Raw genomic sequence first — 72089 nt, 5'->3', positions numbered from 1 at the left:
CTGAATGTTGAGTCTTAAGACAACTTTTTCACTCTCCTCTTTCACTTTCATCAAGAAGTTCTTTAGTTCTTTGCTTTCTGCCATAAGGGTAGTGTCATTTGCAAATCTGAGGTTACTGATATTTCTCCCATCTTACCTGTTAACCAAGAGGTAATCCCATCGTGAATTTAGGAGGAGAACTTGTCATTATTGATGATCTCATTACTTATTTCCTCCTAAGATGTTTCATAAGTGACTTTATAATGACTATGTGCAATCAGAAATAACATGACCATTTTATGAACGCAGCATAAAATTGCTAGAAAATCAGTTTTAAGAGGAAAATTCTTATAGCTAGAGATAACCCTGGCAAATAAACTGTTAGGGAGATAAATTCAACTGGATACAGACAATTTGGGTTAACAGTATACCTATCAGGAGACCCCATCATCCCAGGGTAGAGCATGAACCTACAATTGCCTGATGTAGTTTCTTAATATCTTTCAAATACATTTGAAAGCCATGTTATCTATTCCAGGTAATACCAATTTAAATTGCAACATCCTTCTTCTTCATCTTTTTCAAGTACAGTACCATTTTATAGGTGAAAAAGAATATTCTTTTTGAAGGAAAAAAATTGTCACTGGCAAAGAGATTGAACTACTGTATAAGAGGATCAAAAAAAAAAAAAAAAGAAATAGGAAAAGACATTATTGCAAAACTGATTATAAACCTCCAGAATAATCTGTGTTGGTAGAATAAAAATATTTATAAATATAAAGGACAGCTAATGAAATACAAAAATGTCTGAATGCTTGCATTTCTCACACACTATGATACATAGCAATTGAATGGGCAAATAATTAAATAATTTTATTTCCTTTACTGTTTTTTTTGTTTAGAGGGTAAGGTGGAGTTTCTTCCTTTCCCAGGGCCTTCACTGCATTTCACGCTCTTCACAATTCTCCTCATGGCTACTTTATAACAATCTTCTATCTGCCTGGAATGGAGATTAAAATAAGTAAGAAGAAGCCAGTTAGTTTATGGTGTCTGAATCACTGGTTTCACTAAGAATATGTAAACTTCTGAGTTTTGAATTAAGCCACCCAGGAAGATGATTTATATAGGCCCTGGAGACTACACAGATGATGACTAGAAGTCCAGTGCTTTCTATCAGTTCTTAGGGTAGATAAAACCATGAGTTACTGAATATAGTCTTGGTGTAATATCTAGTTCAGGACTGAAAAAGAGAAAATGTTCCTTCTTGTGTTCTATAGCAAACAGCAAACATAAGCCCTACCCACATGTGTTGCAACAAAACCTTTCATGGATCATCATTGCTAAGATCTTGAAAGTAAGCATCTATTTTTTGACTCTATAAAATCTCATTATAATATAATAACCATTTATTCAGTATTGAATCTTCACGTCATACCAGTGCAAAATAGTCGGGAATATGGTTTCTCAGGAAAGAGTAAAATTTTTCATTCATGGACATTTTATTTTGAAAACATTATGACTTTGGGAATATGTTTTTTTTGTGCAACTAAGTTGGTGTCCAAGATGGTAAAAAAGTAAATACTTTAGTCACTCACACCCCTACTCTCCCGCCCATATGTACTTAAAGCTTCTAAAAATAATCATAAGAACCATATATATCCAAATATAAGAATGCTGCTTTATTTTCAGTGCTTCCTCAAGCTTTTTCAATTTCAATTTATATTAATAATATGTAATTTTCAATGTCTTTCATCTATATCATAAAATATTTACTTAAAAACTCTTGATAATTGTGTTCCCATGTTAGCTGCAGATATTGATTTGTAGTTAAACGTTTCATAGCTGAATGGGTAGAGGCTAGGCATGACCTGCTGCTGCCACTAAGTCACTTCAGTCGTGTCCGACTCTGTGTGACCCCATAGACGGAAGCCCACCAGCCTCTCCCGTCCCTGGGATTCTCCAGGCAAGAACACTGGAGTGGGTTGCCATTTCCTTCTCCAATGTGTGAAAGTGAAAAGTGAAAGTGAAGTCACTTAGTCGTGTCCAACCCTTAGTGACCCCATGGACTGAAGCCTACCAGGCTCCTCCATCCATGGGTTTTTCCAGGCAAGAATACTGGAATGGACTTAGATATATATAAAATCTAGATAAATCACGGATCATTTACCTACCATGGAAAGGTTATTGGACTCCACCTAGTGGATAAAAGTTGTTTTTTTTTTTTTCTTTTTTTTTTTAACTCTGCTGAAGGAGTCAGAGGCATGTGCAAAGATATTATTTATACCACCTAACACTTCAGAAAACTAGGGATCAAAATGGTCAGTGACTAAAGTTGCATAGAGACACAATTATAGCCAGATGTGTTAGAGAAATAAAACCCATTTCTCTAGCATTTAAGGGTTTACTTACCTCCAGTAGTGATCTTAAATACTGGAACTTATAATTTATAAAAGGAAATGGAAATCATAAGTCATGTACACTGTCATTTTTATTTGAGAACATTGTAGAAAATGGACTAGGAATTAGGAAATTTGAAAAGGATTAATAATAAAAGTTAAAGCATTTAAGAATACCCATAGAATAGAAATATAATTTGAAAGCCAAACAAATACTAGAATAATTCAAAATTCAACAAGTAGTTGAATATGACTTCTTGCATGTAATGTGACTTACTAATATCTAATTAAAAGAAGATATCTGGAAAATATCTCACAAAAGTAGATAAATATTACCACTTGACCAAGAAAAATAAGACAAATAATGTGTTCTAATGGGAAGTGCAAACCCTGGCGCCAATTATATTAACTCTTATTTTACAGCCTTCAGCTGTTTGTATATCATTTGTGTGACATTACATAGATTTCATAAATAGCTATTTTACTGTTTCTGGATGTACCCCTCACTTTCTTTACCATCTTCATGCGTGCTCATGTGTATCTCCTTACCTTAAATACTTAACATATTATCTTACCTGTCAAAATTATATGCATTCTCTAAAAAACAATTTCAAATGCTATCCTTTCTCTTAGAATTCTTCTAATCCCCTGTAGCTGGTAAACATGACCACAAATATGTTGGCACTACTTCCATTGAGACATGTGTGCTATGGGCCCTTCTCTTAAATTTGTCTGAGCTCTGTGACTACTTTGACTAAAAATACACTATGATAGAAGTAACACTGTCAATTTATACATACAAGCCTAAAGTGATCAGTCGTTTCCACCCTGAGATTTGAATTGATGCCTTTGAGGCAAGCCTACTGCCATGCCAACAAAGGTCCATCTAGTAAAGGCTATGGTTTTTCCAGTAGTCATGTACGGATGTGAGAGTTGGACTATAAAGAAAGCTGAGCGCTGTTGATGCTGTTGAACTGTGGTGTTGGAGAAGACTTTTGAGAGTCCCGTGGACTGCAAAGAGGTCCAACCAGTCCATCCTAAAGGAGATCAGTCCTGAGTGTTCATTGGAAGGACTGATGTTGAAGCTGAAGCTCTAATACTTTGGCCACCTGACGCAAAGAGTTGACTCATTGGAAAAGACCCTGATGCTGGGAAAGATTGAGAGCAGGAGGAGAAGGGGACGACAAAGAATGAGATGGCTGGATGGCATTACCGACTCGATGGACATGAGTTTGAGTGAATCCTGGGAGTTGGTGATAGACAGGGAGGCCTGGCGTGCTGTGGTCCATGGGGTCGCAAAGACTCAGACATGACTGAGCGACTGAACTGAACTGAACGGCCATGAAAGATATCTGATTGTCCTAAAACTGTCATGCTATAGGAAACCAAATTACCCATGTGAGTGGGTTGAGTGGAGAGAGAGAGAGATGTTTGGCTAGTCTTTCCTATTCTAGCCATATCATTTCAGGTACCTGACATGTGAATGAAGAAGTCATATAGGGCAGTACAGTCTCAGCTGACAAGACAGAAAGAACAGAAAAACCCAGCTAATAGCCAGAGTCAGGATCCAGACACATCTAGCCATCTGAGGAACCTCCAATTATTAAGCCACTCTAGCTGACATCTGAGTCATTATGCAACACAGAGAAGCCATCCCTACTCTACCCTGACTGAATACTGATTCACCAGTAATCATAAACATATTTGAATATTTATTGTTTTATGGCACTAATATTTAGGGTAGATTTTTATACAACACTTCTTGATTGAAAGAGCCCATTAATCATATGTGATCTGTTTTGTATTTAAGAATTAATAGTAAGCACTACATGTTTGATTCATGGAATTTGTCATATTCTATAGTACATTTATAAATTTGCCTTAAGTTCTCTAATTTGGTTTTAAACTCTTTAATGTAAGCAGGTGTATTTGTACAAACACCTAGTTTAATATCCTTTACACAAAGGAAATATTCAAAATATATCTATTGAGACAAATTTCCTAATTCTTAGTTCTCAATAGATTCTATAGTTTCAGCAGTTATAGAAAAATACACTGTCATGGAGCCTATATTTTCAACCAAGTAATTCACAGCATTAGATAAAAGCTGCAGATAAAATGGAAGTTAATCATACTAACAGTCTTTACAAGCTATTTTGTAGAGAAAGGGAAAGATTTAATTCTTTGCAGAGAGATTCAACTGTAATTTGAAGCATTCTTTTTAATAAATACCACTGAATAGGCAAAACTAAAATGAGAACCTCTGACCTGAGGTACAAGCATGTGAGGAAAAAAAAAAAAAAAATCTTAACAGTCAAGGAGTCCAGATCTGACCCTAAGCTATCCAAAGGCTTGTTCTTCAGGTTGATGAATAATGTGTTAACACACAGTGAATCAAAGTGCTGAAATGACAGAGAAAATTGCTTGCTTTAGAGAACACTGATAATATTCTGTTGAAATAGATGACATTCAAAGTAGGAAATTCAAAAGCAATTTCATTATTCTTCTAAGTAATTATAAAAAAAAAACATTTTATGTTAATGTAGCCTAGGCAAAAGTCCATTTGTTGGATGGTCAAAACCCCAACAGCCAATTTGTCCACCCTGCAAACATAACATTATCTCAATAATAATAATAGTAATAAACCTCTTGAATACATGAAGTAATGGCTACTAGTCTCAAAAAAGAATTTTTATGTTATAAATTTATTTGTTTTGTAGCTTTTTAAGATGTGTATTCAAGTACCATAAGACGGTTTCAAAACATGTTTTTCTTCCTTGTCAAAGCAGGGTATGTCTGTTTCTAACCTTTCTTTTTCCCTCATAAGATGTTATAAGAAAACAGCAATTTATCGCAAAGTATGCCAAGTATTAACCTAAGTTAAAACATACATTAAAAGCATGCACTCTAAGTCTCTCCTTCGTTATAGTTCTAAATTTTATTGCCTATAACATAATCACTTATATTTTCATGACACCTTTAGTAAGGTTTTACATTTAACATTCATTCTTTCAAAAATCACTGATTCCCATGTGTCAGACACATAAACTAGAATCTGGGGACAGAAAGATTAATAGTACTACTGGAGAAACACATACCCCCACCCTGACATTTCCATAAGAAGGGATTTTAAGTACATTTCGAGCTTCTTTCCTCACCCTTAATCACTGTAGCTGGGAAGCAGGGATGACTTGTTTGACAGCTAAATTTGGAAATAATAACTAGGAATTCATAAAATGTACCCTTCTTTTGCTGTGTACAGTTGAGTTGTTCTCCAGAGCCAGTTCTTCTCGGCTCTGCCTTAATTCTTACCTGACTAATACTTTCATGAATTGTAGGCATGCATGGTCCTGGAGTGACTATGACAGGATGAGTTAATCTGACTAATTTTAGGGTCCATGTAGCATGTTCGTTTGTCTCTTGCAGTACTTGACATCTTCCAACTTAGCCATTCTCAGTAATAAAATAAATAATTTGGCCATGAATTTTATGATTTGTTTTCAGAGCCTGAGTGGAGAATATGAATTCTCTTTATGAGAGGCTCTCTCCAGTATCCCAACAAATAAGGAATAGTTCTTGTCTTTATAATTGAATTGGGTAGACACAAACAAATAATAACAAAACAGATGATAAGTGCAATGTGTACTTCTCTATTTTATTTTTTTTATAAATATAATTATAAATTATATAATGTTAAACATATAATTATATATCATATGATATATGTTTTATTGTTTATATATATATATATATACATAAAATTGGGCTTCCCTGGTCGCTCAAATGCTAAAGAATCTGCTTGCAATGCAGGAGACCCGGGTTGGATCCCTGGGTCAGGAAGATCCCCTGGAGAATGAAATGGCAACCCATTCCAATATTTTTGCCTGGAGAATTCCATGGACAGAGGAGCCTTATGGGCTACACAATTATAGTGTGTTTACATCACACACACACACACACACACACACACATATATGTATAATTAAAGTGTGTTATGTGTGTGGAGGCCTGGGTTTATATGAGGGCTATAATTACAAGTTTGATACTGCTGGAAATTAACAGAGTGAGGTAGAAAATTGTGTAATAAGATAAGAATGGAGTTCTAGGCAGGGTCTTGTATGCTATGTCAAGAAGCTTGCACACTATTTTGACAGGGATGATAAAATACTGAATGGTTTAAGCATGGAAGTGACCTGATAAGATTTGTTCATGGCACCTGGAGGTATATATTAAGATAATGGATTAGATATGGAGAAGAGTACAGATAGGAAGACCATTTAAGAAACCGTTGGCAGTAGTATAGGCAAAAACTAAAAAGATTCAGATTAAGAAATAACAGAATTTAAAAGACAAAAAGGAAATGATTTAGAAAATGTTTATGAAATAAAATCAACAGGATTTGATCACTGAACAACTGTGTTGATGATGGGGAATTAGAAATCCAGGATGATACTCTGTTCTCTAAGTTTTGTGAATGCATTTATTATAGTGTTATCAACTAAGAAAAATTAAAGAGAAGGAAATACCTGGGGCAATGATAATGATTTTAATTTGTGAAATGTGAGAATTTGATATGTCTATGGGAAATCTAGGCTTAAAATATCTCCAAATTCCTAGATAAATGATTCCAAAAGTTAGAGAGGAAGTTATAGTTACAAACTTATTTATGGTAGTTATCAACTGAAAAGATAAGGACTAGATAAAATCAAATGTTAAGTGTATAGTGTAAGTATTAGATCAAGGATGAGACTCTCATTGACACCATAACTTAACAGTACATGTTTGAAGATAAGCCCATTAGGGAGACAGACAAAAAATAATCAAGAAAACACAGTGCCATGGAAGCCAATGGAGTGGAGAGATTAAAAAAAAAAAATATATATATATATATAAGCAATAAATGGTGATGAATATAGTAGAGAAATCTAGTAAAGTAAAGACTGAAAAAAAAATATCTCTTGGGTTTTCTAATTTAGAGGTCATTGAAAACCTAATGAGAGTAATTTTGACTGGAATGTTTTGGACAAAAGAAAGATTAAAGAAAAAATGAGATAATTGGAAGTGAAGAAGTAAAGAAGAGTGACTGTAAATAACAATTCTGTGAAGTTTTCAGGAGAATTTAAGAATGATTGGAAGGTAGCTAGAGGGACAATATATTAAAAGTATTCTTTTTTCTTACAAGATACCTTAGCACTTTTATATAAGGATGGACAGAAAACAGAGAAACCAGAGAGATTAATGATACAGTGAAGAGAGAGTGATTGACTGCATGGATTAAAGTCCTAGAGGAGATGAGTTAGCAGATAGGATCAAAGGCACAAAACAGAGTGAACCTGAACAGAAGAAAGAATATCTTTGAGACTGTGGGGGAATGTTAAAATGGATAATGTCAGATGGTTGCAAATTTTTCCATACTCTTGAAAGCTAGGTCATCCGATGAAACAGAAGGTTGAGGATACATTTGAGGGTTTCAGAAAAGAGTTGAAATTTTGCCAAAGCATTTACAAGAAATAAGTAATTTGCTAACTGTAGCATATGTATGTCTACCGTTTTTACTTCCCATAATTTCCCTATGGTTATCAATCTCACCCCCACCTCAATTCTAACTTTGCACTTTGGCCAAATTTGTAATGTGTGTCTAATCCAGTAACTTCATTGATTAATTTAAAAATTGCCATAGATTCCAGTGTAAGTCAATCCGAACAGAACTTCAGACTTCATGGTTTCCAGAGAGAGAAAGAGGTGTGTTTGTCCTCAGGGACACATAAAATAGTTGCATAGTCTGTGCATTGCCCATTTTCAGGGGATCTGTTTATATTGACTAGAACATGAATGGTGCCACCTGGAGTTTTTCAGCATGGCCCATCCATCTTTTTTGGATTTAGCTTTGTAAATCTGTATCTTACCAGCAGCCATTGTGTTGTCACCAGGAGAGAACTTGTCTGAGAATGAAGCAACATAGAGAATCCCTAGTTCAGAGAATGATCTGAACTGGGCTTTTACTCTGAGGCTGCAGTCAAGCTATCCCATAATTTTTCTTTTTTTAAATTTATTTATTTTAATTGGAGGCTAATTATTTTACATTATTGCATTGGTTCTGCCATACATGGACAGGAATCTGCCCTGAGTGTAATTGTGTTCCCCATCTTGAACTCCCCTCCCACCTCCCTCCCCATCTCATCCCTCTGGTTCATCCCAGTGCACCAGCCCCGAAATCCTGTATCATGCATCGAACCTGGACTGGCGATTCGTTTCACATATGATAATATACATGTTTCAATGCCATTCTCCCAAATCATCCCACATTAACATAAAAATCCTCTTTACTTTTATACACCCCTGGGAGTCAAGTTTCTGGCACTTGCACAAACACACATTTTATTTAAAAAACACTGTTGTCTGTTGTCAGTTGTCTGTGAATTAATAAGAAAACATTCATTTGTTAATTTGCTTCAAATGCCCCTAGTAGAGTTCCATTCTCACAGAGATGGGGTAATAAATGTCTTGCAATATGAATATTACTGCTCTATATCTATTTTCATCCACAGAGACAGAAGAAATAGTACAAAAATATTAAACAATGATAACTTGTGTGATTCCCTTCTGTTTGAATTTTCTTTCCTTCTTTTCTTGACACTTAAAGTCAATTAAATGAGAAAACTAATATGCTATTCCTTCTGTGCAAAGATGATTATATCAGTTCATTGACAGGGGAAGTTCTTATATCTGTTTACATCATTATTCCCTCGGGGACACCAGTGTAAGGAGGCAGAGTTACAAAACAGAGTTTTGCCTTAATCCTGTCCCTCAAGCATGCCACTTATTCTTGCATTGGAGCCATGACACTTTTTATTTCCTATGTTTATTTTTGTGCTGAGCTCCAAGATTTTCAAAGGGAGGTCTCTTTCTCCTAGTTTAGATCACAGCTCAAATGCTGCCTCTTCAGAGAGCTTTCCCTGACCATTCTAGCCAAAGTAGTATCTTTATTTCCAGCAGCAGTCTGTCCTCTTGTAGTCTTTATTTTCTCTAATAGCTTCTAATATAATATTCATATATAATATAGATATAAATTATATATATATATGTTGTGTGTTTAGTCACTCAATCATGTCTGGGTCTTTGTGATACTTTGGACTGTAGTCCGCCAGGCTCCTCTGTCCATGGAATTTTTCAGGCAAGAATACTGGAGTGGGTTGCCATTTCCTCCTCCAGGGAATCTTCCTGACCCAGGGATCGAACTTGTATCTCCCATATCTCTTTCATTGAAAGCAATTTATTTACCTGTTGAGACATCTGGAAAGCCTATATATATTTATGGACATCCCTGGTGACTCAGACTGTAAAGACTCTGCTTGAAATTCAAGAGACCCGGGTACAACCCGTGGGTTGGGAAGATTCCCTGGAGAAGGGAATGGCTACCCACTCCAGTATTTTTGCCCAGAAAATTCCATGGGCAGAGAAACCTGACAGACTGCAAACCACAAGGTCGCAAAGAGTCAGACATGATTTAGTGACTAACACTGTATATTTATATGATACACATATGTGTGTGTGTGTGTGTGTAAACTATGTACATGTATATACTTTTTTCCCTACTAGAAGTTAAGGCCCAATGAGGAGGACTATGTTTTGATTTCTGCTGGGCTTACCAGCATCTCTAAAAGTGTGTTGACACATATAGATCAATAAATACTGGGCAATTGTGTAACTTAGCAATATACATGGCAAGATGAAACACAGGAAAAATTACAACACCATAAAATAAAGACCATAATTTTTCAAGTATTTACATGGTTGCAATATACCTATCTATCTTAACTACCATTCCATAAATGTTACAACATTCTGAGGAGGTAGAGGAAAGATCTTGCTTTTTATTTATTAAAATTATTGCCTCTTCTGGGAAAAAAAAGTTCCAAAAATGCAAACTAATATTTAAAAGACGATATACGTTTTAAAGAATTTTGGAAATTAAATCCTTCAAATTTCTGTCATTACCTTTATGTGAGATTCGGAGTACAATACTTGTCACAATATGTACATAGTAAAGATAAATGTTAACTCTTTTATCTCTTGGATGTTTTTTATTTTGCATGTCTTTATTACAGTACTTATCACATAATTGTAAATATTAGTTGGGCAGCATTTAAGAATACAGATATAGTCTTTAATATTCATGACTATTCAGTTCAGTTCAGCCACTCAGTCATGTCCGATTCTTTGCCACCCCATGGATGGCAGCATGCCTGGCTTCCCTGTCCACCACCAACTCCTGGAGCTTGCTCAAACTCATGTCAATTGAGTTGGTGATGCCATCCAACCATCTCATCCTCTGTCATCCCCTTCTCCCCCTGCCTTCAATCTTTCCCAGAATCAGGGTCTTTTCCAATGAGTCAGCTCTTCGTATCAGGTGTCCAAAGTATTGGAACATCGGCTTTAGCATCAGTCCTTCCAATGAATATTCAGGACTGATTTTCTTTAGGATTGACTAGTTTGATCTCCTTGCAGTCCAAGGGACTCTCAAGAGTCTTATCCAACACCATAGTTCATCAATTCTTTGGTGCTCAGCTTTCTTTATAGTCCAACTCTCACATCCATACATGACTACTGGGAAAACCATATCTTTGACTAGATGGACTTGTGTTGGCAAAGTAATGTTTCTGCTTTACAATATGCAGTCTAAGTTGTTCATAGCTTTTGTTCCAAGGAGAAAGTGTCTTTTAATTTCATGGCTGTAGTCATCATCTGCAGTGACTTTGGAGCCCAAGAAAATAAAATCTGTCACTGTGTCGATTGTTTCCCCATCTCTTTGCCATGAAGTGATGGGACTGGATGCCATATTCTTAGTTTTCTGAATGTTGAATTTTAAGCCAACTTCTTCACTCTCCTCTTTCACTTTCAACAAGAGGCTCTTTAGTTCTTCTTTGCTTTCTGCCATATGGGTCATGTCACCTGTGTTTCTGTGGTTATTGATATATCTCCCAGGAATCTTGATTTCAGCTTATGCTTCATCAAGTTCAGTATTACACATGATGTACTATGCATATAAGTTAAATAAGCAGGGTGACAATATACAGCCTTGACATACTCTTTTCCTGATTTGGAACCAGTCTCTTGTTCCATGTCCAATTCTAACTGCTGCTTCTTGACCTGCATACAGATTTCTCAGGAAGTTGGTTAGGTGGTTTCATATTCCCAAATCTAGAAGAATTTTCCAGTTTGTTGTGATCCAACACAAGACTATTGGATTTAACTGTTTTGCATTATTTTATGTAAGTACTTCTTTGGGACTTCTAAGATCCAATAATCATGAAAGACTCATTGAAAAATAAATTGCCAAACTTCCCCCATCACTCTCAATATACCTTTGAGACCAACTTAGAGTTGTGACATTTGCCTAAGGGAAGAAAGTTGCTGAACTGCCCAGACAAACTACTGTTGACTTAATACGAAGCTATACATTTATGAGAATCATTTTTTTTTAATGGATAGACTCTTGAGTATCTTCCACTCTTCATAAATTGGAGCAAGAGTACAGGCACCAACATGTTCAAGTTCAAAAACTCTTCTAGTTTTAATCTTGGGTTATTGTGTATTTCCTAACTTAACCTTTGATGATAATAGTAATATTTCCAGACCCTATAAAAATTAATATGCATTCATATCACTAAGTTTTATCTATGATTTTTTTGTTTTGTTTTCAAATGGAATCTGATTAGTAAGTCCCAATACTACCTTTCCAAAACTGCTAATTGAATATATACAGACTCAGATAAATGTGAAAAGTCAACTACACCCAGAGCTAATACTGACAGTCATCATAATGTCATATTTGGGGAAGATTTTCTAGTACTCTCTTTTTATTTAACTTCCCTGGTAACTCAGACTGTAAAGTGTCTACCTACAATGTGGGAGACTCGGGTTCAATACCTGGGTAGGAAAGATCCTTTGGAGAAGGAAATGACAACCTACTCCAGCACTCTTGCCTGGAAAATGCCATGGATGGAGGAGCCTGGTAGGCTGCAGTCCACGGGGCAGCACAGAGTCGGACATTACTGAAGCGACTTAGCAACAGAAATTGTGTAGAGCTTGAAGAACATAACAGAAATAATTTTTCCTTCCTTATAACTTTAACCTTCTGTCAAAAATGTATAATTTGTCCCATGTAGAAAATCGTATTATCCATTCTTTAAGTCAAAGTCAGCAGTTTTTGAGTTGGCCACAAAATGGTCCTATCTCCTTCCCACCCCAGAAAAACAAATGAAACAAAACTTTTCTATAGGGTAAAAAGGAGGAACTAAGTTAACACATTGTTTTCTGAGTGGTTTATACCCAGAAAGTTAAGTACCAAAACTAAATTAAGGACTGATAAAACCTGGTGGTAGTAAATTTTTGAGATGAATGCTTTTCATACATTATGTTGAGTCAAAATTGACTTCAAAGTTGGGAAAGCCACCTGATGCGAATAGCTGACACATTGGAAAAGACCCTGATGTTAAATATTGAAGGCAAGAGAATAAGTGCATGACAGAGGATGAGATAGTTGGATGGCATCACCGACTGAATGGACATGAGTTTGAGCAAGCTCCAGGAGATGGTGAAATACAGGGAAGTCTGGCATGCTGCAGTCCATGGGGTCGCAGAGAGTCAAACACAACTGAGTGATGGAACAACAATATTGAGTCAGTGTCACTGAAATGGACAGTAGATGGAGAGGTGTGTTAAGGTTTAATTCAGCAGAAATGTACTAGAATGTTGGGAAACAACAGGAAGTGTCTTAGGACTTCATAGATCACCCAAAAGAATATATTTACAACATGGAAATGCAATAAAATGATTAAATAGAAAATAAATGTATACACAATATTTTGCTATATGTCATAACTCACCATTTAGAAAAGCATAATTTGCTCATTCAACATTTATTTAAGGTTACCTATAGGGCACCATAAAGATTTTAAAGAAAACTATTCTGCGCAAAACAGAAAATATATAAGCAGCCTAAATGAAGTGAATAAGGAGTGTAAAGTCCTGTAAAGAGAAAACAGAAAAACAAACAAATAATTAAAAAAAAAACTTTGTTAAATGAAAAATATAGACTTAATTATAGGGCAAGTTATTTTGTTTCCTTTTATAGGAAGAATAATTTTGTAGATTGTGGTAGCAAAATCATGCCTCCTGCATCCCCAGTTATGTCCATATCCTAATTCCTGGAACCTATGAATATATTAACTTACATAGTAAAGGAGAATAAAGGTTGTTGATGGAATTAGGACCATTAATCATCAGATTTTTTTTTAAATGGAGATTATCCCGTATTATTTGAGTAACCTTAATGTAACCATATGAGCTGTGAAAATTGAGAGAAAATCTGAAATGTGTATCAAATAGATGCTACCCAAGGAAGACAGTTGTTGAATCTTTGAAGGTGGAGGTAGGGAACCATAAGTCAAATAATATAACAGCCTCTAGAAGCTGGCAATGTCCCTCAACATAAAGCCAGCAAGAAAATGGAGACCTTAGTCTAAAAATCACAAGGAAGTTCATTCTGCTATCAGCTCAAATGAACAAGGAAATGAGTCCTCCAAAACAGTATCCAGAAAGGATTGCAACCCTGACAAAACCTTGATTTAAGCCCAGTAACATACACTTAAGATTTTTGACCTATGGAACTGTAAGATAATAAATTTCTGTTATTTTATGATGCCAAATTTGTGATAATTAGCAGAAACCATAGAAAATTGGTAAAAAAGAGGAGCTACCCCGCGCCCAGGGTTAGGGCGGTGGCCGAGAGGAGCTGTACCACGTCCAGGAGGCGGTGGCTGCTTGGGTACCGGAGGGCTGAGAGGAGCTGATCTACATTCAAAGCAGGAGGCGCGGCCTTGAGGAGATACCCCTCGTCCAAGGTAAGGTACAGTGGCTGTGCCTTGCTGGAGCAGCTGGGAAGAGATACTCCACGACCAAGTGGAATATAAGAATCCAGTGTTCTGGCGAGGAAGGAACAAGATGGCAGAGGGATAAGATGGCAAGACCACTTTCTCCCCCACAAATTCATCAAAAGAACATTTGAACGCGGAGTAAAGTCCACAAAACAACTTCTGAATACTGGCAGAGGACATCAGGCTCCAAGAAAAGCAGCCCATTGTCTTCTAAAGGAGAGAGAAGAAATCCAGTTCCACCCACCAGAACACCGACACATGCTTCCCTAACCAGGGAAAATGGACAAGTCACCCGTCCAACCCCACACACAGCAAAGAAACTACGTAATAAAGAGAACTCCACAAACTGCAAGAAGAGGGAAAGGCCACCCCAAGCAAAGCAATATAAGCAAGATGAAGAGGCAGAGAAATACCCAGCAAGTAAAGGAACAAGATAATTGCCCACCAACACAAACAAAAGAAGAAGATATAGGGAATTTACCTGATAAAGAATTTCAAATTTTGATGGTGAAAATGATTCAAAATCTTGAAAGCAAAATGGAGTTACAGATAAATAACCTGGAGAAAAGGATTGAGAAGATGGAAGAAAGATTTAATAAGGACTTAGAAGAAATAAAAAAGAGTCAATATACAATGAATAATGCAATAGATGAGATCGGAAACACTTTGGAGGGAACAAACAATAGAATAACAGAGGCAGAAGACAGGATAAGCGAACTAGAAGATAGAATTGTAGAAATAAATGAAACAGAGAGGAAAAAAGAAAAACGAATTAAAAGAAATGAGGACAATATTAGAGACCTCTGGGACAATGTTAAACGCTCCAACATTCGAATCATAGGAGTCCCAGAAGAAGAAGACAAAAAGAAAGACCATGAGAGAATACTTGAGGAGATAATAGTTGAAAACTTCCCTAAAATGGGGAAAGAAATAATCACCCAAGTCCAAGAAACCCAGAGAGTCCCCAACAGGATAAACCCAAGGCGAAATACTCCAAGACACATATTAATCAAATTAACAAAGATCAAACACAAAGAACAAATCTTAAAAACGGCAAGGGAAAAGCAGCAAATAACACATAAGGGGATTCCCATAAGGATAACAGCTGATCTTTCAACAGAAACTCTTCAGGTCAGAAGGGTGTGGCAAGACATACTTAAAGTGATGAAAGAAAATACCCTACAGCCCAGATTACTATACCCAGCAAGGATCTCATTCAAATATGAAGGAGAAATCAAAAGCTTTACAGACAAGCAAAAGCTGAGGGAATTCAGCAGCACCAAACCAGCTCTCCAACAAATGCTAAAGGATCTTCTATAGACAGGATACACAGAAAGAGTGTATAAACTTGAACCCAAAGCAATAAAGAAAATGGCTACGGGATCGTACTTATCAATAATTACCTTAAACGTAAAAGGGTTGAAATTTTCAAAAAGGCTAGGAAACAATTCTCATAGCCATCAATAGTTCAGTGTTGAGTTCATGAATAGTTTTTAAAGTTTGGGACAAACTGTAGTATTTGCTATTTGAAGTACTATTTGTAATTGGCATATTACGATGTAACATTGGTCTTCATTTCCAACTTAAAACGCCTAAAAATGCCTAAGAGGTTTTTAGATTTGTGAATTTTAGTTGAAATGTATTTTACAATGTTACTAAACCTGCAGATATATTGAAATATTTCAGAGAACTTATTCACTGTACATTTAATTTATTTTATTTATAAAAGTTATGAACTGTAGAAAGTTTTACTTGTTGGGTCAAATGCTTGTTGCTTCAAATGCTTGTTGCATTTGAAGTGCTAGTTACAAGAAAATCAAATACCTTCAATGTATAAATGCTATTAAGTTTTTAAAGGACTCTGGAGTATAAGTAAGTTTGTTTAAAGAAATTTAGTCTGTTCAACTTGAAAAAAATAAATAAATAAAATTGGAAATAAAAAAAAAGAAAATTGGTAAAAAAGATACAAATTCTTTCCAAATTAATATATAGCATTTAAGCTACTATTCTAATTAAAATCTTAAGGGGACTCTTTCAATTTTTAATCTAAATATTCTAAAAGGATATATTAGAGCAAGTAGAGTAAAAAAAATTGAAAAATAAAAGTAATAAAGATAGTGTGTATTGAAACCTCTTAAAATGCATTAAAATTCTACAGTATTTAAGATATTTTGGAAGTAGTACTGGGACTAAATAGACTAACACAAAATAATTCAGTGTGCATGATTTTGTCTTTATATACTAAAATCATAAAATATGAAAACTCTACAAATCAAAAAATGAAAGATGAATGTATCAATAGAATATTGATAATTGACACAAGAATGGCAATGAGAAATTAGAAAGCCTTCCTCAGTTACCATTGCAAAGAAATACGGGAAAACAATAGACTGGGAAAGACTAGAGATCTCTTCAATAAAATTAGAGATACCAAGGGAATATTTCATGCAAAGATGGGCACAGTAAAGGACAGAAATGGTATGAACCTAACAGAAGCCAAAGATATAAAGAAGAGGTGACAAGAAGACACAGAACTATACAAAAAAGATCTTCATGACCCAAATAACCACGATGGTGTGACAACCAAACTAGAACCAGACATCCTGAAATGAGAAGTCAAGTGGGCCTTAGGAAGTATCACAATGAACAAAGCTAGTGGAGTTTATGGAATTCCAGGTGAGCTATTTCAAATCCTAAAAGATGATGCTGTGAAAGTGCTGCACTCAATATGCCAGCAAATTTGGAAAACTCAGCAGTGGCCACAGGACTGGAAAAGGTCAGTTTTCATTCCAGTCCCAAAGAAGGACAATGCCAAAGAATGCTCAAACTACTGCACAATTGCACTCATCTCACATGCTAGCAAAGTAATGCTCCAACTTCTCCAAGCCAGGCTTCAACAGTACATGAACCATGAACTTCCAGAAGTTCAAACTGGATTTAGAAAAGGCAGAGGATCCAGAGATCAAATTGCCAACATACACTGAATCATAGAAAAAGCAAGAGAATTTCAGAAATACATCTACTTCTGCTTCACTGACTATGCCAAAGCCTTTGACTCTGTGGATCACAACAAACTGTGAAAAATTCTGAAAGAGGTGGGAATACCAGACCAACTTACCTGACTTGTGAGAAATCTGTATTCAGGTCAGGAAGCAACAGTTAGAACCAGACATTAAGCAAAAGACTGGCTTCAAATTGGGAAAGGAGTACGTCAAGGCTGTATATTGTCACCCTGCTTATTTAACTTATATTCGGAGTACATCATATGAAATACTGGACTGGATGAAGCAAAAGCTGCAATCAAGATTGCTGGGAGAAATATCAATAACCTCAAATAGCCAGATGATACCACCCATATGGCAGAAAGCAAAGAAGAGCCTCTTGATGAAAGTGAAAGAATTTCCCAAAATGAAGATCATGGCATGCCGTCCCATCACTTCATGGCAAATAGATAGGGAAACAATGGAAACCGTGAGAGACTTTATTTTCTTGGGCTCCTAAGTCACTGCAGATGGTGATTGCAGCCATGAAATTAAAAGACACTTAATCCTTGGAACAAAAGCTATGACCACTTTAGATAGCATATTTAAAAGCAGAGATATTACTTTGCGGACAAAGGTCCATCTAGTCAAAGCTATGGTTTTTCCAGTAATCATGTATGGATGTGAGAGTTGGACCATAAAGAAAGCTGAGCCCCGAAGAATTAAAGCTTTTGAACTATGGTGTTGGAGAAGACTCTTGAGAGTCCCTCGGACTTCCAGGAGGTCAAACCAGTCAATCCTAAAGGAAATCAGTCCTGAATATTCATTGGAAAGACTGATGTTGAAGCTGAAACTCCAATACTTTGGCCACCTGATGCGAAGAACTGACTCATTCGAAAACACCGTGATGTTGGGAAAGATTGAAGGCAGGAGCAGAAAGGAACAACAGAAGATGCGATGGCTGGGTGACACGACCGACTAGATGGACATGAGTTTGATCAAGTGCCAGGAGTTGGTGACAGACAGGGAAGCCTGGAGAGATGTAGTCCATCAGGTCGTGAAGAGTCAGACACGACTGAGTTACTGAACTGCACTGAATTGATACAAGCATGAACATACAAAAATCTTATTTTTAATTAGAATGCTAATTTAAATTGTACATCTTAATTATCAAATTATCAAGATTTTAAGTGCTTATATATATTTTTTTATTTCGGTAAACATACATATCATAAAGTTACCGTTTTAAGCTCATTTATGATTATAATTCAGTGGCCTTAGTATATTCCCAATATTGTGCAATCCTTACCACTATCCATTATTCAGAATATTTTTATCATCCCGAACTAAATATTTGTACCCTTTAAACAATAACCATTCCCCCATCTTCACATCTCCTGATAACCTCTATTGTACTCTCTGTCTCTATGAATTTGCCTTTTCTAAGCACTTCAAAAAAGGCACCTCATTCTAGGCACCTTATTTAACTTATATGCAGAGTACATCATTTGAAATTCTGGGCTGGATAAAGCACAAGCTGGAATCAAGATTCCTGGGAGAAATAACAATAACCTCAGATATGCAGATGACAAAACCATTATGGCAGAAAGTGAAAAGGAACTAAAGAGCTTCTTGATGAAGGTGAAAGAGGGGAGAGAAAAAAGGTGGCATAAAACTCAACATTGAAAAAATGAAGATCATGGCATGTGGTCCCATCACTTCACGCAAACAGGTGGGAGAAACAATGGAAGCAGTGATAGACTATTTTCTTGCGCTCCCAAATCACTGCAGATGATGATGGGAGCCATGAAATTAAAAGATGCTTTCTCCCTGAAAGAAAAGCTATGACAAACATAGACAGCATATTAAAAAGCAGAGCGTTAATTTGCCAACAACGGTCTGTCTAGTCAAAGCTATGATTTTTCCAGTAGTCTTGTATGGATGTAAGATTTGGACCATAAAGAAAGCTGAGCGCCAAAGAATTGATGCTTTTGAACTGTGGTGATGGAGAAGACTTTTGAGAGTCCCTCGGACTGCAAGGAGACAAACCAGTCAATCCTAAAGGAAATCAGTCCTGAATATTCATTGGAAGGACTGATGCTGAAGCTGAAACTCCAATACTTTGGTCAACTGATGGGAAGCACTAACTCATTGGAAAAGACCATGATGCTGGGAAAGGTTGAAGGCAGGTGGAGAAGCAGACGACAGAAGATGAGATGGTTGAATGGCATCACACTTGATGGACATGAGATTGAGCAGGCTTTGGGTGTTGGTGATGGACTGGGAAGCTTAGCTGAAGTCCATGATGTTGCAAAGAGTTGGACACGACTGAAGTGAACTGAACTGTTGCATCTGTTGAAGGCAGAAGGAGAAGGGGATGACAGAGGATGAGATTGTTGAATGGCATCACTGGCTCAATGGATATGAGTTTGAGTAAACTCCTGAATTTGGCGATGGACAGGGAGGCCTGGCGTGCTGCAGTCCATGGGGTCGCAAAGAGTCGGACACGACTGAGCAACTGAACTGAACTGAATTTTACTTAAGTTTCTTAAAATGTAAAGTTAGGTTATTGACTGATATCTTCCTTCTTTTAATGTGTGCATTTACAGGTATAAATTTTCCTCTTAGCCCTCCTTTTGCAGCATCTTGTAAGTTTGATATGTAGTATTTTCATTTATCTCAGGTTATTTTACAATTCCCTTTGTGATGTCCCCTTTGATCCATTGATTGTTTTCTAGTGTTAATTTTTACATAGTTTAAAATTTCCTCATTTTCCTTATTTTATTCCTTTCTAGTTTCATTATATTATGTTCAGAAAAATATACTGTGTACTTTCAATTATATTTTAAATTTATTAAGACTAGTTTCATGGCCTAATGTATGGTATGGTTTATTCTGGAGAATGTTCCACTTGAACTCAAGAAAAATGTATATTTTGCAGTAGTTTATTGAAGTATTTTGTATTTGTCTATTAGATTCATTTGATCTGTATTGTTATTGAAGTCCTCTATCTCCTTACTGATCTTCTGTATGGTTGTTCTGTCCATAATTTAAAGTGGAGTATTATAGTGTCCAATTATTTGTTTGTTGCTATCTATTTCTCCTCTCAGTTTTCTCAGTTTGTTTCATGTTTTAATGCTCTGGTGTTTGGGGCATATACTTATAATTGTTACATCATGTTGCTGAATTAAATCTCTATCAATATATGAAGTCCTTCTTTGTATTATGACCGTTTTTGAATTAAACTCTATTTTTCATGATATCATTATAGCGAACAGCCCTTGCTCTCCTTTGATTATTATTCACATGAAATATCTTTTTCTCTTCCAACATACTTACATCTTTAGATCTACAGTGAGTTTCTTTTAGATAGTATATAGTTGTATCATTTTTTAATCCAACCTGCCAACTTACACTTTATATTATACAAAATTTTTCTATTCTTTCTTTATGTCTTATAGCTTTTTGGTCTCAAATTATGTCAGTTATAGCCTTTTATTCTATAAAAGAAAAAAAATAGTTAATATTTAGTAATGAATCTTTTAATTATGTGCTCATTTCCTTTTGTGTATTTAATAATTTTTTTTGTTCTTACAATGAGGATTATCTGTAACATACTAACCTTATAATCTCGTTTGATTTCAAAGCAATTTAACTTAAATAGCATGAAACTTCTCTACTTCTATAAAGCTCCACACCATTTATAAAACTGATACCACAAATTTCAACTTCATCACATTGTGTGACCAATAACAGATATATAATTTTTTATGTATTTTATCTTTAATCTGTAGAAAATAAAAAGTGATATAAATCAAGATTACAATACTAGATTTTATATTTGTCTGTATACTTACTGGATACCTTTATATCTTCAGTTCAGTTCAGTTCACTCGCTCAGTCATGTCCAACTCTTTGTGACCCCATGAATCACAGCACGCCAGGCCTCCCTGTCCATCATCAACTCCCAAAGTTCACTCAAACTCATGTTCATCGAGTTGGTGATACCATCTAGCCATCTCATTCCCTGTGGTCCCCGTCTTCTCCCACCCACAATCCCTCCTAGCATCAGACTCTTTTCCAGTGAGTCAACTCGTCCCATGAGGTGGCAAAAGTTTTGGAGTTTCAGCTTTAGCATAAGTCCTTCCAATGAACACCCAGAATTGATTTCCTTTAGAATGGACTGGTTGGATCCCCTTGCAATTCAAGGGACTCCCAAGAGTCTTCTCTAGCACCACAGATCAAAGACATTAATACTTCTGCGATCAGCTTTCTTCACAGATCAAATCTCACATCCATACATGACCACGGGAAAAACCATAGCCTTGACTAGACGGACCTTTGTTGGCAAAGTAATGTCTCTGCTTTTTAATATACTATCAAGGTTGGTCATAACTTTCCTTCCAAAGAGTAAGAGTCTTTTAATTAACTGGCTGCAATCAGCATCTGCAGTGATTTTGGAGCCCCCCATATTAAAGTCTGAAACAGTTTCAACCGTTTCCCCATCTATTTCCCATGAAGTGATAGGGACAGATGCCATGATCTTCATTTTCTGAATGTTGAGCTTCAAGCCAACATTTTCACTCTCCTCTTTCACTTTCATCAAGAGGCTTTTGAGTTCCTCTTCACTTTCTGCCATAAGGGTGGTGTCATCTGCATATCTGACGTTATTGATATTTCTCCCAGCAATCTTGATTCCAGCTTGTGCTTCTTGCAGCCCAGCGTTCCTCATGATGTACTCTGCATATAAGTTAAATAAGCAGGGTGACAATATAAAACCTTTACATACTCCTTTTCCTATTTGGAACAAGTCTGTTGTTCCATGTCCAGTTCTAACTGTTGCTTCCTGACCTGCATATAGGTTTCTCAAGAGGAAGGTCAGGAGGTCTAGTATTCCCATCTCTTTCAGAATTTTCCACAGTTTATTGTGATCCACACAGTTAAAGGCTTTGGCATAGTCAATGAAGCAGAAATAGATGTTTTTCTGGAACTCTCTTGCTTTCTCCATGATCCAGCAGATGTTGGCAACTTGATCTCTGGTGGCTCTGCCTTTTCTAACACCTGCTTGAACATCTGGAAGTTCACGGTTCACATATTGCTGAAGCCTGGCTTGGAGAATTTTGAGCATGACTTTACTAGCATGTGAGATGAGTGCATTTGTGCGGTAGTTTGAGCATTCTTTGGCATTCCCTTTCTTTGGGATGGGAATGAAGACTGACTTTTTCCAGTCCTGTGGCCACTGCTGAGTTTTCCAAATGTGCTGGCATATTGAGTGCAGCATTTTCACAGCATCATCTTGAAGGATTTGAAATAGCTCAATTGGAATTCCATCACCTCCACTAGCTTTGTTCGTAGTGATGCTCTCTAAGGCTCATTTGACTTCACATTCCAAGATGTCTGGCTCCAGGTGAGTGTTCGCTCCATCGTGATTATTTTTGTAGTGAAGATTTTTTTGTACAGCTCTTCTGTGTATTCTTGCCACCTCTTCTTAATATCTTCTGCTTCTGTTAGGTCCATACCATTACTGTCCTTTATCGAGCACATCTTTGTATGAAATATTCCCTTGATATCTCTAATTTTCTTGAAAAGATCTCTTGTTTTTCCTATTCTGTTGTGCCGGGAGCCAGCGAGGGAAATCCTACCCGTGGCAAAGGTCAACTGGGGAAGAAGACTGAAGGGCAAAGGCTAATCAGGACTCAAGGAACCCCCTGGACTTACCTGAGCATCTACCCCAAAGAAAACAGGCGTCTGACTGCTTTACTATCTTATGCTTCTTACCAAGTCCTCTAATACTTTAACACTTACGGGGGCTTCCCCCCAACCACCTTTCTCTGAAAACATTAATTCAGAGCTGTAGTTTAAAAGTTATCCTCGGCTTAATAGGAGTGTTCCAATCCAAGCCCCTCTGATAGCATTTTAACTTGCATGACAAGTTTGTCCGGGCTCTTACAACTATGAGTGTGACTGTTTATAGCCTCCCAGCCATGCAAGGACAGAAAGCCTAATATTCTAAAATACAGGAATCTGTTGAAGAAGTTAAAATCATTAGAATAGTACTAAAAAAGATTTCATTGTTGAATCAATGCTTGCTGCAAAGTTTCCTCTATCTATTGTATCCTTGGAAATATATTAATCACATATAGAGAATATAAGTAGTAGCCTTTGATTTAACCACATCAGATCTTAAGTTAATAAATTCCTTTCTTGTAGCTCACTACACCGGTGCATTATAAGAATGTAACTTTGTCATGTGTCTAGCACCTAACTTTAGGAAAGTCACCTTAAATGAATATAAGCCTTTTACTTGCTAACTAACCTATTGTTAGGAGAGAGGGCCATAAAACTGTTAGCAGGCCCCCTGGCCAGAAGATGATGGAAACCACCGAAAACTTTTATCACGAGACACACAAAAAGAAGCCCTGATCCTGATAAGAATCAAGACTGCTGACCCCACGTGATTTTGGCGTGACTCTATACCTCCCTTTCTCTGTTTCTTATGCGCATAACTTAGGGTATAAAAGCAGCACTGGAAAATAAAGTTTTGGGCCTTGCTCACTGAAGCTTGGTCTCCCCGTGTCGTTCTTTCTCTTTTTCCGTCCTTTTCTCTATTCTCCTTTTTCTGGTTGAAGTCCTTGGAGCGCTGGGCCCTCTGCGTTTACTTATCTGCCTGGGCTTCTAAGACCCACTCTAGGGGGTGCCCTGGTGTGGTGCCTCCAGTGATTCGAGAGGGCGCCTGCGGCCTACGTAAACAGAGCAAACCCCGTGCTGGGGTTTTATTGGTTTCCAGCGTAAACCACGGAATCATCAGCCCCTGTCTCTCTCTTTCTCTCTCTATCTCTGATGCCGACGCCGTTCATCCCGAGGATACCCTGGGCCATATCGAGGCTGGTCCCCGATACTGTTGTTTTCCTCTCTTTCTTTGCATTGATCACTGAGGAAGGCTTTCTTATCTCTCCTTGCTATTCTTTGGAACTCTGCATTCAGATGCTTATATCTTTCCTTTTCTCCTTTGCTTTTCACTTCTCTTCTTTTCACAGCTATTTGTAAGTCCTCCTCAGATATCCCTTTGGCTTTTTTGCATTTCTTTTCCATGGGGATGGTCTTGGTCCCTGTCTCCTGCACAATGTCATGAACCTCCATCCAGAGTTCATCAGGCACTCTATGTATCAGATCTAGTCCCTTAAATCTATTTCTCACTTCCACTGTATAATCATAAGGGATTTGATTTAGGTCATTTGCATTTCAGTCACCTATAAGGAAAAGACATCTTATTTGGGTGTTAGTTCTAAAAGGTCTTGTAGGTCTTCATAGAACCGTTCAACTTTGGCTTATTCACCATTACTGGTTGGGGCATAGACTTGGATTACTGTAATATTGAATGGTTTACCTTGGAAACGAACAGAAATCATTCTGTCGTTTTTAAGATTGCATCCAAGTACTGCATTTTGGACTCTTTTGTGGACCGTGATGGCTACTCCATTTCTTCTAAGGGATTCCTGCCCACAGTAGTAGATATAATGGTCATCTGAGTTAAATTCCAGTCCATCTTAGTTCACCAATTCCTAGAATGTTGACGTTCACACTTGCCATCTCCTGATTGACCACTTCCAATTTGCCTTGATTCATGGACCTAACATTCCAGGTTCCTATGCAGTATTGCTCTTTACAGCACCGGACCTTGCTTCTATCACCGATCACATCCGCAACTGGGTATTTGTTTCACTTTGTCTCCATCCCTTCATTCTTTCTGGAGTTATTATCCACTGATCTCCAGGAGCATACTGGCTACCTACCGACCTGGGGAATTCCTCATTCAGTATCCTATCATTTTGCCTTTTGATACTGTTCATGGGGTCTCAAGGCATGTATACTGAAGTGGTTTGCCATTCCCTTAATTGTTGAGTAATATTCGGTTGTGGATATGTACCACAGCTTTCTATTCCATTTGTCTGCCAATGGCCATCTAGGTTACTTCCATGTCTTGGTTATTATAAACAGTGCTGCGATGAACATTGGGGTAAACGTGACTCTTTCAATTCCGGGTTCCTTGGTTTGTATGCCCAGCAGTGTCATTGCTGGGTCCTATGGCAGTTCTATCTCAAGTTGCTTTTTAAGGAATCTCCACACTGTTCTCCATAGTGGTTGTACTAGTTTGCATTCCCACCAACAGTGTAAGAGAGTTCCCTTTTCTCCACACCCTCTCCAGCATTTATTGCTTATAGACTTTTGGATAGCAGCCATTCTGACTGGCGTGACATGGTACCTAATTGTGGTTTTGATTTGCATTTCTCTAACTAGGAGTAATATTGAGCATCTTTTCATGTGTTTGTTAGCCATCTGTATGTCTTCTTTGGAGAAATGTCTGTTTAGTTCTTTGGCCCATTTTTTGATTGGGTCATTTATTTCTCTGGAATGGAGCTGCACGAGTTGCTTGTATAATTTTAAGATTAATTCTTTGTCAATTGCTTCATTTGCTATTATTTTCTTCCATTCTGAAAGCTGTCTTTTCACCTTGATTACAGTTTCCTTCATTGTGCAAAAGCTTTTAAGTTTAATTACGTCCAATTTGTTTATTTTTGCTTTTATTTCCATTACTCTGAGAGGTAGGTCATAGAGGATACTGCTATGATTTACGTCAGAGAGTGTTTTGCCTATGTTTTCCTCTGGGATTTTTATAGCTTTTGGTCTTACATTTAGATCTTTAATCCATTTTAAGTTTACTTTTGTGTATGGTGTTCGAAAGTGTTTCATTCTTTTACAAGCCGTTGACACTTTCCCCAGCACCACATGTTAAAGAGATTGTCTTTTGTCCATTGTATACTTTTTCTCGTTTGTCAAAGATGAAGCATCCATAGGAATTTGGGTTTATCACTGGATCTTCTATTTTGTTCCATTTATCTATGTTTCTGTCTTTCTGCCAGTACAATACTATCTTTATGACTGTTGCTATGTTGTATAGCCTGAAGTCAGGCAGGTTGATACTTCCAGTTTCATTCTACTTTCTCAATATTGATTTGGCTATTTGAGGTTTTTTGTATTTCCATACAAATTGTGAAATTATTTGTTCTAGTTCTCTGAAAAATACCGAGCTAGCTTGATAGGGCAGAGAATGCAGTGGCAAGCCAGTCCAGTACTCTTGCCTGGAAAATCCCATGGACGGAGGAGCCTGGTAGGCTGCAATCCATGGGGTCGCTACAAGTCAGACATGACTGAGCGACTACACTTTCAATTTTCAGTTTCACATATTGGAGAAGGAAATGGCAACCCACTCCAGTGTTCTTGCCTGGAGAATCCCAGGGATGGGGGAGCCTGGTGGGCTGCCATCTATGGGGTCGCACAGAGTCGGACACAACTGAAGTGACTTGACAGCAGCAGCAGCTTGATAGGGACTGCATTGTATCTATAGATTGCTTTGGGAAATATACTCATTTTCACTATACTGATTCTTCTGATCCATGAATATGGTATATTTTTCTATTTGTGTCATCTTAGGTTTCTTTCATCATTCTATCTACTACTGTGGGCAGGAATCCCTTAGAAGAAATGGAGTAGCCATCATGGTCAACAAAAGAGTCCGAAATGCAGTACTTGGATGCAATCTTAAAAATGACAGAATGATTTCTGTTCTTTTCCAAGGCAAACCATACAATATTAGAGTAATCCAAGTCTATGCCCCAACCAGTAATGCTGAATAAGCCGAAGTTGAATGGTTCTATGAAGACCTACAAGACCTTTTAGAACTAACAACCAAAAAATATGTCCTTTTCATTATAGGGGACTGGAATGCAAAAGTAGGAAGTCAAGAAACACCTGGAGTAACAGGCAAATTTGGCCTTGGAGCACGAAACGAAGTGGGGCAAAGGCTAATAGAGTTTTGTCAAGAGAACTCACTGGTCATAGCAAACACCCTCTTCCAACAACACAAGAGAAGACTCTACACACGGACATGACCAGATGGTCAACAACGAAATCAGAATGATTATATTCTTTGCAGCCAAAGATGAAGAAGCTCTATACAGTTAGCAAAAACAAGACCAGGAACTGACTGTGGCTCAGATCATGAACTCCTTATTGCTAAATTCAGACTGAAATTGAAGAAAGTAGGGAAAACCACTAGACCATTCAGATATGACCTAAATCAAATCCGTTATGATTATACAGTGGAAGTAAAAAATAGATTTAAGGGTCTAGATCTGATAGATAGAGTGCCTGAAGAACTCTGGACAGAGGTTCGTGACATTGTAGAGGAGACAGGGACCAAGACCATCCCCATGGAAAAGAAATGCAAAAAAGCAAAATGGCTATCTGAGGAGGCCTTAAATATAGCTGTGAAAAGAAGAGAAGAGAAAAGCAAAGGAGAAAAGGAAAGATATAAGCATCTGAATGCAGAGTTCCAAGGAACAGCAAGGAGAGATAAGAAAGCCTTCCTCAGCAATCAATGTAAAGAAAGAGAGGAAAACAACAGAATAGGAAACAGAAGATATCTTTTCAAGAAATTTAGAGATATCAAGGGAACATTTCATACAAAGATGGGCTCATAAAGGACAGAAATGATATGGACCTAACAGAAGCAGAAGATATTAAGAAGAGGTGGCAAGAATACATAGTGGAGCTGTAAAAAAAAAAAGATCTTCACGATGAAGATAATCACGATGGCATGATCACTCACCTGGAACCAGACATCTTGGAATGTGAAGACAAGTGGGCCTTACAGAGCATCACTACGAACAAAGCTAGTGGAGGTGATGGAAATCCAATTGAGCTACTTCAAATCCTGAAAGATGATGCTGTGAAAGTGCTGCAGTCAATATGCCAAAAAATTTGAAAACTCAGCAGTGGCCACAGGACTGGAAAAGATCAGTCTTCGTTCCCATCCCAAAGAAAGGGAATGCCAAAGATTGCTCAAACTACGGCACAGTTGCATGCATCTCACACGCTAGTAAAGTCATGCTCAAAATTCTCCAAGCCAGGCTTCAGCAATATGTGAACCGTGAACTCCCAGATGTTCAAGCAGGTTTTAGAAAAGGCAGAGGCACGAGAGATCAAATTGCCACCATCCTCTGGATCATGGAGAAAGCAAGAGAGTTCCAGAAAAACATCTATTTCTGCTTCATTGACTATGCCAAAGCCTTTGACTGTGTGGATCACAATAAACTGTGGAACATTCTGAAAGAGATGGGAATACCAGACCTCCTGACCTGCCTCTTGAGAAACCTGTGTGCCAGTCAGGAAGCAACATTTAGAAATGTACATGGAACAACAGACTGGTTCCAAATAGGAAAAGGAGTATGTCAAGGTTTTATATTGTCACCCTGCTTATTTAATTTATATGCAGAGTACATCATGAGGAACGATGGGTTGGAAGAAGCACAAGCTGGTATCAAGATTGCCAGGAGAAATATCAATAACCTCAGATATCCAGATGACACCACCCTTATGGCAGAAAATGAAGAGGAACTCAAAGGCCTCTTGATGAAAGTGAAAGAGGAGAGTGAAAATGTTGGCTTGAAGCTCAATATTCAGCAAACGAAGATCATGGCATCTGTTCCCATCACTTCATGGGAAATAGATGGGGAAACAGTGGAAACAGTGTCAGGCTTTATTTTTTGGGGCTCCAAAATCACTGCAGATGCTGATTATAGCCAGGAAATGAAAAGATGCTTACTCCTTGGAAGGAAAGTTATGACCAACCTAGATAGCATATTAAAAGAAGAGACATTACTTTGCCAACAAGGTTCCGTTTAGTCAAGGCTATGGTTTTTCCCGTGGTCATGTATGGATGTGAGGTTTGGACTGTGAAGAAAGCTGATCGCCGAAGAGTTGATGCTTTTGAACTGTGGTGCTGGTGAAGACTCTTGAGAGTCCCTTGGACTGCAAGGAGATCCAACCAGTCCATTCTAAAGGAGATCAATCTTGGGTGTTCATTGGAAGGACTGATGCTAAAGCTGAAACTGCAATACTTTGGCCACCTCATGGGACGAGTTGACTCACTGGAAAATAATCTGATGCTGGGAGGGATTGTGGGTGGGAGGAGACGGGGACGACTGAGAATGAGATGGCTGGATGGCATCACCGACTCGATGGACATGAGTCTGAGTGAACTCCGGGAGTTGATGATGGACAGGGAGGCCTTGCGTGCTGTGATTCATGGGGTCGCAAAGAGTCGGACACGACTGAGTGACTGAACTCAACTGAACTGATATATAGGTTTTTGTTTCTTTAGGTATATTTATTCATAAGTATTTTATGCTTTTTGTGTCAATGGTGAATGGAATTTTCCCTTAATTTCTCTTTCTCTTTCTTCATTGTTAGTGTACAGGAATGCAAGAGATTTCTTTGTGTCACTTTTATATCCTGCAAGTTTACTATATTCATTGATTAGCTCTAGTAACTTTCTGGTTGAATCTATAGGCTTTTATCTGTAGAGGATCATGTCGTCTGCACTCAGGGAGAGTTTTACTTCTTTTCCAATCTGCATTCCTTTTATTTCTTTTTCTGCTCTGATTGCTGTGGCCAAAACTGCCAAAACTATGTTGAATAACAGTGGTGAGAGTAGGTATCCTTGTCTTGTTCCTGACTTTAGGGAACATGCTTTCAATTTTGCACCATTGACGATAATGTTTGCTGTTGTTTTATCCTATATGGCATTTATTAGTTTAGGAATATTCCTTCTATGCCTGCTTTCTGGAGGGTTTTTATCATAAATCGATGTTGAATTTTGTCAAAGGCTTTCTGTGCATTTATTGAGATAATCATAGGTTTTTTATTTTTCAATTTTTTAATGTGATGTATCACACTGATTGATTTGTGAATATTGAAGAATCCTTGCATCCCTGGGATAAAGCCCACTTGTTCATGATGTGTTATCTTTTTAATATGTTGTTGGATTCTCTTTGCTAGAATTTTGTTGAAGATTTTTGCATCTATGTTCATCAGTGATATTGGCCTATAGTTTTCTTTTTATGTGGTATCTTTGTCTGGTTTTGGCATTAGTGTAATGGTGACCTCATAGAATGAGTTTGGAAGTTTACCTTCCTGTGCAATTTCTGGAAGAGTTTGAGTAGGATAGGTGTTAGCTTTTCTCTAAAATTTTGGTAGAATTCAGTTGTGAATCCGTCTGGTCCTGGGCTTTTGCTTTTTGGAAGATTTCTGATTACAGTTTCGATTTCTGTGCTTGTGATGAGTCTGCTAAGATTTTCTGTTTCTTCCTGGTTCAGTTTTGGGAGGTTATACTTTTCTAAGAATTCAACCTTTTTCCAAGTTGTTCATTTTTTTGGAATATAGTTGCTGATAATCTTTTGTATTTCTGTGTTGTCTGTTGTGATTTATCAGTTTTCATTTCATATTTTGTTGGTTTGATTCTTCTTCCATTTTTTTCTTGATGAATCTGGCTAATGGTTTGTCTATTTTATTTATCTTCTCAAAGAACAAGCTTTTAAATTTGTTGATTTTGGCTATGGTTTACTTTGTTTCTTTTGCATTTCTTTTTGCCCTAATTTTTACGATTTCTTTCCTTCTACTAATCCTGGAATGCTTCATTTCTTTCTATTTTTTTTTTTTCTAGTTGCTTTAGGCGTAGAGTTAGGTTATTTATTTGATTTCTCTCCTGTTTCTTGAGGTATGCCTGTATTGCTATGAACCTTCCCCTTAGCACTGCTTTTACAGTGTCCCATAGGTTTTGGGTTGTTTTGTTTTATTTTTCATTCGTTTATATGCATATTTTGATTTCTTCTGTGATTTGTTGGTTATTCAGAAGTGTGTTGTTCAGCCTCCATATGTTTGTGTTTTTAATAGTTTTTTTTTCCCCCTGTATTTGACATCTAATCTTATTGCACTGTATTCAGAAAATATGCTTGAGATGATTCAAATATTTTGAATATGCCAAGGCTAGGTTTATGGCCAAGGATGTGATCTATCCTGTAGAAGATTCCGTGCACACTTGAGAAGAAGGTCAAATTCATTGTTTTAGGGTAAAATGTCCTATAGATATCAATTAAGTCTAACTGGTCCATTGTATCATTTAAAGTTTGTGCTTTCTTACTAATTTTCTGCTTAGTTGATCTATCCAGAGGTAAGAGTAGGATTTTAAAGTCTTCCATTATTATTGTGTTACTGTTTTTTTTTTTTCCCTTTTCATACTTGTTAGCATTTGCCTTACATATTGTGGTGCTCCTATGTGGGGTGCATATATATTTATAATTGTTATATCTTCTTCTTAGATTGATCCTTTGAGCTTATGTATTGTCGTTCTTTGTCTCTTTTCATGGCCTTTATTTCAAAGTCTATTTTATCTGATATGAGTATTGCTACATTTGCTTTCTTTTGGTCTCCATTTCCATGAAATATCTTTTTCCAGCCCTTCACTTTCATTCTGTACGTGTCCCTAGGTTTGAAGTGGGTCTCTTATAGACAGCATATACAGGGGTCTTGTTTTGTATCCATCCAGCCAGTCTTTGTCTTTTGGTTGGGGCATTCAACCCGTTTACATTTAAGGTAATTGTTGATAAATATAATCCCATTGTCATTTACTTTGTTGTTTTGGATTCAAATTTATAAACCTTTTCTGTGTTTCTTGTATAGAGAAGATCCTTTAGCATTTGTTGAAGAGCTGGTTTTGTGGTGCTGAATTCTCTCAGCTTTTGCTAGTCTGTTACGTTTTTAATTTCTCTTTCATATTTGAATGATATCCTTGTTGGGTACAGTAATCTGGGTTGTACGTTTTTTTCTTTCATCGCTTTAAGTATGTCTTGTCATTCCCCTCTTGCTTGAAGAGTTTCTATTGAAAGATAAGCTGTTATCCTTATGGGTATGCCCTTGTGAATTATTTGCAATTTTTCCCTGGCTGCTTTTAGTATTTGTTCTTTGTGTTTTATCTTCATTAATTTGATTGATATGTGTCTTGTGGTGTATCGCCTTGGGCTTATCCTGTTTGGTACTCTCTGGGTTTCTTGGACTTGAGTGGCTTTTTCCTTACCCATTTTAGGGAAGATTTCAACTATTATCTCCACAAGTATTTTCTCATGACCTATCTTTTTGTTTTCTTCTTCTGAGATTCCTGTGATTCGAATTTTGGGCTGTTAACATTGTCCCAGAGGTCTCTGAAATTGTCTTCATTTCTTTTAATTGTTGTTTCTTTTCTCCTCTCTGCTTCATTTGTTTCTACCTTTCTATCTTCCACCTCACTTTTCCTATTTTCTACCTCAATTATTCTACTGTTGGATCCCTCCAGAGTGCTTTTGATCTCAGTATTGCTTTACTCATTGACTCTTTTGTATTTCTTCAAGGTCCTTGTTAAACTTTTCTTACATCTTCTCAATCCTTGTCTCCAAACTATTTTTTTGTAACTCCATTTTGTTTTCAAGATTTTGAATCATTTTTACTATCATTATTCTGAATTCTTTTTCAGGTAGACTCACTTTCTCCTGTTTTGTTTGGTTTGATGGGCTTTTATCCTGTTCCTTTAACTGCTGAATATTTCTATACCTTTTCATATTGTTTAGGTTGCTGTTTTTGGAGTGGTCTTTCTGTATCCTGGAAGTTTGTGGTTCCTCTTTACTGTGGAGTTTCCTCCTTGTGGGTGGTGTTGGAGGAGTGGCTTGTCAAGATTTCCTGGTTAGGGAAGCTTGTGTCAGTTTTGTGGTGAGTGGAGCTGGATCTTTTCTCTCTGGAGTGCAATGAAGTGTCCGGTAGTGAGTTTTGAGGTGTCTTTGGGTTTGGTGTGACTTTTGGCCGCCTTTATTTTTGTGCTCAGTGTTATGTACCTATGTTGTTGGAAATAGCTTGGTATGTCTTGCTCTGAAACTTGTTGGCTCTTGAGTGGAGCTTGATTTCAGTGTAGGTATGGACGCTTTTGGATGAGCTCTTGTTGATTAATGTTCCCTGGAGTCAGGAGTTTTCTGGTGTTCTCATATTTTGGATTTAATCCTCTTGCCTCTGACTTTCAGTCTTTTTCTTAAGTAGCCTCAAGACTTCTACATCCATACAGAACCAATGATAAAACATCTAGGTTAGTGGTGAAAAGATTATCCACAGTAGAGGACACCTAGCAAGGCTCACAAAGTTACATGGAGAAGAGAAGAGGGAGGAGGGAGATAGAGGTGACCAGGAGGAGAGTAGGGGGAATCAAAAGGGGAGAGAGCAATCTAGCCGGTAATCAATTCCCTATTTGCTCTCCACAGTCTGGAACACTCAGAGAAGTTCACAGAGTTCCATAGAGAAGAGAAGAGTGAGGAAGGACATAGAGGTAACTAGGATGAGAGGAGTGGGAGTCAAAAGGAGAGAGACCAGTCTAGCCTGTTATCAGTTTCCTGAGTTTTCTCTACAGCCCGGAACACACAAAGAGATACACAGAGTTAAGTAGAGAAGAGAAGGGGGGAGGGAGGAGATAGAGGTGACCTTGGGGAGAAAAAAGAGAGGCAAAAGGATGAGAGAGCCATCAAGCCAGTAATCACACTCCTAAGTAAAAATGGATACTGAAGGTTGGATTCTTAAAGGTATAGAATTGATAACAAATATCAAAAAGCAAAGATTAAAAATGTAGCATAGAGGTTAGACTCTCAAAAATACAATAGTAAAAAAAGAAAATCTTGAAAGTTACCAAAAATATATGAAATTCGCTTTAAATATAGGGGTTTTTTTGTTGCAAATTAATAGTAGGTTTTAAAAAGGAAAATTAAAGGAGTAATAAAGAACTTTTAAAAATTAAAAAAAACTAAAATAATAAAATATATCTAGGTATTTCTCTGGAGCTATTGAGGGCAGTGTGGGGTCAGTTTAGTTTCATATAGTTCCTTGTTCCACCTTATACTTTTTTCAAGGTCTATAATACCCTTCCAATGTAGCCAATGCTAACTACAGGGTTTTAATCTGTTGCACCTGTCATTTCCAAAGCAATTCCCTCTTCTTTGTTTATTTTAGCTTCCTCTGTTTGTAAATCTCTTTAGTATCTAACTTCTGCCTTTACACAAGGGAGTGAAGATGGCCATTTATTTAGGCTCACTTGTTCAATTGTGACGCGGGGAGGGAGGAACACTGCAAACAAATAGCACTGGCGTGTGTGGGGAGTGCTCTCACGCCTGGGTCACAGTGGGTTTGACCCCACTCACAGCGTGTGTGCTTTCCCCATCTTCACTGCTTAGCCTCCAAGTTGCTCTGCCAGGGAACTGTCTAAAGTGGGCCCTGGGTTGGGTGCATTTCCCAGTACTAAGCCACTCAAGTTCAGGTTCTCGGGTAGTCCACAAAGGCACAGACTCGGTTGGGCCTGTGTTTTGTGCCCTTCCCAGGTCTGAGCAGCTCAGGTGACCACGTGCTTGGCAAGCGCACACTCCCAGGTGGGGTGATGTGTCTTATCACCTCCCCATTCCCAGCCGCTTGATTTCCTGGGTGCATAGTAGGAATGACGTTTCAGGTGTGTTGCATGTTTCCTCTGGGGAGCTGATCTCTGGCTGTGACCCTCCTGGCAGATGTCAACTGTCCAGGATCCCAGGAAGACATGCTTAGGAACTGCGAGCCTGGTCGCAGTTTGGTGGAGGATGCCATCTCCGGGCCCCAGTTTGCCCCTTGCATTCTAGCTCTGGCTGTTGCCAGCCTGCCTCCCTGCCTCCATCGGGGGATGGTCCAGTCCACTGCCAGCTAGCTGTCCTCTGGTATTAGCTCACTTCTTTGCTCTGTGAATGGGCCTGACAGTGCCTGAGGCTAGAGCTTTTCACAGGAAAGTTCTCTCTTTCTCTCTCTTTCCTCTTTTTATTTTTCCCCTCTCTCTCTGGCTATCCCACGGTTTGTGTTACTCTTTCACGTTAACTCCCTCAGATTGCCCTTAGGGCACTCAGGCCTGGTCTTTACCCTAAGCAATGCAGCCTGCACCACCCTGTTCAACCGCTGGTTGCTGGTGGGAGACATGAAGGCTACTTCTCTGCTGGTAGTTGAAGTTAGTTGTGTAATCTGTGGGGTTTATTTATTTATTTTTTCCTCCCTGTTATGTTGCCCTCTGAGATTCCAAAACTCCCCCAGACATGCCAGTGAGAGGGTTTCCTGGTGTTTAGAAACTTCTCTTCTTTTAGGACTCCTTCCCCGGAATAGGTCTCCATCCCTAACCCTAGTCTCACTTTTTATCTTTTATATTTTGTCCTACCTCCTTTCAAAGACAATCGGCTGCATTTCTGGGTGCCTGGTGTCCTCCGCCAGTATACAGAAGTTGTTTTGTGGTATTTGCTCAGTGTTCAAATGATCCATCAATGAACTTGTGGGGGAGAAAATGGTCTCACTGTCCTACTCCTCCACAATCTTAGGACCCCTCCCCAAAGGTTCGGTGGTATTTCTTATCTCTGACCAAATTTGGTATTTAAACTGTTTAGTGAATTTTTATGTAAGTTATTGTATTTTTTTGGCTTAAGAATTTCTATTTTATTAATTTTTATGTTTTGCTCTTCGTTGTCACTCTCTGTTAACATATCAAGTTTCTGATTTCTTCAGTTGTTTTTTCCTTTAGCTTTTTGAGTATGTCAATGCAGTTGTTTTAAATTCTTATCCTAGTAAATTCTATATCAAAGCTTCTTCATGAATAATTTCTGTCAATTTAATTTATTCTTTTGACTTACCACATTTCCTTTTCCTTGTACCATTTCTTGATTTCTTGTTGACAAAGAGGAGACAGGGACCAACACCATTCCCATGGAAAAGAAATGCAAAAAAGTAAAATGGCTGTCTGAGGAGGCCTTACAAATAGCTGTGAAAAGAAGAGAAGCAAAAAACAAAGGAGAAAAGGAAAGATATAAGCATCTGAATGCAGAGTTCCAAAGACTAGCAAGGAGAGATAAGAAAGCCTTCCTCAGTGATCAATGCAAAAAAAAAATAAAAAATAGAGGAAAACAACAGAATAGGAAAAACAGGAGATCTCTTCAAGAATTTAGAGATATTAAGGGAACATTTCAAACAAATATGGGCTCGATAAAGGACAGAAATCATATGGACCTAACAGAAGCAGAACATATTAAGAATAGGTGGCAAAAATACACAGAAAATCTGTACAAAAAAGATCTTCAGGACCAAGATAATCACGATGGCGTGATCAATCACCTGGAGCCAGACATCTTGGAATGTGAAGTCAAGTGGGCCTTGGAGAGCATCATGACGAACAAAGCAGGTGGAGGTGATGGAATTCCAGTTGAGCTATTTCAAATCCTGAAAGATGATGCTGTGAAAGTGCTGCACTCAATATGCCAGCAAATTTGGAAAACTCAGCAGTGGCCACAGGACTGGAAAAGGTCAGTCTTCATTCCAATCCCAAAGAAAGGCAATGCAAAAGAATGGGCAAACTATGGCACAATTGCACTCATCTCACACGCTGGTAAAGTCATGCTCAAAATTCTCCAAGCCAGGCTTCAGCAATATTTGAACCGTGAATTTCCAGATGTTAAAGCAGTTTTTAGAAAAGGCAGAGGCACCAGAGATTAAATTGCCAACATCCATGGGATCATGGAGAAAGCAAGAGAGTTCCAGAAAAACATCTATTTCTGCTTCATTGACTATGCCAAAGCCTTTGACTGTGTGGATCACAATAAACTGTGGAACATTCTGAAAGAGATGGGAATACCAGACTACCTGACCTGCCTCTTGAGAAACATGTATGCAGGTCAAGAAGCAACAGTTAGAACTGGACACGGAAAAACAGACTGGTTCCAAATAGGAAAAGGAGTGCGTCAAGTTTGTATATTGTCACCCTGCTTATTTAATTTATATGCAGAGTACGTCATGAGGAACGCTGGGCTGGAAGAAGCACCAGCTGGAATCAAGATTGCTGGGAGAAATATCAATAACCTCAGATATGCAGATGACACTGCCCTTATGGCAGAAAGTGAAGAGGAACTCAAAATCCTCTTGATGAAAGTGAAAGAGGAGAGTGAAAAGTTTGGCTTGAAGCTCAACATTCAGAAAACAAAGATCATGGCATCTGGTCCCATCACTTCATGGGAAATAGATGGGGAAACAGTGGAAACAGTGTCAGATTTTACTTTTTTGGGCTCCAAAATCACTGCAGATGCTAACTGCAGCCATGAAATTAAAAGACGCTTATTCCTTGGAAGGAAAGTTATGACCAACCTACTTAGCATATTAAAAAGCAGAGACATTATTTGCCAACCAAGATCTGTCTAGTCAAGGCTATGGTTTTTCCCGTGGTCATGTATGGATGTGAGAGTTGGACTGTGAAGAAAGCTGATCGCCGAAGAATTGATGCTTTTGAACTGTGATGCTGGAGAAGACTCTTGAGAGTCCCTTGGACTGCAATGTGATCCAATGAGTTCATTCTAAAGGAGATCAGTCCTGGGTGTTCATTGGAAGGACTGATGCTAAAGTTGAAACTCCAATACTCTGGCCACCTTATGTGATGAGTTGACTCACTGGAAGACTCTGATGCTGGGAGGGATTGGGGGTTGGAGGAGACGGGGACGACAGAGAATGATATGGCTGGATGGCATCACCAACTCGATGGACTTGAGTTTGAGTGAACTCCGGGAGTTGCTGATGGACAGGGAGGCCTGGCATTCTGTGATTCATGGGGTCGCAGGGTTGGACAAGACTGAGCAACTAAACTGAACAGAACTGAAGTGAGTTATAATTCAGTATCTCAGGAAATTAGTTTTTCTACCTAAGGACTTGTCTTGTTTGTTTTGTTGATGCCTGTAGTAATCTGTTTTGAAACCATTCTAAAATATGTTTTTTTCCAAGACTATCCTTTTTCAAACGTATGAAGACTCTTTTTCTTAGCTCATATTCAGGTAATGCTTTGGCAGATAATTCCTTGAATGCATGGATCTGAAAGGGACAAAAAACCCAAACACTCCACCCACCTAAATAAAAAGAAAGTGAGCAATCTCTTTCTCAGTCTTTCTGATTGTTTTTCAGCTGAATCATTTCTTTACCAATTAGCTATACTTGCTCTGCACACAGTAGTAGATATAATGGTCATCTGAGTTAAATTCACCCATTCCAGTCCATTTTAGTTCACTGATACCGAGAATGTCGACGTTCACTCTTGCCATCTCCTGTTTGACCACTTCCAATTTGCCTTGATTCATGGACCTAACATTCCAGGTTCCTAAGCAATATTGCTCTTTACAACATCAGACCTTGCTTCTATCATCAGTAACATCCACAACTGGGTATTTGTTTTGCTTTGGCTCCATCCCTTCATTCTTTCTGGAGTTATTTCTCCACTGATCTCCAGTAGCATACTGGGCACCTACCGACCTAGGGAATTCCTTATTCTGTATCCTATCATTTTGCCTTTGGATACTGTTCATGGGATTCTCAAGGCAAGTATACTGAAGTGGTTTGCCATTCCCTCCTCCAGTGGACCACATTCTGTCAGACCTCTCCACCATGACCCATCCATCGTGGATGGACCCACATGGCATGGCTTAGTTTCATTGAGTTAGACAGGGCTGTGGTCCATATGATCAGATCAACTAGTTTTTTGTGATTATGATTTCAGTGTGTCTGCCCTCTAATGCCCCCTCCCAATACCTAACATCTATTTAAGTTTCACTTACCTTGGTCGCGGAGTATCTCTTCACAGCTGCTCCAGCAAAGTTTAGCTGCTGTACATTACCTTGGACGAGGGGTATCTCCTCAAGGCCGACCCTCCTGACCTTAAATGTGGAGTAGCTCCTCTCGGCCTTCCTGTGCCCATGCAGCCATATCTACTACTGTGGGCAGGAATCCTTTAGAAGAAATGGAGTAGACATCATGGTCAACAATAGAGTCCGAAATGCAGTACTTCGATGCAATCTTAAAAACAACATAATGATTTCTATTAGTTTCCAAGGCAAGCCATTCATTATTACAGTAATCCAAGTCTATGCCCCAACCAGTAATGCTGAAGAAGATGAAGTTGAACGGCTCTATGAAGACCTACAAGACCTTTTAGAACTAACACACAAAAAAAGATGTCCTTTTCATTATAGGGGACTAGAATGCAAAAGTAGGAAGTCAAGAAACACCTGGAGTAACAGGCAAATTTGGCTTTGGAGCACGAAGTGAAGCAGGGCAAAGGCTAATAGAGTTTTGCAAAGAAATCACAATGGTCATAGCAAACACCCTCTTCCAACAACACAAGAGAAGACTCTACATATGGACAACACCAGATGGTCAACACCGAAATCAGATTGATTATATTCTTTACAGCCAAAGATGGAGAAGCTATATACAGTTAGCAAAAACAAGGCCAGGAGCTGACTGTGGCTCAGATCATGTACTCCTTATTGCCAAATTCAGACTTAAATTGAAGAAAGTAGGGAAAACCACTAGACCATTCAGATATGACCTAAATCAAATCCCTTATGATTATACTGTGGAAGTGAGGAATAGATTTAAGGGACTAGATCTGATAGATAGAGTGCCTGATGAACTCTGGACGGAGGTTCATGACATTGTACAGGAGACAGGGACCAAGACCATCTCCATGGAAAAGAAATGCAAAAAAGAAAAATGGCTGTCTGAGGAGGCCTTACAAATAGCTGTGAAAAGAAGAGAAGGGAAAAGCAAAGGAGGAAAGGAAAGATATAAGCATCTGAATGCGGAGTTCCAAAGAATAGCAAGGAGAGATAAGAAAGCCTTCCTCAGTGATCAATGCAAAGAAAGAGAGGAAAACAACAGAATAGTAAAAACAAGAGATGTTTTCAAGAAAATCAGAGATATCAAGGGAAAATTTCATGCAAAGATGGGCTTGATAAAGGACAGAAATCTTATGGACCTATCAGAAGCAGAAGATATTAAGATGACGTGGCAAAAATAAACAGAAGAACTGTACGAAAATATCTTCATGACGAAGATAATCATGATGGCATGATGACTCACTGGAACCAGACATCTTGGAATGTGAAGTCAAGTGGGCCTTAGAGAGCATAACTATGAATAAAGCTAGTGGAGGTGATGGAATTCCAATTGAGCTATTTCAAATCCTGAAAGATGATGCTGTGAAAGTGCTGCACTCAATATGCCAGCAGATTTGGAAAACTCAGCAATGGCCACAGGATTGGAAATGTTCAGTCTTCATTCCAATCCCAAAGAAATGGAATGCCAAAGAATGCTCAAACTACCAGACAATTGCACTCATCTCACACGCTAGTAAAGTCATCCTCAAAATTCTCCAAGCTTGGCTTCAGCAATATGTGAATCATGAACTTCCAGATGTTCAAGCAGGTTTTAGAAAAGGCAGAGGCACCAGAGATCAAATTGCCAACATCCGCTGGATCATGGAGAAACAAGAGGGTTCCAGAAAAACATCTATTTCTGCTTCAAGAACTATGCCAAAGCCTTTGACTGTGTGGATCACAATAAACTGTGGAAAATTCTGAAAGAGATGGGAATACCAGACCACCTGACCTGCCTCTTGAGAAACCTGTATGCAGGTCAGGAAGCAACAGTCAGAACTGGACATGGAACAACAGACTTGTTCCAAATAGGAAAAGGCGTATGTCAAGGTTTCATATTGTCACCCTGCTTATTACCTTATATGCAGAATACATCATGAGGAACGCTGGGCTGGAAGAAGAACAAGCTGGAATCAAGATTGCCAGGAGAAATATCAATAACCTCAGATATGTAGATGACACCACTCTTATGGCAGAAAGTGAAGAGGAACTCAAAGGCCTCTTGATGAAAGTGAAATTGGAGAGTGAAAAAGTTGGCTTGAAGCTCAACATTCAGAAAATGAAGATCATGGCATCTGGCCCCATCACTTCATGGGAAATAGATGGGGAAATGGTTGAAACAGTGTCAAACTTTATTTTTTGGGGCTCCAAAATCACTGTGGATGCTGATTGCAGCCAGGAAATTAAAAGACGCTTACTCCTTGGAAGGAAAGTTATGACCAGACTAAATAGCATATTAAAAAGCAGAGACATTATTTGCCAACCAAGGTCAGTCTAGTCAAGGCTATGGTTTTTCCCGTGGTCATGTATGGATGTGAGAATTGGACTGTGAAGAAAGCTGATAGGCAAATAATTGATGCTTTTGACCTGTGGTGCTGGAGAAGACTCTTGAGAGTCCCTTGGACTGCAAGGAGATCCAACCAGTCCATTCTAAAGGAGATCAATCCTGGGTGTTCATTGGAAGGACTGATGCTAAAGCTGAAACTCCAATACTTTGGCCACCTCATGCGGCGAGTTGACTCACTGGAAAAGAGTCTGATGCTAGCAGGGATTGGGGGTAGGAGGAGATGGGGATGACAGAGAATGAGATGGCTGGATGGCATCACCGACTCGATGGACATGAGTTTGAGTGAACTCTGGGAGTTGGTGATGGATGGGGAGGCCTGGCGTGCTGTGGTTCATGGGTCTCAAATCGTCGGTCATGACTGAGCTACTGAACTGAACTGTACTGATACTTGCTCTGAGCCTAGGATCCAGATGAAGGATGAAGATCTTCTCCAAAGTTTTCTGAGTATGCATTATGTCTAGAGATGCATGTGGCTTTCAAATATTCCCATATATGTTGCGGCTTCTGAATGTCCTAATTTCCCAAGAAGTCATATCCCATATTATCTGGGCCTTAGACTGTGTGTTGTATCTTTACTCAGAATATCTTGCCCCATGTCTATTTGGGCATGTAGCCTCATTGTAGTTTCTATGAGTGGCCAGGCCCTTCAGGTATGAACAGACAGCTTAGATACATGATTTATAAATAAGTTATTCTATGCCCCTGCCATTCTAGATATGGGACTACAAACTGACTTCCTATCGCTCAAGATGAAGACCATTTCAGCCACACCATGCCGAGTGAAATTAAAACTTTCCTACCATTTTGAAAATGGCTTTTTCTTGATTGAATATTTGCTGGTTGCCATAAAACTTTGACTGTTTTTCAGAGCTTCTACAAAGTTTCTCAGATAGCTAATGGTCAAATTCAGAGAAGGCAATGGCACCCCACTCCAGTACTCTTGCCTGGAAAATTCCATGGATGGAGGAGCCTGGTAGGCTGCAGACCATGGGATCACGAAGAGTCAGAAATGACTGAGCGACACTCAATTTTCATTTTCATGCTTTGGAGAAGGAAATGGCTACCCACTCCAGTGTTCTTGCCTGGAGAATTCCAGGGACTGGGGAACCTGGTGAGCTGCTGTCTATGGGGTCACACAGAGTTGGACACGGCTGAAGTGACTTAGCAGCATCAGCAGCAGTGGTTAAATTATATATATATATATATATATATTATATTTTAAATATATATATATATTTTTTTTTCCTATGGGTGAACAAGGGCTTGGAGCTTCCTACTCTGCATTTTTGCTAATCAATACCACCATACCACGTTTCTTACAAGTGTTAATACCTAGTAGTAGCTAAAGTTTGGTGCCAATCCGGTATTCTGATACACTGCATGTAGAAATGGAAATTAATATACTTTCTATAAGGAAAGCTGAAGATATATATTAATTACTTTAAATATTTATACTCCTTGACTCCATAAGTGTGCTTGGAAACTGAAAGTTTGTAATATAATGTTAAGTGGAAAAATGTGCGTACAAAACTGTCTACAATATATCGTATACTTCCAATTCATACATATCTATCTATCTATCTATCTATATATATATATATATACTTCTTGGTCTATCTGACATATCTGCCTCTTCCACTTTCCTTTATTTTTAGAGCCAGGCAAAATAGGTCTATGGACAGTTTTAGGCTTGAAAATGGGAGAGACTGGTGTCTCAGATACTTTAATTACTGAAACTGTTAGTAATATGTGTAAAGGATGCCACAATTAAAGAAGACAAGTGGAAGAATGATTCAGATGTCTGATGCCTCCCAAGAAGTTCATGGAATCATATACAGGATTTCCGTTCCGTTCAGTCACTCAGTCGTGTCCGACTCTGCGACCCCATGGACTGTAGCCTACCAGGCTTCTCTGCCCATGGGATTCTCCAGGCAAGAATCCTGGAGTGGGTTACCATTTTAGCAAGGGGAAAAAAATGTAAGGGATTTAATTTATAAAACTAAGCAGAAAGAAAGACAAATCTAAATGTTTAATAGTTTAACTCTTTCCAAATATGGTAAACCATTACTTAACACATGGTTATGTATATCTAATTTCTCTTTCTTATTGCATCCCCATTGTCTATAACAGGCCTGGCCAATGGCCTATCACAATAATTTTCAGTTCAATTCAATCACTCAGTTGTGTCTGACTCTTTTCGATTCCATGGATTTCAGCACACCTGGCTTCCCTGTTTATCACCAGCTCCCAGAGCTTGCTCACACTCATGTCCATTGAGTTGGTAATGCCATCCAACCACTGTAGTCCCCTGCTACTCCTGCCTTCAATCTTTCCAAGCACCAGGGTCTCTTCCAATGTGTCAGTTCTTCGCATCAGGTGGCCAAAGTATTGGAGCTTAAGCTTCAGCATTAGTCCTTCCAATGAATATTCAGGACTGATTTCCTTTCTTGACTGGTTTGACCTCCTTGCAGTCCAAGGGACTCTCAAGAGTCTTCACTGACACCACAGTTCAAAAGCATCAATTCTTTGACACTCAGCTTTCTTTAGGGTCCTACTCATACATCCATACATGACTACTGGAAAGGCCATAGTTTTGACTAGATGGACATTTGTCTCCAAAGGAATGTCTCTGCTTTTTAGTATGCAGTCTAGGTTGGTCATAACTTTCCTTCCAAGGAGTAAGCGTCTTTTAATTTCATGGCTGTAGTCACCATCTGCAGTGATTTTGGAGCCCAAGAAAATAAAGTCTCTCACTGTTTCCATTGCTCCCCATCTACATTGTTTCCGCATATATGCCATGAAATGATGGGACCGGAAACCATGATCTTCGTTTTCTGAATGCTGAGTTTCAAGCCAACTTTTTCACTCTCCTCTTTAACTTTTATCAAGAGGCTCTTTAGATTCTCTTCACTTTCTGTCATGAGTGTGGTGTCATCTGTGTTTTTGAGGTTACTGATATTTTCTTATGATATTATTTTAGAAATATAAAAATGTTGTTAGAAAAAATGTTTTCAATGCTAAATGTATATGTCGCATCATAGTAAGAGTCTTGCCTCTGTCACATATTTTAACCAAAGAGTATGAACAGTTTGCACTCAGTTTTCTGCCTAAGCATAGATAATATATTGATATTCTCTCCAAGATAATAGTATAACCTCAAGATACAAAGTGAAAAGGGTCTTTTTAAGTTGAATTACATCTTTTTCTACCTCAAAGGAAAATCAAGGTGTCAGTGATTTTACTTGTTTTGTTCTTCTCTTTAGAAGCAATATTTTTTCATCATCTCACCAGTAGCACCATGAATAATGGATCTTGCAATACAGTCATTTCATTTTCTTTTTTCAAATTATACTGAATGGAAAAATAAAAGAAGATAGAATAGTTTCTTGTTCACTTTGCTAAGAATAATTCAGACTTTTAACTCCTGGAAATAAAGGAGAAATTCTGTAAATTTCTGTCAAATTTTTAGTTCTTTCCAATGATAGCAAGAGATGAGGGCTTCCGTGGTGACACTAGTGGTCAACAACCACCTACCAGTACAGGAAGAGATGAAAATAGTTTTGTGTAAGATTTTTTTTTTTTACTTAGAGGTGAAGATCATATAATTATGCAGCCTAATATAATTCTACTAGATTACAGTATATTAAACATTTGAAACATTTTGGGTAAATTAATTAAACTTTGTTCAGAAGAGCATGCTTCTATATCTTGAATTTATGTATTTTGTTATATTTAAGTTAAACACTGAAGATTTATTTATGAATGAAATTGGAGTAAAATCATTTTGATTTGAATCTTCCTTTTTGAATCTTATTGGGAACATCAAAAAGAGAAGACAATAGAAAACTCATTCTTCAGTGACACAAGCATGGAGAAATCCCAAATTTCCTAAATCATAAGTTTAAGAAAATGTACTGTTAAATTTGAGTGAAAATAAGGATGGTCTTGAAGTTCTCTATAGGAACTCAAGGAAACAGGAAGAGGAAACTAAAATATGCTCCTTCAGATCTTAGGTAGTAAATAGATTTCATTAAAAATGTGTCCGTATTCTTAAGAATTCAGCCAATGATCCTTGATTAAAGTACCCATATCAAAGACTACACTAATTTCTTTAATCCTACAAATTGAGAGGAACAATGTCCTCTAATTAGAATATTTCAGGAAGTGCTGAGATGGAGAGAAAGTGATCACAGACCTGCATTGACTGTTGACTGATTCTTTTACACCCTTCAGGAAGGCCAGACTATTTTTCAGAAAACTTGTTGTTGTTCAGCGCCTCAGTTGTATCCGATTCTTTAAAACCCCATGGACTGTAGCAGACCAGGCTTCCCTGTCCATCATCATGTCCCAGAGCTTGCTCAAACTCATGTCCACTGAGTCAGTGATGTCATTCAACCATATCATTCGCTGTCGTCCCATTCTCCTCCTGCCTTCAATCTTTCCCAGCATCATGGTCTTTTCTAATGAGTGATATTTGCATCAGGTGGGTAAAGCATTGGAGCTTAAGCTTCAGCATCAGTCCTTCCATTGAATATTCAGTGTTGATGTCCTTTAGGATTGACTGGGTTCATCTCCTTGCATTTCAAGGGACTCTCAAGAGTCCTCTCCAAGACCACAGTTCAAAAGCATCAATTCTTTAATGCTCATCCTTCTTTATTGTCCAACTCTCATATCCATATATGACTACTGGAAAAATCATAGCTTTGACTGGATGGACCTTTGCTGGCAAAGTGATATCTCTGCATTTTAACATCTTGTCTAGGTTTGTAATAGTTTTTCTTCCAAGGATCAAGCATCTTTTAATTTCATGGCTGCAGTCACCATCTGCAGTCACTTTGGAGTCCAGAAAAATAAAGTCTGTCACTGTTTCCCTTGTTTCCCCCATCTATTTGCCATGAAGTGATGGTGCTGGATGCCATGATCTTATTTTTTAAAATATTGAGTTTTAAGCCAGCTTTTCTAACTCTCCTCTTTCACCTTTATCAAGAGGCCCTTTAGTTCCTCTTTAGTTCAGTTCAGTTCAGTCGCTCAGTCTTATCCGATTTTTTGCGACCCCATGAATCACAGCTCGCCAGTCCTCCCTGTCCATCACCAACTCCCAGAGTTCACTCAAACTCATGTCCATCGAGTCTGTGATGCCATCCAGCCATCTCATTCTCTGTCGTCCCCGTCTCCTCCCACCCCCAATACTTCCTAGCATCAGACTCTTTTCCAGTGAGTCAACTCGTCACAGGAGGTAACCAAAGTATTGGAGTTTCAGCTTTAGAATCAGTCCTTCCAAAGAACACCCAGGACTGATCTCCTTTAGAATGGACTGGTTGGATCTCCTTGCAGTCCAAGGGACTCTCAAGAGTCTTCTCCAGCACCACAGTTCAAAAGCATCAACTCTTCGGGGATCAGCTTTCTTTACAGTCCAACTCTCACATCCATACATGACCATGGGAAAAAACACAGCCTTGACTAGATGGACCTTTGTTGGCAAAGTAATGTCTCTGCTTTTTAATATGCTATCTAGGTTGGTCATAACTTTCCTTCCAAGGAGTAAGCGTCTTTTAATTTCCTGGCTGCAATCAGCATCTGCAGTGATTTTGGAACCCCCCAAAATAAAGTCTGACACTGTTTCCACTGTTTCCCCATCTATTTCCCATGAAGTGATGGGACCAGATGCCATGATTTTCGTTTTCTGAATGTTGAGCTTCAAGCCAAACTTTTCACTTTCCTCTTTCACTTTCATCAAAAGGCTTTTTAGTTCCTCTTCACTTTCTGCCATAAGGGTAGTGTCATCTGCATATCTGAGATTATTGATATTTCTCCCAGCAATCTTGATTCCAGCTTGTGCTTCTTCCAGCCCTGCGTTCCTTATGATATACTCTGCTTATAAGTTAAATAAGCAGGATGACAATATACAACCTTGACGTACTCCTTTTCCTAATCGTAACCAGTCTGTTGTTCCATGTCCAGTTCTAACTGTTGCTTCCTGACCTGCATACAGGTTTCTCAAGAGACAGGTCAGGTGATCTGCTTTCTGCAATAAGGCTGGTGTCATCTACATATCTTAGGTTATTGATATTTCTCCCTGCAATCTTGATTCCAGCTTGTGCTTCTTCCAACATGGCATTTCGCATAATATATTCTGTGTATAAGTTAAATAAGCAGGGTGACACTATACAGCCTCGACATAGTCCTTTACCAATTTGGAATCAGTCGGTTGTTCCATCTCCTTTTTTAACTGTTGCTTCTTGACCTGTATACAGGTTTCTCAGAAGGCAGTTATGGTGTTCAGGTATTCCCATCTCTTGAAGAATTTTCCACAGATTGTTGTGATCCACACAGTAAAAGGATTTAGCATAATCAATGAAGCAGAAGTAGATGTTTTTCTGGAATTCTCTTGCTTTTTCTATGATCCAGTGAATGTTGGATATTTGATCTCTGGTTCCTCTGCCTATTCTAAATCCAGCTTGAACATCTTGGAGTTCTTGGTTCATGTACTCTTGAAGTCTAGCTTGAAGAATTTTTAGCTTTACTTTGCTAGCTTGTGAATTGTGTGCAATAGTTTGGATATTCTTTGGCACTGCCTTTCTTTGGGATTGGAATGAAAACTGACCTTTTCTAATCCTGTGGCCACTGCTGTGTTTTCCAAATTTGCTGACTTATTGAGTGCCACACTTTAACATCATGATCTTTTAGAATTTTATATAGCTTAGCTGGAATTCTGTCACCTCCTCTAGCTTTGTTGATAGTAAAGCTTCCTAAGACCCATTGCACTTCACACTCCTGGATATCTGGCTCTACATGAGTGATCACACCATCGTGGTTATCTGCATCACTGAAATCGTTTTTGTATAGTTCTTCTGTGTATTCTTGCCACCTCTTCTTAATATCTTCTGCTTCTGAAAACTTTCTCCTTCAAATGATAGTAACTAAGGAGTAACTTCCATATCATTATCTGCATATTTCAGTTATAAGTAAGAAAAATCGGGTATGCAAAATATAGATACTGAATATAAATTTAAAAAGTCATTACTCCAGAAAACAGGAAACTTTAGAGGAAATAAATATCCATAGACCAAAGGAATTTGTGAAGATGTAATTCTTTAGAAAAAAAATTAAAGGAATTCAAAGATGACACAAAAGTTGAAGAAATATAATGGGAAGAGGAGATGGAAAGTGAAGAGCCATACCTTAAGATAAGAAAAGTTACATGATGCTCGGGACTGGTGCACTGGGATGAGGATAACAACCCCAGAGGGATGTTATGGAGAGGGAGGTGGGAGGGGGGTTCAAGATGGGGAACACATGTACACCTGGGGCAGATTCATGTCAGTGTATGGCAAAACCAATGCAATATTGTAAAGTAAAAAAAAAAAGAAAGGGAGATCAATAAAGGTTTTTTAAAAAGACGTAAAAAAAAATGGAAAGAAGTAATAAAATCATTCAGTTCAGTTCAGCCTCTCAGTCATGTCCGACTCTTTGCGACTCCATGAAACACAGAACACCAGGCCTCCCTATCCATCACCAACTCCCAGAGTTCACTCAAACTCATGTCCATCGAGTCAGTGATGCCATTCAGCCATCTCGTTCTCTGTTGTCCCCGTCTTCTCCCACCTCCAATCCTTCCTAGCATCAGACTCTTTTCCAGTGAGTCAACTTGTGGCATGAGGTGGCCAAAATATTGGAGTTTCAGCTTTAGCATCAGTCCTTACAATGAATACTCAGGATTGATCTCCTTTAGAATGAACTGATTGGATCTCCTTGCAGTCCAAGGGACTCTCAAGAGTCTTCTCCAGCACCACAGTTCAAAAGCAACAATTCTTCGGCGATCAGCTTTCTTCACAGTCCAATTCTCACATCCATACATGACCACGGGAAAAAACCATAGCCTTGACTAGATGGACCTTGGTTGGCAAAGTAATGTCTCTGCTTTTTAATATGCTATCTAGGTTGGTCATAACGTTCCTTCCAAGGAGTAAGCGTCTTTTAATTTCCTGGCTGCAATCAGCATCTGCAGTGATTTAGGAGCCCCCCAAAATAAATTCAGTCACTGTTTCCACTGTTTCCCCATCTATTTCCTATGAAGTGATGGGGCCAGATGCCATGATCTTCGTTTTCTGAATGTTGAGCTTCAAGCCAAACTTTTCACTCTCTTCTTTCACTTTCATCAAGAGGCTTTTGAGTTCCTCTTCACTTTCTGCCAATAAAATCACTAGGACAAAGGAAATAAAATTAGAAGCCATATACACAACTATGTTATATGACATTTGGTAATTATGGTAATGACATTTGGATATATGAAAACCAAAGTTAGTTTAGGGGGAAAAATGTGATTAGAAAGAAAAGACACATTGCCGTGAAAGACAACAATGTAGACCAGCATATTCCCAAATGGTTTGCCTAAAGAAGGTGCCAAATAAATGAAATAGACTAGCTAATCTATTTGGGCTTACCTGGTGGCTTAGCTGGTAAAGAAACCACCTGAAGTGTGGGAGACCTGGGTTCAATCCCTGGGTTGGGAGGATCCCATGGATAAGGGAACATCTACCCACTCCAGTATTCTAGCCTGGAGAATTCTTTGGGTTGCATAGTCCATGGTGGTCACAAAGTGTTGGACACGACTGAACGTCTTTCACTTTCACTTTCTTCCACAAGCTTTTCTAAAATATTCTATAATGAAATTATCCTAATTAGACATTTGAATCTACAGATTTAAGGCTCCATCAGTCATTTATTGGTGTATATATTTTTTAACTTATTTATTTTAATTGGAAGCTAATTACAATATTATGGTGTTTTTTGTCATACATTGACATGAATCAGACACGGATGTACATGTTTCCTCTATCCTGAACCTCCCTCCCCATCCCATCCCTCTGGGTTGTCCTAGTGTACTGGCTTTGAGTGCCCTGTTTCATGCCTTGAACTTGGTCTGGCGATATATTTCACATATGGTAATATACATGTAAGTTTTTTTAAAAAATACAAAATCCCAGTGGCATACATTTTGCTCATGTATCTGGAGTTATAAGCTAGGCAGCTCTGCTGATACTAGTTAGTTTCACTCCAGTGATTGGGGTTTTTTCTGCTGGTTGACTGTGGTAAGTGAGTGACTTGGTTCTTCTCTATTGTCTTTCATCCTACATAAGGTTAGAAAATGCATGTGCTTTTGGCTGTCACAGAGGTGTTACTGAGCAATTGCCAAAGTACACATTTGAAGTCACTTCAGTCGTGTCCAACTCTGCGCAACCCCATAGATGGCAGCCCACAAGGCTACCCCGTCCCTGGGATTTTCCAAGCAAGAACACTGGAGTGGGGAGCCTTTGCCTTCTCCGATATATATATATATATATATATATATATATATATATATACTACAGTAAAAATATCTTTTAATAATTATTGTAATATTTTTTAACTTTAAGGAACTCTTTTAACAATTATTATCTCTTGTTACAATGAAACATTTATTTGAAATGCAATAATTCTTTAATGTTTTTCCTTACACTTTTTCCTGCAAAAAGTCAATGAGATTAATATTAAGCTGTCTATAAATATAGGAAATATTGATCTATCTTTCAAGTTTGAGGGTTTTTATGTCCTTGGAGGTGATTATGGTGCACAGAAAAAAAAATTGACAAGTTTCACTAGCTATAACATTAACATTTAGTTTATAAAAGTTACAAACTCAAAAAGCCAGCTATTCCTTAAGGTTTTCATATTAGTTTGCAAGTGTCTATATAGCTGATTATAAAAAGCAACTGTAAAGGAGTTTCAAAACTTGACTAAATATTTTAAGTTGGATTTATAAATATATTTATTTTATTTCCTATAAGTACTCAACTAACTTGAAAAAAAAAAAGTCCTGGTAAACTCGAATGTCTGATGAATCTTGAATTTTCTTAGAATTATCTTACATATATTTGTTAAGACCTTATTATTGAGTAAATTTTGTTCTTGGCACTTATATGATAGCAGTAGATTAAGGGGAAGAAAATCCCTGCCTTCGTGGAATTTTCATTCTAAATATTCCCATTTTATATATAAGCTTAGAAAGACTTCAGTTTAAACTCACAAATCTAAGCAATTATTTAATTGCATACTTTAGAATTACAAATAGACACTGATGGCAGGAGGAGAAGGGGATGACAGAGGATGAAATGGTTGGATGGCATCACTGACTTGATGGACATGAGTTTGAGCAAGATCCAGGCATTGGTGATGGATAGAGAAACCTGACGTGCTGCAGTCCATAGGGTCACAAGGAGTCGGACATGAATGAGTGACTAAGCTGAGCTGAACTAATAAAATTACATTTGTAATCCTAAAAGATGTTGGGAGATAACATCACATATTGTGGTGGTTAGTTTCATGTGTCAACTTGGCTAGGCTATGGGGCAGTTTGTTTGGCCAAGCACCAATGTAGATACTGTTGTAAACATATGAATGATTATCATTAAATCAGTAGTATTTGGGAGAAGGCAATGGCACCCCACTCCAGTACTCTTGCCTGGAAGACACCATGGACGTAGGAGCCTAGTAGGCTGCAGTCCATGGGGTCACTAAGAGTCGGACACGATTGAGCGACTTCACTTGCACTTTTCACTTTCATGCATTGGAGAAGGAAATGTCAACCCACTCCAGTGTTCTTGCCTGGAGAATCCCAGGGACGGGGAAGCCTGTTGGGCTGCCGTCTATGGGGTTGCACAAAGTCGGACATGACTGATGTGACTTAGCAGCAGCAGAAGTAGTATTTGTGTAAATAATATTACCCTCCTTAATATGGGTGGGTCTCATTCAATCTGTTGAAAACCTTGATAGCAAAGATTGACATTTCTTAAAAATTAAGCAATTCTATCTCAAGACTTAAAATAGGAATCCTGCCTATATTATCAGCTTGCTAGCCTGCCTTGTAGATTTTGGATTCAAGATTGTAACATTAACTCTTAACTGAATTTCTTGCCAGCCAGCCTATCTTGCAGGTTTAGGATTTGCCATCCTCCACAATCACATTGGTTAATTTCTTAAAATAAACCATATATATACAAATATGTATATAACATATATGTGTGTGTATCTATGCATTACTATATGTATATAAAATATATGTAAAAATAATATATAAATTGGGTGTTCATGCAACATGTTCATCATTTCATGTGTATACATATGTATTAATTTTTGTTTGATATTCAATGAAATTTGATACTCAAAAATTAGATTAATAAAAATAGCTAGTCACCATCTTAGGAACTTTAGTTCAGTTCAGTAAAGTTCAGTCGCTCAGTCGTGTCCGACCCTCGACGACCCCATGAATCACAGCACGCCAGGACTCCCTGTCCATCACCAACTCTGGGAGTTCACTCAAACTCATGTCCACAGAGTCGGTGATACCATCCAGCCATCTCATTCTCTGTTGTCCCCTTTTCCTCCAGCCCCCAACCTTTCCCAGCATCAGAGTCTTTCCAGTGAGTCAACTCACCAAATGAGGTGGCCAAAGTATTGCAGTTTCAGCTTTAGCATCAGTCCTTTCAATGAACACCAAGGGCTGATCTCCTTTAGAATGGACTGGTTGGATCTCCTTGCAGTACAAGGGACTCTCAAGAGTCTTCTCCAGCACCACAGTTCAAAAGCATCAATTCTTCGGCGATCAGCTTTCTTCACAGTCCAATTCTCACATCCATACATGACCACGGGAAAAACCATAGCCTTGAATAGACGGACCTTTGTTGGCAAAGCAATGTCTCTGCTTTTTAATATACTATCAACGTTGGTCATAACTTTCCTACCAAGGAGTAAGCGTCTTTTAATTTCATGGCTGCAGTCAGCATCTGCAGTGATTTTGGAGCCCCAAAAAATAAACTCTGACACTGTTTCCACTGTTTCCCCATCTATTTCCCATGAAGTGATGGGACCAGATGCCATGATCTTCGTTTTCTGAATGTTGAGCTTCAAGTCAACATTTTCACTCTCCTCTTTCACTTTCATCAAGAGGCTTTTTGGTTCCTCTTCACTTTCTGCAATAAGGGTAGTGTCATCTGCATGTCTGAGGTTATTGAAATTTCTCCCAGCAATCTTGATTCCAGCTTGTGCTTCTTCCAGCCCAGCGTTCCTCATGATGTACTCTGCATAGAAGTTAAGTAAGCAAGGTGACAATATACAGCCTTGACGAACTCCTTTTCCTATTTGGAACCAGTCAGTTGTTCCATGGCCAGATCTGATTGTTGCTTCCTGACCTGCATACATGTTTCTCAAGAGGCAGGTCAAGTGGTCTGGGATTCCCATCTCTTTCAGAATTTTCCACAGTTTATTATGATGCACACAGTCAAAGGCTTTGGCATAGTCAATGAAGCAGAAATAGATGTTTTTCTGGAACTCTCTTGCTTTCTCCATGATCCAGCAGATGTTGGCAATTTGATCTCTGGTTCCTCTGCCTTTTCTAAAAGCTGCTTGAACATCTGGGAGGTCACGGTTCACATATTGCTGAAGCTTGGCTTGGAGAATTTTGAGCATGACTTTACTAGCGTGTGAGATGAGTGCAAATGTGCGGTAGTTTGAGCATTCTTTGGCATTGCCTTTCTTTGGGATTGGAATGAAGACTGAACTTTTCCAGTCCTCTGACCACTGCTGAGATTTCCAAATTTGCTGACATATTGAGTGCAGCACTTTCACAGCATCATCTTTCAAGCTTTGAAATAGCTCAACTGGAATTCCATCACCACCACTAGCTTTTTTCATAGTGATGCTAAGGCCCACTTGACTTCACATTCCAAGATATCTGGCTCTAGGTCAGTGATCATGTTATCTTGACGATTTTGTTCATGAAGATCTTTTTTGTACAGTTCTTCTGTGTATTCTTGCCACCTCTTCTTAATATCTTCTGCTTCTGTTAGGTCCATAACATTTCTGTCTTTTATCGAGCCCACCTTTTCATGAAATGTTCCCTTGGAATGTCTAATTTTCTTGAACAGATCTCTTATTTTTTCCTATTCTGTTGTTTTCCTCTATCTCTTTGCATTGATCACTGAGGAAGGCTTTCTTATCTCTCCTTGCTATTCTTTGGAACTCTGCATTCAGATGCTTATATCTTTCCTGTTCTCCTTTGATTTTCGCTTCTCTTCTTTTCACAGCTATTTGTAATGTTTCCTCAGACAGCCATTTTCCTTTTTTGCATTTCTTTTCCATGGGGATGGTCTTGGTCCCTTGTCTCCGGTACAATGTCATGAACCTCCGTCCAGAGTTCATCAGGCACTCTATCTATCAGATCTAGTCCCTTAAAACTATTTCTCACTTCCACTGTATAATCATAAGGGATTTGATTTAGGTCATATCTGAATGGTCTAGTGGTTTTCTCTTCTTTCTTCAATTTCAGTCTGAATATGGCACTAAGCAGTTTATGATCTGAGCCACAGTCAGCTCCTGGTCTTGTTTTTGCTAACTGTATAGAGTTTCTCCATGTTTGGCTGCAAAGAATATAATCAATCTGATTTCGGTGTTGACCATCTGGTGATGTCCATGTGTAGAGTCTTCTCTTGTGTTGTTGGAAGAGGGTGTTTGCTATGACCAGTGCGTTCTCTTGACAAAACTCTATTAGTCTTTGCCCTGCTTCATTCCGTGCTCCAAGGCCAAATTTGCTTGTTACTTCAGGTGTTCCTTGACTTTTTACTTTTGCATTCCAGTCCCCTATAATGGAAAGGACATCCTTTTGGGGTGTTAGTTCTAAAAGATCTTGTATGTCTTCATAGAATCGTTCAACTTCGGCTTTTCAGCGTAACCGGTTGGGGCATAGGCCTGGATTACTCTAATATTGAATGGTTTGCCTTGGAAATGAACAGAAATCATTCTGTGGTTTTTAAGATTGCATCCAAGTACTGCATTTTGGACTCTTTTGTTGACCATGATGGCTACTCCTTTTCTTCTAAGGGATTCCTGCCCACAGTAGTAGATATAATGGCCATCTGAATTAAATTTACCCATTCCAGTCCATTTTAATTCACTGATTCCTGGAATGTCTATGTTCACTTTTGCCATCTCCTGTTTGACCACTTCCAATTTGCCTTGATTCATGGACCTAACATTCCATTTTCCTATGCAATATTGCTCTTTACCGCATTGGGCCTTGCTTCTATCTTCAGTCACATCCACAACTGGGTATTGGTTTCACTTTGGCTCCATCCATTCAATCTTTCTGCAGTTATTTCTCCACTGATCTCCAGTAGCATACTGGACACCTACGGACCTGGGGAATTCATCATTCAGTATCCTATCATTTTGCCCTTTGACACTGTTCATGGGGTTCTCAAGGCAAGTATACTGAAGTGGTTTGCCATTCCCTTCTCCAGTGGACCACATTCGGCTGTGGTCCATGTGATCAGATCGACTAGTTTCCTGTGATTATGATCTCAGTGTGTCTGCCCTCTGATGCCCCCTCACAATACCTACCATCTTATTTGGGTTTCTCTTACCTTGGTCGTGGAGTATCTCTTCACAGCTGCTCCAGCAAAGCGCAGCTGCTGCACCTTACCTTGGATGAGGGGTGTATCCTCAAGGCCGCCCCTCCTGACCTTGAACATGGAGTAGCTCCTCTCAGCCCTGCTGCGCCCGCGCAGCCATTGCCTATTGGACGTGGGGTAACTCCTCTTGGCCAACCGCCCTGGCCTCAGGAGTGGGGTAGCTCCTCACGGCCGCGCCTCTGCGTGGTCGGTTGCCCTGGGGTCGGCATCTCTCGCTTCTGTGCCACCAGGGCCGGGGTCTCTCGTGTCTGTGCCACCGGGGCCGGCGTCTCTCGGAACTTTACATGCTACTTAATTTGATCATCAGTCAAATTACTCTTCCTATAAATTTTAATAAGCTTCAGATTTTTTCATCAGCAGCATACTGCCCTTTACTTAGCACAGGACATGATTCAGTTCACTTCAGTCACTCAGTCGTGTCCGACTCTTTGCAACCCCATGAATCACAGCACGCCAGGCCTCCCTGTCCATCACCAACTCCCTGAGTTCCCTCAAACTCATGTCCATCGAGTCCGTGATGCCATCCAGCCATCTCATTCTCTGTTGTCCCCATCTCCTCCCACCCCCAATCCCTCCTAGCATCAGAGTCTTTTCCACTGAGTCAACTTGTCGCATGAGGTGGCCAAAGTATTGGAGTTTAAGCTTTAGCATCAGTCCTTCCAATGAATACCCAGGATTGCTCTCCTTTAGAATGGACTGATTGGATCTCCTTGCAATCCAAGGGACTCTCAAGAGTCTTCTCTAGACCAATGCAATTATTAGTCACAGAAACATGTCAAGATACCACAAGTATTTTTACATGAACTAAATTGAATGGGACAGAAATCAATAACAATGGCAAGAAAACTACACTCAGTACCTGAAATACAGCACATATCAGTGGAAAGTGAAAGGCAAGGAGTGTCAGAAAAAGAACAGCATATTATGAACAAAATGCATTCAACCACTAAGAAGATTGTTCACTGTTCCAGTAACCGGTATATTCAGTGTTGCTTTTGTTTTTCAGTTGCTATGTCATGTCTCTTTGCAATGACATAGACTGCAGCAGGCCAGGTTTCCCTGTCCTTCACTATCTCCTAGAGTTTTCTCAAACTCATGGCCATTGAGTCAGTGATATTATCCAATCATCTCATTCTCTTTGCCCCCTTCTCCTCCCCTCAATCTTTCCCAGCATCAGGGTATTTTCCAATAAGGCAGCTCTTCACATCAGGTAGTCAAAGTATGGGAGCTTCAGCATAATTTCTTCCAATGAATATTCAAAATTGATTTCCTTTAGGATTGACTGATTTGATCTCCTTTCAGTCCAAGGGACTCTCAAAAGTTTTTTCCAGCACTACAATTCAAAGGCATCAATTGTCTGATGCTCAACCTTCCTTATGGTCCAACTCTCATATCCATACATGATTACTGGAAAAATCACAGTTTTGAGTACACGGACTTTTGTCAGCAAAGTTATATCTCTGCTTCTTAATGCACTATCTATGTTTTTTCACAATTTTCCTTCCAAGTAGCAAGTGTCTTTTAATTTCATGGCTGTAGTCACTTTTCTCAGTGATTTTGAAGCCCAAGAAATAAAGTTTGTCACTGTTTCCAATGTTTCTCCGTCTATTTGCCATGAAGTGATTAGACCAGATGCCATGATCTTCGTTTTGTGAATGTTGAGTTTTAAGCCAGCCTTTTCACTTTCCTTTTATCACCCTCATCAAGAGGCTCTTTAGTTCCTCTTCACTTTTTGCCTTTAGAGAGGTAATAATCTGCATATCTGAGGTTGTTGGTATTTCTACTGGAATCTTGAATCCAGCTTGTATTCATCCAGCCTGGCATTTTGTATGATGCACTCTGCATATAAGTTTAATAAGCAAAGTGACAATATACTACTGTGGGCAAGAATCCCTTGGAAGAATTGGAGTAGCCCTCATAGTCAACAAAAGAGTTTGAAATGTAGTGCTTGAATGTAATCTCAAAAACAACAGAATTATTTCAGTTCATTTCCAAAGCAAACTATTCATCCAAGTGCATTCAACAGAGACCATAATGAACTTGTACATTCCCCATTCCCTTATCTTCATATTCACCTTAGAGTATTTGAACAATATTTTCAACATAGATCACTGTATGTAAGAAGACATATCAAATCTCAAGTTATAGAGTAGAAAATATTTTAAAATATTTATCTGTTTTATATAATTATAATATTGTGATGATTTTTGCTATACATCAAACATGAATCAGCCATAGGTATACATGTGCCCACTCCATCCTGAACTCTCCTTCCCACTTTTGCTTTAATTTGCTACCATCCTGCCTTTGATTCCAAGTAATTAAATCATTTCTTTATCTCATTAAAAATACCTTAGTAATTCATTGTTGGAAACATAAGTATTAAATTTATCTATGTGCTGTGAGTGTTAACCTAATTGCCCAACCAAGCTTGTTGACTGAAAGGCCAACAGATTCTCTGGTGGTATATCAAAATCAGTGTACCATTTACAACTGATCTTGTTCATGATATTATTTTTTCTTAGAAGACACTTGTATTTGATCTTCTGATTTTGACTGTGCTTTTTATGTAAGACACTTGCACATTGCTTATTGAAGCTTTGCAGACATATTATACTCTTCCTCTGTTAACAGAACCACCTAATTGGACTTGGCCATCTAAAGGCATCAAATATATCCATTTCTTTCAATTCAATCTCTGTCATCAAAACAAAGTTTGATTTAGAGGGTAGGGTAGTCTCTATATTTGAACTCCTATAATGAGAGGAGGTAACCACTGTGATTAACTTTTGTTTAGGGACAGTAGTTTCATATAGTTGGAAAATGTATCTGGATACTTTACTAAAGGTCTTAAGGTTGAGAAGAACAATTTTGGAATCTAAATTTTTTTCTTAAATACTATGGTAGGATATATATATATTATACTAAGCAATGTTTCGTAACTGCTAGCTTTGGTAGTACCTCTTTGAAAAATCACAGGATACTTTCTCTTGGGAAAGTAACCAGCATCCTAATAGAAAACAAAGTTTACTATAGCTGGTAGAAATTAAAGGACTTTTACCTAAGGGACCATTAGTGAAATGTGAGTAGGGCCCAAGGGATAAACAAGGGACATTACAACACTTATGGTTAACCAGTTATGGAAAACTACTACCACTCCTAGGAACAACAAGAGGAAATAATCTTGTCAAAACTCAGTAAAAAGGGTTATTGTGCAGGAGAGTTTCCCAGTGGGAAACTGTGTTCAAGGGTGAATGCAGCTGTTACCAGAGACATTGTGTCAAAATAGGAGATGTATTTGTTATCTTAGGCTACCATATCAAAATAAGGTACACTGCTGAGTGGCTTAAACAATATGAATTTTTTGCTCACATTTCTGGAGGCTGGGAAGTGAAAGATTAAAGTACCAGTCCAAGATTAAGGTGTCCTGGCAAGGCTCTCTTCCTGGCTTGTAGATGGCCACCTTCGTAATGTGCACTCACATAGCCTTTCCTCAGTGTGTGTGCTTAGGGAAAGAGAGAAAAGAGAGAGAAAGAAGAGAGAGAAGAGAGTAAAGGAGAAAAGAGAAGAGGGAAAAAGAGATTTCTTCCTCTTTTTTTAAGACCATCAGTCCTATTGAATTAGGACTCCTTTTTATGACCTCATTTAAGCTTAATTGTCTCCTAAAAGCCCTATACCTAAATACACTCACTTTGAGGATTAGGGCTTTAACATATGGATAAGGGGTGGGGGAAGGGGGATGTAGATCACAATTCAATCTGTAGAAGCAAAGAAGCAGCGAAGAAAAACCGGAACCTCTTCCTCCCACTGTCCTCCTATCTCTTACCAGCTCCGAGTATTAGTCAAAACCAACCACAGGCCCACTAGTAAGAGATTCTAGATGAGCAGTACACAGCAGTCAATATCTGAGGACACAGAACAAGTAATAGATTACAAATGTGAGGCAGCAAGTGGAGAATTTACAACTCAGCTAATCCATGTGGTATTTTTTGCATCCTGAAAGGAAAGTTACAGCGTATGCTTAGGTTCTGATATTATTCAGAGAAAAACATGATACATGGCAGGGAGAGAGGTTGCTGAAATCTTGGACAGTGGTACTGGATATGGTGAGCTAATATGAATTTGAGTAAATAAATTATACTCTGACCACTCAGATAGTATTATCTAGGAATTAATTGGAAACTGAACCAATTACCATAAACCTGAATTGAAAACCAGACAAGGATAGAACAAGAATACAATTTTTTCCTTAAAAAAAAGGCATAAAACAGAGATTAAGCTCACTTGTGAACAGGGATGTGAAAATCCTAAATAAAATATTAGCAAATTGAATCCAGAATATAAAAACAACCCACTCTTACCAAGAGAGATTTAACTTATTAAGGTAAAGATGGTTAATATTATCACTAAAATCATAAATATTAGCAATTAAACTGTTCATTGTAATAGATAAAGAAAATAATTCACTAATGTTCAATGAGCATTCATGACTTAAGAAAAATATTCTTTTGAGAATACTGTCAGCAGCATGGTTGAATAACATGTCTCTTATCATGTCCATCCCCTCAATAACAATTTGCATTCATCCATAAACAAGAATATTCTCTTGTAGAATTTGTGAGATCCAGCCCCATACACCAAGGGCCCAAGGAGGAGTCTTGTCCACCCATGTATCAGGTAATAGACATACTGACTTCAGTCCCACCTATAGATACTGCAATGATCTGTAAACTGTTTATAGCTTCTCTTGGTCATGGTCTGGGAGCCCATGAAGAGAACTGTCTTATACAATCACCCTCAGATGAGAGAATCTTTGTGGAAATCCAGGCTTCCAGCAGAGAAGTACCAGCACACTTTTGGAGGGAGAAAAAAAAGTTTGGATTCATTGGGAAGAATAAGAGAAACAATTTTACTTTATACATGTTACTTATCCTCTAAGGAAACACAGATCAGAGCCTTATTAATCTATCGTTTCTCTCTGCAGGGAAAGTGAGAACGTGTGAGTAAGTGCCTGGCTTCCTCAGCTATGTGGGACATTGCAAAAGAGGCCCATTTTTCTCTCACTCCATCCAATATGCTGAATCATGAGCTGCATGACTCGGTGTTAGGAACAAGCTGGAAGAGAGGTAGATAGGTGGGTAGGAGGACATTAAAGGCACACAAGTCCTACTAACTGTTTTGGACTACATCATGAAACCTATTCATGAGCCATTGGGGATGTTTCATCCATGGATCCTCCAAATGGCCCATGGGAACACCAAGCACTCTGTGCACCTCACTCACACTTCATGCCTTATAACTGGCATTCTGTATGTGCTCCTCACTGTGATAATAGCAAGATTTTGCAGATGGCTATTGAGCATTTGCAGAAAGTCAGCCAAAATTCATGGCAAAGGGGCTACCCCACACTTGAACTTTATCTCCACTGTTGGACAAGCAAAAAGGAGGCTCTCAGTACCAGACATTGCAGCACTGGAAAATGGCATACAAGCTCAAGAATTCTGCCATAATTAGAAGCAAGAAGCATGGAGCAGGCATATCCACAGAATTTCTGAGGAAGAATCAGAATCCCTAGCAGGGCTGATGGAAAGTATTTCTCTTTTGAAGTTAGTAAAGACTGGAGGAGGGGACTGCTACTGTGAATGTGAAGAAAATAACACAAAATTTCAAAGAAAATGAGAAATCAAGGAAACATGATACCAGTAAAGGATCACAATAATCTTCCAATAACTGAGAACAAAGACATGAAGATTTTGTGATTTATCTGATAAGGAAGTTCAATGACCTCTGAGAAAATGCAGAGTGGCAATTCAATTAAATCAGGAAAACTACATGAACAAAAGGAGAAGTTTAAGAGAGGTAAAAATCATAAAAAAGAAATCAATTTTGGGGATGAAATATATAATGAATAAAATGAAAATACAGTAGAAGGCATCAGCATAAGAAAGGATCAAGAAGAAGAAAGAATCTGTGAATTAAAAGACAGGAACATTTAAATTATCCAGTCAGAGGAAAAAAAAGAATAAAAAAAGAGTGAAGAAAGTCAATGTGATATATGGGATATCATTGAAAGGAGGACCTGGGAATTATTGGACTCTCAGAGGAGAAAAATGAAGTAAGTGGCAAAAAAAAAAAAGATTACTTAAAGAAATAATGGCTGAGACCTTCTAAAATCTGGGGAGAGATTTGGATATGCAAGTTCATGAAGCTCATGCATCACCAAACAAACTCAAAGATATCTTTTCCAAGACATATTATAATATAGAGGTTAAAATAAATAATGGGAGTATAATGCACAAATAAGAGATAAATCAATAAGAAATTTATATAGTAATAAATGATAACTGGATTTATTGAGATTATTTCATAATATATAAACTATTTAATCACAATTTTGTAAAACTGAAACCAATGTAATTTTTTATTCCACGTATAACTCAATAAAATTTTTATTTATTGGAAAAATAAAAGGGAGAGAGACTTATAAGCAGAATGATCTATATTTTGTTTTTGTGCCATCGCCATATTCTTTTGATTATTGTAGCTTTGTAGTATAGTCTGAAGTCGGGGAGCCTAACTCCTTCAGCTCCATTTTTCTTTCTCAAGATTATTTTGGCTATTCATGGCCTTATGTGTTTCCATGCAAATTATAAAAATTTTCATTCTAATTTCTGTGAAAATGGCATCAGTAGTTTGATAGAAATTACATGCAAATTAAAACTACAGTGAGGTATCACCTTATACCAGTCAGAATGGCCATCATCAAAACATGTACAAATAATAAATGCTGGAGAGGCTGTAGAAGAAAGGGAACCCTCCTACACTGTTGCTGAGAATGTAAATTGATACAGCAACTATGGAGAATAATATCAGTTCAGTTCAGTTCAGTCGCTCAGGAAGTTCCTTAAAAAGTAAAGTATTTCTTTATGGAATTCCCTAAAGAATTCCATATGTCTTTAAGTTACTTTCTCAGTAAAACCTCTTGTCTAAGACTGTGAGATGATATATTCAAAGAGTCGAAAGTAAAAGAAGTCCCTGCCAACCAAGAATACTCTATCCTGAAAATTTGTCTTTCAGAATGAGGGAGAGATAAAGATTTCCTAGAGAAACAAAGTCGAGAGAGGTTATCACCACTAGACCTGCTTTACAAGAAATGCTGAAAGGCACTCCTCAAGCTGAAATGAAAGAAAAATAATAAGTAACATAAAAACATGTGAGAACAGGCAACATACTTGTAAAGGTAAGTATATAATCAAATTCAGAATGCTCTAATACTCTAATATACTGGTGTGTTAACCACTTTCGTATAAAGATTAAAGAACAAAAGTGTTAAAACTAACTATGGCAACAATAATGTTTTAATTAATACACAATATAAAAAGAGGCAAATTGTGACATCAAAAACATGAAATGAAGGCAGTAAAAGGGTAGAGTTTTGTAGGTGATCAAAGATACTAGCATAAAACAGACATATTTTTAAGATACCACACATATGTGGAGATTGTACAACATGATACTGAATAACTATTGGCTCAATAAAAAATCAAAGGAAAAATAAAAAATTAACTGAAGACAAGTAAAATAAAAATATAACATACCATAATTTACAGGAAATGGCCAAAGTAGTACTAAGAGGGAAATCTACAGGAATATAGACCTACCAGAATAAACAGGAAAACTCAAATTAAAAAAAAAATAAACAATCTAACCTTACACTTAAATGAACTAGACAAAGAAGAAAAAATGAAGCCCAGAGTTAGTAGGAGGAAGGACATAATAAAGTTCAGAGAAGAAATAAATGACATAGAGACTTAAAAGACAGTAGAAAACATCACTGAAACTAAGACCTGGTTCTTTACAAGATAAAAAAAGAAAAAAAAAATTAACCAATTGTTAGCCAGACTTACTAAGAACAAAAGAGAGAAAGCCCTCATAAATAAAATCAATGATAAAAGAAGAAATGAGATAAAACATAGTACAAATGATTATAAGGGACTATTATCAACAGTTATACATAAGAAAATTGGACAACCTAAATGTGTACGTATTCTAGAATCAAGAAACCTTCCAAGACTTATTCAGTAAGAAATATAAAATCTGAATAGACAGATCACTAGTACAGAGATTGAAACAATAATTTGTAAGATCCTCAAATCAATGGTTCAGGATCAGATGGCTTCACAAATTCTACCAAACATTCAAAGTTTGAATATCTATCCTTCTCAAACTCTTCCAAAATATTGAGGAAGAAATACTTTCTAGCTCATTTTATATCACCAGCATCAATCAACCTGATACCAAAGACAGACAAGACAACATAAAAATGAAAATTGTAGGCCAATATTTCTGATGAGTATAGATGCAAAAATCCTTAACAAAATATTAGCAAACTAAATTCAACAATACATCAAAAAGATAATGTACCATGATCAAGTGGGATTTATCATAGTGATACAAGGATGTCTGTTGCTTTTCCTAGGTTAGGGAAATTTTAGATAGCATGACTTCACGTATGTTTTCAGGTCTTTCTCTCTCTTTTCTTCCTCTGGGCCCCCTAAAAGGCAAATATTAATGCAGTTGATGTTGTCTCAGAGGTCTCTTAAACTGTCTTCATTTCTCATTCTTTTTTTTTTTTCTGTTCAGCATCAGTTATTTCCACTACTCTGTCTTCCAGCTCACTGATCTCTTACTCTGTATTATTTAATCTACTATTGCTTCATTCTAGTATATTCTTCATTACAGTTATTGTATTCTATATCTATGGTCGTTTTTATTTTATAATATCCAAATCTTTGTTAAAAAAAATTTAGCTTCTTGTTTGCTTTTTTCTCCATTTTTCAATTTTCATCCATTTTTCTCCTGAGTTGACTGATAAAGGATTAAACTCAAAAATATACAAGCAGCTCCTGCAGCTCAATTCTAGAAAAATAAACGACCCAATCAAAAAATGGGCCAAAGAACTAAACAGACATTTCCCCAAAGAAGACATACAGATGGCTAACAAACACATGAAAAGATGCTTAACATCACTCATTATCAGAGAAATGCAAATTAAAACCACAATGAGGTACCATTTCATGCCAGTCAGAATGGCTGCTATCCCAAAGTCTACAAGCAATAAATGCTGGAGAGGGTGTGGAGAAAAGGGAACCCTCTTACACTGTTGATGGGAATGCAAACTAGTACAACCATTATGGAGAACCGTGTGGAGATTCCTTAAAAAACTGGAAATAGAACTGCCATGTGACCCAGCAATCCTACTCCTGGGCATACACATCGAGGAAACCAGAATTGAAAGAGACACATGTACTCCAATGTTCACTGCAGCACTGTGTATTATAGCCAGGACATGGAAGCAACCTAGATGTCCATCTGAAGACGAATGGATAAGAAAGCTGTGGTACATTTACACAATGGAGTACTACTCAGCAATTAAAAAGAATACATTTGAATTAGTTCTAATGAGGAGGATGAAACTGGAGCCTATTATACAGAGTGAAGTAAGCCAGAAAGAAAAACACCAATACAGTATATTAACACATATATATGAAATATAGCAAGTGGATAACGAGAACCCTGTGTATGAGACAGCAGGAGAGACACGGATGTGTGGAGCAGTTTTTTGGACTCTGTGGGAGAGGGCGAGGGTGGGGTGATTTGGGAGAATGGCATTGAAACATGTATATTATCATATGTGAAACGAATCTGACGTGGTTGGGGGCTCCCCACCTCAACACTCTGGATTCAAGAGGCCGTAAAATAAATAAACAAATGCAATAAGAGCATAAATACCTTCATTATAGCTACAAAGATTACACTTGCTTTCATATTCTATGGCTGTAGCAAAGATCACTTTTTGGTTTAAAAAAATTTAGCTTCTTGTTTGCTCTTTTCTCCATTTTTACATTTTCATCCATTTTTCTCCTGAGTTGTTTGATCAATTTTACAGTTACTACCCTGTACTATTTCTTGAGTGTATTGTTTGTCTCTACTTCATTTAGTTCTTCTGGGATTTAATTTTATTCCTTCATCTGGAACATGTTCCTCTGTCACCTCAATTTTGCCTAAGTTGCTGTTTTTATGTATGTGGTAGGTTAGTTACTTTACTTGACCTTGAAGAAGTGACCCTCTGAAGGAGAGGTCGTGTGTGCCCCAGAAGTGTACACCCTTTATCACCTAAGCTATATATTCTATGATTTCCCTCTATGAGGGCTGTGTATGTCCTTCCCTTGTGGTGTGCTGAGCATGAGAACATTGTGGTAGGCTTGGTTTGCCCCTGGTCTGGTTGTTTACCAGGCCCTGCTGTTGGTGGGGCTGGATCACAAGGATACTCACTGCATAACCCCAGGGGACTCTGGGGCTAGTGCTGGCTCATTGGTAGGTATAGTCAGGATCTAGAAGGCTCTAGAGCTATTGCCCACCCACTTGTGGGTGAAGCCAGGTCCTGGCATTAGTGCTGGACTACTGATAGCAAAGCCATATGTCAAAGTCGGGTGGCAAGGCCCAGGAGTCCAGAGATGGTGTCAGATTGCTGGTGGGGGAGGTGGCCAGTTCCTGACTCATTTGATTATGGGGTCTGAGGTGTCCCAAAGCTTATATTGGCCTGCTAGTAGACAAAGCCTGGGCCCAACTGGTCACATGGCAAGATCTGGCCTTCTGATGGGCAGGTTTAATCTGTAAGATGTGTGATTATTATTTTCTTGCCCTGTTGTCTGCCCTTTTGTGGGTGAGGCTGGTCCGGAAGCAAAACCAGGCTTGATGGAGAGTAGGACCAGGGTTCAGGAATTTCTGGAACTGAAGCCTTCCTTCTAGTGGTTAGATCTGTGTCCTAGGTCCTCTGGTGGACAGGGCCATGTTCAGAGGTGGCTGTGGGCTCAGAGGTTGTTAAGGCAGTCTGTCTATTGATGGGTGGGGCTGTGTCATTGCCTAGTTAGTTGTTTGTCCTGAGGTACCCCAGTGCTCCTATCAAATTACTGCTTTTGGTTTGGGTCCTGGGGCATGTGAGATTTTATATACACCTTTTAAGAGTGAAGTCTCTATTTCCCCCAGTTCTCTTTGAAGTGAAATACTCTAGAGCCTCTTCCTGGTGTGGGATCCCCAGGCTGAGGAGCCTGATATGGAGCTCAGACCTCTCAGTCCTGTGCGAGAATGTTTGTGATATAATTACTCTCTAGTTTGGGAGTTACCCATCCAGGGGCATGGGACTTGATTATATTATGAGCCTTCCCCTCCTCTTTGTCTTCTTATGTCTTTAATTACGTCGTATGTAGATCTTTTCTGGTTCAGTTCAATTCAGTCACTCAGTCGTGTACGACTCTCCGCGACCCCATGAATCACAGCACGCCAGGCCTCCCTGTTCATCACCAACTCGCGGAGTTGACTCAAACTCATGTCCACAGAGTCGGTAATGTCATCCAGCCATCTAATTCTCGGTCATCCCCATCTCCTCTCGCCCCCAACCCTTCCCAGCATCAGAGTCTTTTCCAGTGAGTCAACTCGTCGCATGAGGTGGCCAAAGTATTGGAGTTTCAGCTTTAGCATCAGTCCTTCAAATGAACACCCAGGATCGATCTCCCTTAGAATGGACTGGTTGGATCTTCTTGCAGTACAAGGGACTCTCAAGAGTCTTCTCCAACACCACAGTTCAAAAGCATCAATTCTTCGGTGATCAGCTTTCTTCACAGTCCAACTCTCACATCCATACATGACCACGGGAAAAATCATAGCCTTCACTAGACGGACCTTTGTTGGCAAAGTAATATCTCTGCTTTTTAATATATTATCAAGGTTGATCACAACTTTCCTTCCAAGGAGTAAGCGTCTTTTAATTTCATGGCTGCAATCAGCATCTGCAGTGATTTTGGAGCCCCCAAAAATAAAGTCTGACACTGTTTCCACTGTTTTTCCATCTATTTGCCATGAAGTGATGGGACCAGATGCCATGATCTTTGTTTTCTGAATGTTGAGCTTCAAGCCAACATTTTCACACTCCTCTTTCACTTTCATCAAGAGGATTTTGAGTTCCTCTTCACTTTTTGCCATAAGGATAGTGTCATCTGCATGTCTGAGGTTATTGATATTTCTCCCAGCAATCTTGATTCCAGCTTCTGCTTCTTCCAGCCCAGCGTTCCTCATGATGTACTCTGCATATAAGTTAAATAAGCAAGGTGACAATATACAGCCTTGACGCACTCCCTTTCCTATTTGGAACCAGTCGGTTGTTCCATGTACAGTTCTGACTGTTGCTTCCTGACCTGCATACAGGTTTCTCAAGAGGCAGGTCAGGTGGTCTGGTATTCCCATCTCTTTCAGAATTTTCCACAGTTTATTGTGATCCACACAGTCAAAGGCTTTGGCATAATCAATGAAGCAGAAATAGATGTTTTTCTGGAACTCTCTTGCTTTCTCCATGATCCAGCGGATGTTGGCAATTTGATCTCTGGTGCCTCTGCCTTTTCTAAAAGCTGCTTGAACATCTGGGAGTTCATGGTTCACATATTGCTGAAGCCTGGCTTGGAGAATTTTGAGCATGACTTTACTAGCATGTGAGATGAGTGCAATTGTCCGGTAGTTTGAGCATTCTTTGGCATTCCCTTTCTTTGGGATTGGAATGAAGACTGACCTTTTCCAGTCCTCTGACCACTGCTGAGTTTTCCAAATTTGCTGGCATATTGAGTGCAGCACTTTCACAGCATCATCTTTCAAGATTTGAAATAGCTCAACTGGAATTCCATCACCACCGCAAGCTTTGTTCGTAGTGATGCTTTCTAAGGCCCACTTGACTTCACATTCCAAGATGTCTGGCTCTAGGTCAGTGATCACGTTATCGTGACTATCTTGCTCGTGAAGATCTTTTTTGTACAGATTTTCTGTGTATTCTTGCCACCTCTTCTTAATAGCTTCTGCTTCTGTTAGGTCCATACTATTCCGTCCTTCATCAAGCCCATCTTTGCATGAAATGTTCCCTTGGAATCTCTAATTTTCTTGAAGAGATCTCTTGTTTTTCCTATTCTGTTGTTTTCCTCTATTTCTTTGCATTGATCACTGAGGAAGGCTTTCTTATCTCTCCTTGCTAGTCTTTGGAACTCTGCATTCAGATGCTTATATCTTTCGTTTTCTCCTTTGCTTTTCACTTCTCTTCTTTTCACAGGTATTTGTAAGGCCTCCTCAGACAGCCATTTTGCTTTTTTGCATTTCTTTTGCATGGGGATGGTCTTGGTCCCTGTCTCCTTTACAGTGTCACGATCCTCCGTCCAGAGTTCATCAGGCACTCTATCTATCAGATCTAGTCCCTTAAATCTATTCCTCACTTCCACTGTATAATCATAAGGGATTTTATTTAGGTAATATCTGAATGTTCTAGTGGTTTTCCCTACTTTCTTCAATTTATATCTGAATTTGGCAATAAGAAGTTCATGATCTGAGCCACCATCAGCTCCTGGTCTTGTTTTTGCTAACTGTTTAGAGCTTTGCCATCTTTGGCTGCAAAGAATATAATCAATCTGATTTCGGTGTTGACCATCTGGTGATGTCCATGCGTAGAGTCTTCTCTTGTGTTGTTGGAAGAGTGTGTTTGCTATGACCAGTGCGTTCTCTTGACAAAACTCTATTAGCCTTTGCCCTGCTTCATTCCGTGCTCCAAGGCCAAATTTGCCTGTTACTCCAGGTGTTTCTTGACTTCTTACTTTTGCATTCCAGTCCCCTATAATGAAAAGGACATCTTTTTTGAGTGTTAGTTCTAAAAGGTCTTGTAGGTCTTCATAGAACTCTTTAACTTCGGCTTCTTCAGCATTACTGGTTGGGGCATAGGCCTGAATTACTGTAATATTGAATGGTTTGCCTTGGAAACGAACAGAAATCATTCTGTCGTTTTTAAGATTGCATCCAAGTACTGCATTTTGGACTCTTTTGTTGACCATGATGGCTACTCCATTTCTTCTAAGGGATTCCTGCCCACAGTAGTAGATATAATGGTCTAAGAATCAGTGAATTAAAATGGACTGGAATGGGTGAATTTTAACTCAGATGACCATTATATCTTTTCTGGTGGGTTCCTGTAAAAAAGATATTTTTTGGTAGCTTTCATCATTTTCATTGAAAATTATTATGCAATTAGTTGTGATTTTGGTGTGCTTGTGAGAGGAGATGAGGTCAGGTTCTTTCTACTCTACTGTCTTCTCAAATTAAAATTTAAGATTAAAAGTGCTGACATAACAAAATACATGAATTACAAAGGAAACATAACAGTCATAAACATGTATGCACCATCAACACAGCATTAGTTAAATGATAATATTTTAAGTGATTGGAAAATCATAAAATTACTATTGTAGTGGAAGATTTTTAAGACACTCCAAGTAAGACATGTCCATTAAGAAGAAAAGAGGAAGTGAATGATATAACTAATGACATAAATCTAATCAATATCTATAAAATTTTGTATAATTTGAATTATTCTTATATATTAATGTTTATTATATATATATATCCATAAGTTGATTGGAACAAGAATAAAAATATGCCAGTTTAAAAGATGTGAATCCCAGACCATCCCATAGTTGAGTTTCATTTAACCTTTAAAAGATGGGTTAAATGAGGGAGGCCCAACCGAAAATGGTGGAGGAATAGGACAGGGGGAATACTTTCTCCCCCGCAAATTCATCAAAAGAACATTTGAACGCTGAGCAAATTCTACAAAACAACTGACACCCAGAAAGGCAGCCATTGTTTTCAAAAGGAGATAGGACAAAAGATAAAAGATAAAAAGAGAGACAAAAAAGGTAGGGATGGAGATATGTCCTAGGAAGGGAGTCTTAAAAGAGAAGTTTCCAAACACCAGGAAACACTCTCACCTGCGGGTCTGTGAGGAATCTCAGAGGGCAACATAACCGGGAGAATAAATAAATAATTAAACCCCACAGATTACGTACCTAACGGCAACTCCCAGCACTCGCAGCCACCACCAGCAAGCAGGGGCTGTATAGGGAGGCACGGGCTGCATTGCTTAGTGTAAGGACTGGGCCGAAATGCTCTGAGGGCACTTCCAGGCCATCTCACAGAACAAAGGACTGAGCAAACACCAGCGGAGAGCTAGCAGACTGTGGACTGGCCTATGCCCAGCAGGAGACAAGCATGGTGAGGTTAGCCAGAGCCGGAAAGGGGCAATGACGGCCCCAGAGAGGCATCCTCTACCAAACTGCGGACAGGGTCCGTTGCTAAGCAAGAGATTTTGGGATTCTGGATGGTTGACATCAGCCAGGAGGGTTGCAGCCAGAGATCAGTTCCCCAGAAGAGACACACGGCACACCTGAGAAGGCACGCCCACTGTACACCCAGAAAAGCAAGTGGCTGGGACAGGGGAGGCGATAAGATGCATCGCCCACCTGGGGATGACTGCGCTCTCCAAGTACCTGGTCACCTGAGCTGCTCGGACCTGGGAAGGGCACAAAACTCAGGCCCAACCAAATCCGCACCTTTGGGGAGTACTCCAGAACCTGAACCTGAGTGGCTTAGACTTGGAAAGTGCACACAACCCAGAGCCTGCCTCAAACAGTTCCTAGCAGAGCAACCTAGAACCAGAGAAGTATAGACCATGAAAGCACACACACCGTGAGTGGGGGCAAACCCAGTGCAGCTGAAACACTGCAAGCACTCCCCCACACAAGCCAGTGCTATTTGTTTGCAGTGTTCCTGCCTCCCCACAGCACGACTGAACAAGTGAGCCTAAATAAGTGACCACCTTCGCCCCCTTGTGTCAGTGTGGAAATTAAACACTGAAGTGACCAGCAAACAGAAAAGCTAAAATAAACAGAGGGAACTGCCTTGGAAGTGACAGATGCAACAGATTAAAACCCTGTAGTTAGCACTGACTACATTGGAAGGGGCCTATAGATCTTGAGAAGTATAAGCCATACCAAGAAACTATCTGAAACTGCCCCATACTGTCTGCAAGAGCTCCAGAGAAATTCCTAGGTATATTTTTACTATTACAATTTTCTTAATTCAAGTTTTTTAAAATTCTAAGTCCTCTATTACTCCTTTAATTTTCATTTTTAAAATCTACTATTACCATGTAAAAAAAGACCCTATTTTTAAAGCAAAATAAACAAATATATATATTTGTTATAATATTTGAGAATTTTTTTTAATATTGTATTTTTGAGAGTCTAATCTCTACTCTAGATTTTTCATCTATGCTTTTTAGTATTTGTTATCAATTTTGTACCTTTATAACACAATCTTCAGTACCCATTTTTACTTGGGAGTGTGATTGCTGGCTTGATTTCTCTCTCC

The sequence above is a fragment of the Moschus berezovskii genome, chromosome X (genome assembly GCF_049115385.1).
Source record: "Moschus berezovskii isolate FMDL1 chromosome X, NW_MosBer_1.0, whole genome shotgun sequence".
In the NCBI taxonomy this organism is placed as follows: domain Eukaryota; kingdom Metazoa; phylum Chordata; class Mammalia; order Artiodactyla; family Moschidae; genus Moschus; species Moschus berezovskii.
The sequence above is the reverse complement of the archived record's forward strand: the minus strand, read 5'-3'. Positions refer to the sequence as shown.